Source organism: Anabrus simplex, chromosome 1 (assembly GCF_040414725.1).
Source record: "Anabrus simplex isolate iqAnaSimp1 chromosome 1, ASM4041472v1, whole genome shotgun sequence".
Taxonomy (NCBI): Eukaryota; Metazoa; Arthropoda; class Insecta; order Orthoptera; family Tettigoniidae; genus Anabrus; species Anabrus simplex.
Genome location: NC_090265.1, coordinates 1,216,943,191 through 1,217,015,279, shown reverse-complemented (window position 1 = coordinate 1,217,015,279; position 72,089 = coordinate 1,216,943,191). Strand labels below are relative to the sequence as shown.

The 72,089-nt window shown below is 38.7% G+C and overlaps 3 protein-coding genes across 3 annotated transcripts; 2 read left to right on the top strand and 1 right to left on the bottom strand.

Annotated features, from left to right (window-relative positions):
• The first annotated feature begins 26,076 nt into the window (after positions 1 to 26,076).
• LOC136877610 (NPC intracellular cholesterol transporter 2-like) lies at positions 26,077 to 34,120 on the top strand. The gene is made up of 4 exons (XM_067151779.2): positions 26,077 to 26,233; positions 27,143 to 27,250; positions 30,683 to 30,861; positions 33,972 to 34,120. Exons 1-4 carry the CDS (start codon positions 26,170 to 26,172, stop codon positions 34,056 to 34,058), a joined length of 438 nt encoding a protein of 145 aa, XP_067007880.1. The 5' UTR covers positions 26,077 to 26,169; the 3' UTR covers positions 34,059 to 34,120.
• A 6,326-nt stretch (positions 34,121 to 40,446) lies between these two features.
• On the bottom strand, positions 40,447 to 45,063 carry LOC136877600 (NPC intracellular cholesterol transporter 2). Its single transcript, XM_067151767.2, has 4 exons — positions 44,957 to 45,063; positions 42,831 to 42,938; positions 41,865 to 42,043; positions 40,447 to 40,637 (listed from the first exon to the last, which is right to left on the bottom strand). Exons 1-4 carry the CDS (start codon positions 45,018 to 45,020, stop codon positions 40,551 to 40,553), a joined length of 438 nt encoding a protein of 145 aa, XP_067007868.1. The 5' UTR covers positions 45,021 to 45,063; the 3' UTR covers positions 40,447 to 40,550.
• Positions 45,064 to 65,577: 20,514 nt separating this feature from the next.
• LOC136877590 (NPC intracellular cholesterol transporter 2) lies at positions 65,578 to 71,130 on the top strand. The gene is made up of 4 exons (XM_067151755.2): positions 65,578 to 65,694; positions 67,844 to 67,951; positions 70,456 to 70,634; positions 70,958 to 71,130. The coding sequence occupies exons 1-4, from the start codon at positions 65,631 to 65,633 to the stop codon at positions 71,042 to 71,044; spliced, it is 438 nt and encodes a 145-aa protein (XP_067007856.1). The 5' UTR covers positions 65,578 to 65,630; the 3' UTR covers positions 71,045 to 71,130.
• Positions 71,131 to 72,089: the final 959 nt, after the last annotated feature.

Genomic DNA, 72,089 nt, shown 5'->3' with positions numbered 1-72,089 from the left:
TGAAGGGTCATGGCGAGCAACACAATGTTTCTCAACGCTTGTTTTCACAAGCGCTATTTCAATCGCGTTTAGACATGAATGCTGTTGGTCTCGGAGATTTCCAACGTGCTTTATTGCGCATATATGAATGGTCTGATTAAGGTAATGTACTATAACTTCCACATTTGTGTGTTTGATTTTATCACCGCGTGGCATTGTGGTTGGCCACTATGTCTTTGTGCTTCTTATTTATTTATTTATTTATTTATTTTATTTATTTATTTATTTTGTGGCCCGTCTTTGTTCTTTCTGTTTTTGCCCAATGTAACGTTATTTATATGAGCTATGTTTTTCTTTGTGTCTCAACTTGGTACATTGATTTGTGTCATTGAGTGCATGTGTGTTACGTCGACTTTATTCTAAAGTTCATGTTGTGGAGGTCTCTATGTTATTACTCATGTACCAATTTGCTATCCGATGTCACCGCTATGCGCTTGTGTGTCGGAAGGGCCAGTGCATGGGAGGTTTGTACTGCTTTGGCATTTTAATTGGATATGGGCACTTGCTTTTTGTTTTGGTGTGTGTATGTTCCCTTAGCAACGCCTTGTTTATCCCTGATCCCGGGCGCCATGCTTGCGCGTGCCTCACTTGCTTTGATTATTGGTTCGGCCATATTTTATCTTTATATATGTGATTTTGGCCTCCGATCTTGTGTGGGTTTGGCTTCGCATATCCGAGTGGGACGTTATTTATGAACCGTGCTTGTACATTTTTGCGTCCTTTTGACCATTGTTATCTTTTATACGTTCCCCGTTCCTTGGACCCCTATTGCATGAGTGTTCGAATGTGAGATATGTAGGACGCATATCATATTGCCTAGCTGTGTCGTTTGTTCTTGTTTTTGCATTTTTTGGGGGCACTTGCTTTTTGTTTTGGTGTGTATGTTCCCTTAGCAACGCCTAGTTTATCCCTGATCCCGGACGCCATGCTTGCGCGTGCCTCACTTTCTTTGATCATTGGTTCGGCCATATTTTATCTTTCCGTCTTTTTTGAGTTCTTTGGAAACCATTGTTGTTTGTGGTTTTTCATTTAAAGGCTGTGTCTCGCAGTCTCTAACACTCGTCCTGTTGATATGGATATCAAATGAATACTTGCTTTGGGCCGAGGTCTGCGTTATGGAATTAACCTATCTTGTACAGTAGATAAGGTAATAGTTTCTTTTCTTATGTTCTGAATACTTGTATTTTATGAATGGTTGAATCTGTCGGCCGGATCGTATTATTGGGTAGGCACGATGCTATGAATAGGTTATAAGGTCTATGTATTGTTTCCATCAGGGCCGGTTTTCCTTCTTATTTTATTTCTTCCTGATTTTAGTGTGGGCATTGATTATTTTGATCTAATGTTTATTTAATAAACTGTTTTGTTTTCTACTCGGCGTTGTTATTGTAGGAGTAGGAGGGGTAACCTTTTAAATTTTACCCTTTTGATTTAATAGGCTCGAGTTCAGTTTATGACTTTGTCCCCGGTCATTTTCGACCCGGTCCGCGCGAACATGATAGGTACTGTAAGTATTTATTTATCGCCCCGTTATCTCTGGTTGATTTGATCTTCCACTGATTTTTATTTTTAAAATTTCATTTTTGTTATCTTTCGGCTTGTGTATGTGTTCTGTTTTCCGGGCTATTTATTCCTTGGTGATCATCGTGCCCAACCCTGCCATGGGCATGCGAGAAGAATAACATGGGGCTTGTCTAACACAACCACAAACCGTATTCATTATCGTCTGATCACGGCGGGGGGAGGGGGCGGGGGTGTAGGAACACATATTTAGCACAAATTTTGTCTTACTTTGAAGCGCTACTTCATGAAATCTACGCCTCATTATTTTTGGCAACAGGTAGCCTCCGCTTTTACCTGTCAGTTAAGACATTAAACATAATCGGCGATATACAGAGTATGCGTTCTATCCAAACACTAAAAGAGTCTTAAATTTTTTCTTTCCATGTACCCCATTTTCGAGGAACGTTAAAATATACTGCACGCGATTTAATTCAAAATATTATAGGATGCAGGGTTTGGTCAGCCGATGTGGTAACGTACGTATATTGGATGGACCACGTGACCAGCATCGTAGTCCTGCAGTGGATCGGCGACTATGAAGAGCTGATGTAAATCTAATATCGGACACGTTATGTGCAATAACGAGAAATATCGAACTCTCCATCTCATCATTCAAGATAAGATATTCGAAAAAGTAGGCCCTGGAACTCATCGGATTTTCTCGCTGAAAACCTCTCGTCAATGGTGCGAACTGTTCTCTACCGACCTGTTCCAAAGATCTATGAATAAAACTGCAATAGGCCTGATGATCGCCAACATCAAGACCGTATAAATATCAAGAAGAAGAAGACCACGAAGAAGAAATGACGAATAAACAAGTCCGATAATAAAATTTGGCCAAAAAACGAGAAAATCAGAGAAAAAAAATTTCCTGGCTCTAGAGCAAGGTATTTCTTTTTTTTTTATTTTTTTTTTATTTTTACAATTTGCTTTACGTCGCACCGACACAGATAGTTCCTATGGCGGCGATAGGATAGGAAATGGTCGGAGTACAAAGGAAGCGACCGTGGCTTTAATTAAGGTACATCTGCTTGGTGTGAAAATGGGAAACAATGGAAAACCATATTGTTACTGTCGACAGTGGGGTTCGAAACCACTATCTCAAGAATGCAAGCTGATAGCTACGCGACGCAAACCACGCAGCCCCTTGCTAAGTGATTACACTATTCTGGAAGAAATCTGGTGAAGATTTTTCTGGAGTTTCGCTTAGACTCTTTGTTTCTGCTAGAACTACATGAGTAAAACCTTCCAAAATAACACGATTTCAGAGAGGAACTAAAATTAATTACAGAATATGGAGGCATTGAATTGTATGCCTCCGAACTCAACGGTTGGCTATTTTAGGGACCCAAAAAGAAGTAGAGTGTTAAAGTATTGAGAAGCAATCAACACTTCTGGACAGTTTCCAGCCAGTAGAAATCTCTACCTAGCACAAATTATTTAAGCTACTTGCATTTTGATCTTCTTCCTCAAATTAACCAATTATGTACAATTGCTTTCTACTCTAAAAATAATTCCATTTACAATATGTCTGATGAGATTTAAACGCATTTAGGTGGGTGTTATAGAGATTTCCACCTGAATGTATACCTTAGGAGAAATATCGTGTTTAATTGTTACCAGTCGAGTCCTCGAAACTCTCCATAACATAGTAGCAGTTATTATATTCTCTACAAGGCATCGTTCAGCGATTAGTCTGGTTCTCGCTGAGAATCGTAGGTATGTAGTAGAATTCTATTCGTGACGTGATGAGATCTTTTTCGAAAATTCTAGATACGAAATATTTATCTATATTCTGAAGATATTAAGTTCTTCTATGTTTGCTTGTTTTGTTACATCTTAATAATTTTGGTTTATATCTGTATTATTTGTACACAACCTCACTGCATGTCATTTCAACTGGCTCCGTTCCCTTTGTAAAACGATATCAGAGAAATGTTTTTATCCTACTACAGTTCAAAGCTTTGAAGTTATGGCTGTTCACAAATGGCACTAATGGGTTAACGTCCGTCCGTTCTGAACAGACGCCGGGGTGTCGGAATTTCGTTCACCTGATCTCACCCCCACTTGATTTCTTCGTCTGGGGCCATGTGAAAGGCCTTGTTTATGAGACACTTGTCGAGGACGAAGAGGATTTCCTGGCAAGAATTTTCGCTGCGCGGGACTCTGTTCAAACGACGCCGGGGATATTTTAACGGATACGACCGAACTTTGTACGACAATACCATGCCTGCATTGATGCAGGAGGACGCCATTCCGAACATTTGTTGTAAATGGAGAAGCTCTTGAAGCATGTGCAGGTAAACGGGCGTAAATGAGTAGAATTGTGCTTAACGTTTGACTCGATCGTTTCCAGAATGTGATTCCTTATCTGAAATTGATGCATTTGCCGACCTCCATCATCCCTAAAAGTTTGTAACATCATCACGAATACTGCATGTTTGACAAAAAATAATATAATTCTATACAAATAAAGACAACAAATTTCATGGACACAGGCAGTGTTGTAAAAATTTGTTCATGGAGGTAAACGCACTAACACTTAAACCTTCGATTATTTAATTAGAGTAAATGAATGGACTAATTACATTATTCAAGCTTAACATCTCCCAAAGTATTTTTCTTTTTCTAAACATTTAGCCTACGTGATTTCCTTGAACAATCCAAATACCAGATTTATTACAAACAATCCAAATACCAGATTGATTACATTCGTAGAACAAGTAACTCTTTCTTCTCTTTATTAATGGCAAAACATGATGAATATTTCTGTTACGCCTTTCTGGTCTTTTCTCAAGTGAATCCTCCAGAGGCAAATCTATTTTCATGAACATTACTATGCATTATCGTATCAGTAGCTTGTTCAGCCAGGTCCCTATGAACACTCGTCTGTAGTTAAGGATTGATGAACATGCATGATAATCGTGAAACTGGTATTTTGGACAAGTAACATAGGCATTCGTACTAGTTGTAATAGTTTATTTTAGGAGTATATTACTCATAAATATAGCCCGCCTGGTGGCTATGGTCGTTAAGGCGCTGAAGTCTGAACGGTCTCACACTGAGGTTAGCCGGTTCGAGTCCCGTTGGTCTCATCAGAATGTTGGCTGGCACGGTAGGGGAGGTGGTGCTATACAATTTCTAATCACTAGATTGCGTGCCAGAAGCCTGGATTAAATTCCAAACTTCTCCGCAGTGCTCATATGTAGTGAGGGCATATGACGCTGTTGATGGTGACCCGTCCGTCGGATGGACGTTAAGCCTTGAGCAGACCCCTTGGTGCTATTCGACAGGAGTAGGCAATGTGCCGGCACCGGGTTTCACCCTCTTCCTACTATCACATATCACGTCATTAATTTAATCTCATTAACTCCTCTCATGAAGTTGACATCAGGAAGGGCATCCGGTCATAAAAACCCGCCACGACAGATTCATCTCACCTCATACCCGACCCCGTAGGGAAACGGGACAAGGGTTGGACAAACAACATTACTCATAAAAATCTGAACAGGAAAGTGTAGTCAGTCTGTTGAATCGGCTTACAAGACAACTTCGCCTGAAAGTTTGAAAGTCTTGGTCGACTAGGGAAAGCTCCATGCCCAACTTGACCTAGAACATAAACAGAAGAGAACTGAAATTGTTAACATATTGTAGGACTCTCGTAGGACACAACATTCAGACACAAACAGGACACATGACAGATGAAAGACATGTTAACAAATACTGAGTAAGTGATGTGATAACACCAACGAAGACAAAAGTGATGGGTTTCTTCAGAGAATAAAATAAAGCTACTCTGAAACTCCAAGACCAACAAATCCAACAAATGAACAAATTTAAATAGCTTCGTTGTTGGATAAAGTATGATATGAATCCAGACTTGGAAATTACAGATCGAATAAAAATTGCAATATCAACATTCAAAGTAATGTAGACTTTACTGTGTGGTAAAACATTGAATTTAAAACTAAGGCAGCGTATAGTTAAATGTTACCGTTGTTCAACTCTGCTGTGTGCGTTAGAAGTTCGGACATTAAATAGACCCACCATAACTTGATTGATATTTTATTTTCATAGAAGAATGCTCAGAATCTCACGAGTTGAACATGCAACTAACGACCGGGAATTACAAAAAGCAAACTGCAAAAGAGAACTGCTGAATATCATCAAATACTGAAAAAATATATACTTAAGGCAAGAACTTGCCGTTTTTATAACTAATTCTGGACTTATATATTTTTTACTTTGTGTTGCTCTTCTGTAAAAGTGTATTTAAAAATATTATTCTTACTATCGCTGTAACCATAACTAGTAATCACAGACAAATGAAATTCAGCACATTGTTTTAGTGTGTAAAATACTGAGTAAACGATGTGATAACACCAATAAAGGCACAGAATGAAATAAATCTACTCTGAAACTCGACGACCAACAAATCCAACAAATGAATAAATTTAAATAGCTTCGTTTTTGGATAAAATATGATATGAATCCAGACATAGAATTTACCTGGATATCTTAAAAATGGACAATAATCGTGACTGTATCTGTTTATTTATGAAAATAAGGATAATAGCATTCTTGGCAAAATTTATGAACATTATAATAACAATATTTGAGATTTTATTTAAAAAACCTAGTTTAGCAAATGTCATGATTGTAGTATACTTTGTACCTATATCGTGTGTGTAGTAGCTGTAAAAATATCATTCCTATCATAGGGGTAGTTTCAGACTTTAATTCCCGATAGCTTGGAGTGAATTTGCAGCCTTATAAATCATTGTAAGGAATAAACTGTCATAAAACTGAACCATAAAGTATAACCAGTAACAAATACGCTAATAAAACTTAACAATGCTCAATCATTGCAAATTATAATTTATGCTCACCTGGAATATGCATTATTGTCCAAATTATGACGACAAAAAGTGATTTTCTACTATTTTAAGGTATTCTTCACAGACATGTGCCCTTTAAACATTCAATTTCCTTTTCTTCCTTCTTCTCTCGATACTTTTATTCCTCAATTTTGGATTCTAACTAAGTGACGATTCTGATCTGGTTACTCGCTTCCACATATACTTGAGACGCTCCATATTGTATCTTTTGACGCTTGACATTAGTGATTTTTGGACTTTCTGAAATTCGGACAAGACACTCTATCCTTTCGAAAGTGTACCTATATGTTGCTGTATACTTGTAGAACTCCCTGAGACAAATCAAGTGATTACAATTGTTGCAACGCAGATTCCAGAGCTACACTACATTTACTACCTCAGAATGGTGACACTATGGTTTAAATCCACCATTGGAGATCTCAACCTTCAGCTCTGAGTTTGCATGTTGTGATGCTATATTTTACCTAGCCTCTCTCTGGTTTCGAATCCTGGAATCTCAGCCTTTTGCTGGAGAGGCAGATTGATGATTTTTAAATGTTCTTGTACAGAAGAATACTTCGAATATCCTGGATTAGAAAGGAAAACCAATGTGGAAGTCTTCAACTTGTTGAATAAAAAATTGGTTTTACCTACCGTGAAGGAGCGAAAGCTCGGATATATCGGGCACATTATGAGAGGTGAACGATATGTTCTCCAACTCATCATCGAGGGGAAATTTGAAGAATAACTATCTTTGGGGAGACGGAGAAATTACTTCCTTGAAGTCTTGAGCCGCTGGTGTGGACGAACTTCTATTGAAATCTTTCGAGCTGCTGTTTCGCGAGTAATCGTAATCAATTGCATTGCCAGCCTTTTCAGGGAGATGGTGTCCTAAGAAGAAGACTCTTAGTTACTAGATACATTGGTTCTTCCTCATTATAATGAGGGTCACTGTAGTTGTACAGACTCTATTTTGGTTTTAAATAGATGCTCACAGGCCGCAGTACGGTTCCAAAACTATAGACATGTTCTATGTCAGTAGCACTGAATGCGAACACACTGTGCCGGTGTATTATTAGCTGGTCAGTTGGGAAGACATGTGGACCACCTTGTTCTAGTTTATCACCAAACTGATGGGCTTCCTCCCACTTCTCATCAACTAGATGAGCAGGCGTAGTGAAACATGATCCAGGTTTAACTAGGACTACCCACTGGAAATGTATGGAAACTGCCTAATTTAATTGTACATACAAAGGGAGGAGATCAGTTTATCGGTCTGTTTTCCAGGTTACAAACTGTTCCAGACAGTGTCACCAAACAATAGTTCCCTTGGAAGTATCTCGCTATTTCTGCCTCATTACTACTGCAGTAGTAATGTTTTAACTGTTGGGGTATATTCTGCGCTGCAATATATACAGACCTTTCTCCGTGGAATGTTTTTCAGTTTTTTAACTTGCATTTTTCGTGATTTGCGAGGAGTCGAATTATTCGCAACTTTCAGATTGTTGTATCTTGAAAGTCACCATTACTACATTTCGGAGAGTAAGTGTTTAATATAAAATATTATATTCCTTTGGAAATTTATCAAACATTTCCATTGATAAATTATTCCATTCCATAATTCCTCTTCTATAAATGAATATTTGCCCCAGTTTGTCTTCTTGAATTCCAACTTGATATTCATATTATGAATTTTCCTATCTTTAAAAGTTCCACTGAAGGTTGTTCGTGTATTAATGTCATGCCACGCCATCTCTCCACCGTCAGTTCAGGAAATCCCCCTTGGTTAAATAGTAATATCTCGTTAGTAGAGTAGTGGCATCTGTGAATAATGTATTTAACAACAAGCTGGTGTAGGATCACATCTTAAGTCTGGCGAATAATTTACTCACTTCATTGAAAGACCCTTATAGCTATTTGCATTGAGGTATTGTTTGTTCAGCTAATGTTCCGTGATTTCCGTAAGTTGCTATCATTGAAGGGTCATACGTCTGCATCACCTAGTACAACAACAGTTTAAAGAATTTTGGCTACTGGAGTTGTGAAAATACCGATCTTATTAATTAAATATCATCCCACATGTAGCTGCCTCTGTGGATCCGTGGTAGAGTGTCGGCCTCCGGATCCCAAGATAGCGGGTTCAAACCCGGCAGAGGTAGTCGGATTTTTGAAGGGCGGAAGAAAGTCAATTCGACACTCCATGTCGTACGATGCCGGCATGTAAAAGATCTCTGGTGATACATTTGGTGTTTACCTGACAAAATTAATTAAATCTCAGCCACAGACGCCCAAGGGAGATCCGGTTTAATCTGTCTGCCATCTAACGGACCTAGAGTAAGAGGGAACGTCGAAATTGACGAGCAGACAGCCAGATGGTGTCAAATCGAAATGACTGCACACGGTAGCTGAGGCCATACGATTATTATTATTATTATTATTATTATTATTATTATTATTATTATTATTATTATTATTATTATTCCATATGTAATGAAACGTGCTTCCGAAGGCCTATTATGTGCACAAAACGTTTCTCCTTCAATTCTTGTAAAGTTATGAAAATGTATAGAACATTGTTCCGGGAGACTTTTCAAATATTCCTTCTTCATGATGAATTTAACAAGGATAATACACTGTTATAGCTATGTACTTTATAATAGGTGCCAAGTCTAGTGTACACGTCTTATTTCAAAAGGGCGTATTTCTCTCTAAGTCTAGAGGGAACAATTTATAAGTGAAGGACGCAGCTTGCGCTTTTCGACAGCACTTTAGCCGAACTTGCTGTTATTTTGCCTCTGACTCTCAATCAATCATCACTCAATCAACTTTGATCTGCATATCTGTCGCCCAGGTGACTAATTGCGCATCAGTTGTTTACCTAGTCGTTTCTTAAATAATTTGAAGGAACTTGGAAATGTATGGAGCATTTCCTTTGATAATTTATTCCATTCCCTAATTCTCCTTTCTGTAAGATAATATTTGCCCCAATTTGTTCTTGATTTCCAGCTTTATATTCGTACTACAAAATGTACCCCTGGGGAGGTCCCAATACATTGTTTCCAATGTAAAGTGCGATTTGCGGAGTTCTGATGTTAACGGCAGGCTGACTTCACAATCGAGTTGGAAAACGAAAGCTAAAATATAAGCAGATGGTCATTATTACACATATAAACGAATAACTGTGCAATAATTTCGCCAAAATAATAAACATAATGACACACGGTTGTTACGATGTTCTTTATATTGGTAAGTATCATAATAAAAATACTTCAACTCCTGTTTCACTTCTTTTCAAGCCCCCTTAAGTGGATTTTCCGAAAACAAAAATACGTGTTTCTTTCTTTTTAATGAAGATTCCAAATACCAATTTTCTCGTATGTAACATCTTCAGTTTTGGAGATATAAGTATCGTCATATTACGTGTTCGGTCCATTTCACCCCTTTTTTCACCCTCCTTAAGGGAATTTTCTATAAACTGCGAAGTTTCTGAGATATACATGCACTCATTGAAACAGTTCACTCCCGTTTTCACCTCCTTAGCTACGGAATATCCAAAAATCCTCCCTTAGTGAGTACCTACACTGTAATATAAATGAATGCCCAAAATTTCATTTTCCTTTGTCGCGCAATTTTGGCTGAGCGTTGATTACAACCAGTCGGAGTTAGCCTTTTATAGAGGGATATTTTGACCTTTCCTATTTTTGAATGCTCTACTCAAGCTTCTTCATGTACTAATGTCATTTAACGCCATCTCTCCACTGATAGCTCGGAACATTCCGCTTGGTCGAGCAGCTCGTCTAATTACTTCTTAGTCTTCGCAGCCCAAAGTTTGCGAAATTCTTGTAATGCTACTCTTTTGTCGGAAATTGCCCACAACAAATCGTACTGCTTTCGTTTAATCTTTTCCAGTTCTTGTATCATGTAATTCTGGTGTGGGGTCGCATACACTGGAACAATACTCTAAATGGGGTCTTATTAGAGACTTATACGCCCTCTCCTTTACATTCTACTACAGCCCCTAAATACTCTCATAACCATATGAAGACATAAAACAAAATTATTAACAGCAGCTTGAGACGCCTTAGATATACAATGAGGTTCTTTCTGCTAGCTGAAGCTGGCCTGCTATCACCATTGCTCTCCAAATATCTTCCTAAATAATCCGCACTCAAAACGGCCCCACGTTCAGAAGAATGCAGGTGCCCTAGACATGGTCTGGTACTTTTAAGCTTTGCGCAATGATTTTCCAAGAGCAGCTCGTTTTCGAGTAGTAAAAGGTACGAAGTCTCAAAATTGTCAAAACCTACCCATTGAGTTTAAATTGGCTCCAGTTAGCGGAACGTTGTGCGACTGAATTGGCAAAATCATCGACTGCGAAACAGAAAAATGCCTGACAGAAAGAGTGCATAATATCACTCAAGAAATGAGAGCTCAGGTTTCGGGGTTATCACTACCATACATCCGGAAAAATTAAGACAGAATTAAGACAGTTAAGAAAGTTGACAATAATTTAAAATACGATAATATCTGATGACTTCATTACTTATACGCTGATAATGTTGACTGGGATAGTTATAAACAGGTGTATTCATGATAAGAGCTTTATCTTCTTAGATTTTCAAGGTTGGCTGATATAAAATTAGCGCATTTTTCGTTCGAGTTACTCGAATAATCTGATCTACTCTAACTGGTATCTGAGAAAATTATAGTAATATCAGTTTTATAAAAACCAAGAGCTTTATCTTGTGTCATAAAAGAGGGATTACATTTTTTAATATTTTAAGGGGCGTGTCATCTAATTATCGGTCCTCTGATAAGTACTCATGCCTCGGTGAGAAACATACTTCCATAGTGTGTGTAAATATATTTACACACAATATGGATTTATATATATATATCCTGCATTTATCTGATCAGAGCCTCCATGGCTCAGGCGGCAGCACGTCGGCCTCTCACCGATGGGCACCGCACTTCAAATCCCGGTCACTCCATGTGAGACTTGTGCTGGACAATATGGAGGCTGGACAGGTTTTTCGCCGAGTATTCCGGTTTTCCCTGTCTCCTTTAATTCCAGCAACACTCTCCAATATCATTTCATTTCATCTGTCACTCATTAATCATTGCCCCAGAGGAGTGGAACAGGCTTCGGCAATCTACACAATTCCTATCCTCGCCAGTAGATTGGGGCATCATTAATTCCATTCTTGACCCGTTGGAATGGCTAGAAACAGGCTGGGATTTTTCATTTTTCTGATCGTAAATGTATTTAGTACAGACAATATCTCTTTCATTTAGAATTACTACAAGGGGTGATTCGGCTATATCCGCAGTGAGTAAAATATAACTTCGCTCTGGCTTTACCACAGCGTGAGAAGAGAGTCTGATCGGTTTATTACGACCTCTAAACATCTTGTTCTCCGATGGTTGAAGTTGTAATTATTCATCCCTACACCAGATCTTTAATCCTTAATCACTTACAAGCCGCGGCAAACCAAACCTTCAACTTTCACTTCTCAACCACTTATTCTGGATTAAATTCTCATTTCAACTTCACACTTCTGGAAACCCGTGTCTAAACCCACCCACAGCTTTCTCAGCTTCACAAATAAGCTCCATCTTCCACGCACTGTTTGGTCACCGACGTTGCCACTTATATTAAGTTCATCGTAGTTTGTAAGTGTACGAAGAGAACAAATTTATCACGTCCTAGTAGATTCATAAATTTAGCAGTCTGCTGCTGTAGGATATTAGTACTTTTAGGCGTAGGACTCTGCGGAAAACCACCAGTCAGTACCTTGTTAAAATGGTAGAGTTTATTTATGGATTTATGTATTTGTAGATGTATCAAAAACCTACAATCTAGGTATAAAAATAAGCCACGACGAAACAATCATTAAATCTCTCCTGTTACTGTAATTTCAAAATAAATAAACATAAAATGCTTAGCCAAGATTCTAGAAATCCCCTCCCATCTCCTGCTTCTTCACATACTTTTACCCACGTCCCTCTTCCATTACATTTCCCCAAACCGCCCACATATCTTGGCCAAAGAGAGGGCGTAATCCTATAGGTGGCCCACCCCACCCCTTCAGGGCGGGGAATTAAAACTTGTGTGATGAAAATTGTTTTCATTATCATGGAGGTTGTTGGGCACAGCACCTTCCAGTCGTAGAAATGTCAGTAGCACAGGGACGACAAGCTGTGCGATGTAACGGGCACTGGTTTCGTTACCCTGCAGAAACACCAACTGTGGCCGTGAGGTGTAACTGATGGGCTCCCCCCACCATGAAGCCTGGGGTGGGACCTGGGTGTCATGGGTGAATGCACTCTGCTCACCAGGTCTACACCGTTCACGTGTATGTCCATCACTTGGATACAGACAGAACCTACTCTCTTCACTGAAGACAACAGAGCGCTATTTTCTTCTCCAGTCGATACTTTCACGGCACGAAAGTAGTCGTGCTTGGTGGTGTCGTGGTGTCAGTGGTAGCCTGGCCAGAGGCACACGTGATCGTAATCCTGCTGCAAGCAGACGGTTCCCATTGGTCCTTAGTGACACATTAGCTGCAACATGTGACCGGATTTCATTCCTGGATGATGTTCGGACGGCCACCGCTGCTCGTACAATGCGTCGATCTTGATGTGCTTCTGTACTACGTGGATATCCGGAGCCTGGTCTATGGGTGCGGGAATGTTCCACAGACCACAGCTGAAAGCAGCGACACACCACCGATACATTGTGCCCAACACATGCAGCAATCTGTCGATGCGCCCATCCAGCTTCCCACAGGCCCAAATTGCGACCCCGTTCAAATGCTTGCAGTTGTTCAACAGTAGCACATACTCGTCGGCGGGGCATGGTTGAACTCTATAGTAGAATGTTGCTAACACTGTTCACATAACTCAGCATACTGCCTGCAGAGTCAAAACAGGCCTCCTGAGCGCGATCTGATCGCCGATCTCCGTGACAAATGAATCACTAAAACAACATCCCCACCACCCACTTTCCCCTCATTATGCACATATTTTACCCTGGTACCACTGAACACACTCTTTGAGGATGTTGCCTGCTTTTCTCCTGCAGTGTATAGGCCTATATACATTTGATAATCATTCTCGAAGTCCACCGTACTTCCAAATTTGCCTCAATATTGCGAATTTAGTCGCGTCTCTCCTACATTTCTCATGTTTAAGATTGCTGCTTGAAAATTAAAATTAATAATAACCTTACTCGATGAAGAATCGAATCTGAGCCTATCTGACAACTAGACTCACATCCCTAATGGTTGGATAGAAAGAAATAATTTTTTTCAGCGAGTCAGTATTTTAACCTCTGCTCTGGTAGCACCGATAAGCGATCAAAGAGCAAACATCAGACAGTAACATCTCATCAGCTACTTGTCGTATCCTTGAATTGTATCATTAGAAGTGTAACTTCTTTCTGTATCCAAGAATAGCGTTCATCCTCATGCAACAATATCAGAATTTGCTGCAGCACAATATCGGCTTGTACAGTGGAAGTAACAGTGTTTTCCAAAACTATAGAGTACGAAGACGTGATGTATTGTATGCCAATCTACGACAGAGCATAGTCACGAATTCAGAGAGTTAACGTAAATATTTAAATGATACCAGGCCTTGTACGTGAAAAATTTCGTCTAGCGCAGTGATATTCCCGCGTGTGAACTTATGGAATAATCAACAAACTTTTACACACTCGTCTGCGTCGAGTGGAAGCTTATCGAATAATAATAATAATAATAATAATAATAATAATAATAATAATAATAATAATAATAATAATAATAATAATAATAAGCAAACTCGTCTCCTCATTCCGAGGTGGTGCAGCTCTTTCAGGCACACTCCCGATGGAGGTGAGCTGCATGTACCATTTTGAACACACATCAGCCCTCCTGCCATTCTTAAACTTCTGAAAGTACCGGGAATCGAACCTGGACCTCCGAGGACGGCACCTAATAGTGCTAACCGTTATACTACGGAGGCGGACATAATAATAATAATAATAATAATAATAATAATAATAATAATAATAATAATAATAATAATAATAATAATAATAATCGTATATCCTCAGCTACTACTACTACTACTACTACTACTACTACTACTACTACTACTACTACTACTACTACTACTACTAAAATGTTTTCATTCCTCCCCTGAAGTGGGAGGCGGACCCCTAGACGGTGACGCCGTCTCTCAGGCCAGGAGATTTGTTTCGGTGAAGAAGATATGCAGAGGTGAAAGGGTTGGCGGCCGTGGTCTATACTTAGGAACTGTGCCGGCATTCACCTCAGTCCAGGAGAAAGGAAAACCACGGAAAACCATTCTCAGGACAGCCGACGGTGGGGACCAGCCCTTCTCCTTCTCCCGAATACAAATGCGTAAAGCCACGGCAGAGCAGCGGCCACACCTCCTCTGCTCGGTTAATCGGTCGGAGTGCAGAGCAGTCGGACCAGCCGACGCCCTCTCTGCAACCGCCGACCTCCTCACCTATAGTGTTCCGGTGATAGAGAATGTTTTATTTCGGTGCTAATGAGGTTGCCTATGTGTACATTTCTATTTTCATTTTAATCTACCCAAAAGTCCGTTGAACGATCTCTCACGGAGCAATTATTAACTAATTTTTTTGTGGGTAAAAAACAAACATTCCTCCTGAGGTCTTTTATATAACAACATGGAGCGTAGAATGGAATTCCTTTCGCCCTTCAACAATCCAGCTACATCTGCCGGTTTTGAACTTGCGAGGTCAACACTCTATCGCTGACTTTATAGGAACGTGGTTTCACGCGTTACGTTACGATAAACTTCTATTTGGTGTGAAATATGCCGCAGTAAGTTATTTAAGAGGAGACCATATCAAATGATAGTGAATTTAACCCACGACTTTCGCTGCCAGTATGATAGCTGCTGTATTCTTGGTCTGCCTTGAACATTTCCAGAGTGCCGAGAAATAGTAGACCTAGTCTGTCTGTCGGGGAATCTCCTTCTGAATCATATTAGCAAACCCGTATTACACGCAGTTTCATAAACAAGATATTGTTGAACCAAATCCATCACCATTTTTTTTTTTTTTTTTGCAAGCTGCTTTACGTCGCACCGACACAGATAGGTCTTAATGGCGACAATGGGATAGGAAAGGGCTAGGAATGAGAAGGAAGCGTTCGTGGCCATAATTAAGGTACAGCCCCAGCATTTGCCTGGTGTAAAAATGGGAAACCACGGAAAATCATCTTGAAGGCTGCCAACAGTGGGCTTCGAGACCCACTATCTTCCAAATAATGGATGCTGGCCGCACATAAAGCGACTGCAGCTATCGAGCTCGGTAATCCATCACCATTACAGGCCATGGAGGCCTATGCAGGAATAGAATAAAAAGGCTTTTGGTTTTTACCATCCGTCACATCGGCACGAAGTGGTATATAGTCGGTTTGCCCCATGTACCGCCACTTACGACCTCAGGGATAAATTCGATACTCAATTCTATCGTAGGCTAAGTCATCAATAAAATCAAGATTCCCTCCAGAAGTGACAGTCCTGTTTATTTCTTTTTCTTTTTATTCCTTTCGAATTACTGAAAGGGTACGATCTACTGACACTGTTGTAGGTTGTCCGACTAAGTGGCTGCGCAGTTTGGGTTACATAGCTATTCGCCTGCATTAGGGAGATAATGGATTTGAACCTGACTGTCGGCCAACCTGAAAAGATGTTTTTCCGTCGTTTCCCTATTTTCACACCAGGCCTTTCCTACATTTAGGCCACGGTCGCTTCCTTCCCATTCTTCTTTCCTATCCCATCGTCGCCATTAGACCTGTCTGTATCGATGCGACGTCAAGCAAATTGTATTTTTTAAATACCACGAAATGTTTATATTACTAATATAGTTTAATATATCTGGGTTGCCAGCCCGAAGGCTAGATGGATGCTCAAGTACCAAGACCAAAGATTATGCTGTTGTAGGGGAGAAAACGAAAAATACCGTTTCAAAATGAGGTATATTTAGCAGAATGAGGAGTGAGGTAGTTTGCCATTGCTTTCCTGACCGGGCCATAAAGTGATATAACAGTACTGACGACACAATGAATAGAACCTTTCATAACACTCAGACGTATTCGGCTTGCCCCGAATATCATTACACAGTACCACCCATACGTTGGCAGCTTGCATTACTGTCAGCCATTAATGAGACTGAGTCCGGTGAAGGTTGCATTTTTTCCTGGTCTGTGATAGTACAATAAATAATTTTATGACACAATCTCCTGTTTATATAATTTCAAGCACCGTGTTAGAATTACGAAGCCGAAGTTTGCCAGTGTATATTTGATGTATAGCTATATACAGTGGATATTAACCTGGAGCTCAATATTTTATGTAGGCTGAGTAAACATCAGGACCACGTGCCACTCCAGAAAACGAAATCTAGTTTCTTAAAATGTTCGACTACCTGACGGGAAATCAAGCACATGTCTTTCCGGGTGAACCAAACACGCCTTTACCATCTCGGCTAGGCATGCCCTATACAGTAGCTAGGCCTACTCTAAATGGCCGGACTGAGTAGCTCGGACGGTAGAACGCTGACCTTCTGACCCCAAGTTGGCAGGTACGATCCCAACTCAATCTGGTGGTATTTGAAGGTGCTCAGATATGTCAGCCTCATGCCGGTAGATTTTCTGGAACTCCTGCAGGACAAAATTTCGGCAGCTGGGCGTTCCCGAAAACCGTAATAATGTACCTAGTGAGACGTAAAAGATATACTATTATTACTACTCTAAAAATATTTTTTCCCAGGCATTTTTCTACTATGTGTATGTTGGGTAATCAGCCCGAAGGCTGGTTTGATCCTGCACAGCTCCGCCAAGAGCTGTCATGGATAGCCTTCGAATCACTAAAGAGGCATGCTAGGGAAATGAGGAGTGAGGTAGTTTCCCCTTGCTTTCCTCGCCGGGCCAAAAGTTGTTATTAGACTACATATCATTCTGCCAAGTCCACTGAAATTGATACGCCAAATGACCCCATGAGCGATATTTTCACACCATTCATAACAGGAACTGGGTGCATAAGGAATGGTATTGTATTTCTAGCATCGCTCATACCTCGGTCACTTTCATGTTGTCAAAGCCAAGAATAAGACTGAGACAGGTCAATGAAAGTAACAAATTTATTTTACCCCATACCAGAAGACATTCAACACTACATCCCGCTAGCAAAAGGCATTTTTCTGCTAATGATTTGATAAATACTGTAGGAAACAATGGATGCAATCATCCTACCTTTGTTTTTAGCATACGGCTTTTAGTGCCAAGAGTGCCCGAGCCCGAAGGCTAGTTTGATCCTCCACAGCTGTCATGGATAGCCTAGGTGTCATTGAAGAGACTCGCCAGTTCTGAAGCTGCCTTTTACTGTACAAAAACAAAACAAAATTATTTAAAATAACATAAAAAATAGAGCCCGCCTCTGTGGTGTAGAGGTTAGTGTGATTAGCTGCCACCCCCGGAGGCCCGGGTTCGATTCCCGACTCTGCCACGAAATTTGAAAAGTGGTACGAGGGCTGGAACCGTGTCCATTCAGCCTCGGGAGGTCAACTGAGTAGAGGTGGGTTCGATTCCCACCTCAGTCATCCTGGAAGTGGTTTTCCGTGGTTTCCCACTTCTCCTCCAGGCAAATGCCGGGATGGTACCTAACTTAAGGCCACGGTCGCTTCCTTCCATCTTCCTTGTCTGTCCTTTCCAATCATCCCATCCCCCACCAAGGCCCTTGTTCATCATAGCAGATGAGGCCACCTGGGCGAGGTACTGGGCATACTCCACAGTTGTATCCCCCGACCCAATGTCTCACGCTCCAGGACACTACCCTTGAAGCGGCAGAGGTGGGATCCCTCGCTGAGTCCGAGGGAAAAGCCAAGCAGATTAAGAAAGAAAGAATAAAAAACAGAGTAAATATGCAAAAGATTAATACAATTGTGTATTTATTTTAAATTGATATAGGCTTCAGTCTCACGCAAAATTATCATATGTATATTGATCCAAAACCAAAATAAGGAAAAGAACAAAATTAAACTGTCATGTACATAAATCAGTCATACTGTTGAAAGAAATCATAGACCATGCATGAACATTTTATTCTGTCATGGGTCATTTCTGTTACTTGCTGTCACGCTAAATTGCATTTACTGAAATATCTTTCAGCATGACGATATATATGTACCGTTGTGTGATGGTGTTGTATGTGTAATTGTGTGGGCTACGGATAGGAAGGAAGTGGTCCTACGAGTATCGAACAAACCATTCCGATGTTTGCCTGTAGTGGAAATGAGAAACCACGGAAAATCGTATCGAGTATGGCTGACGGGAGATTCAAAGCCAGCCAGTTTTCACCCGAGTACTGAGCTAGGAACCATAACTGGCCGTGTTGTAAAGTACTGGGGTAACTTGCTCGGAATTCTACCCCCTCATAAGTGCTGAAACAACGGCAGATGCTCTCTACTGGCTACAAAATAATATTCTTCTGGTCTGGACCCTACGTCAGACTTCATCTGGTTACAATACAACTGCTATCTAGCGAGCAGCTTGCACACTACCGGTCGGGGCACTGGCCAGTTCAAACTTTTGTCGATAGACTGCAGCAGTTCAACAAAGAGGATAGTGATACCAAACAGGTTACACATTTGGTGACACTTGTTTGAAAGAATACTGTACCGGGATTCAAGTGTCATGATTATTAGTGAATATAAGGGACTTCCAATACCGTTGGATATCAGCCAAGTGTACCTGCGTGTTTAGGAACTGTCCTACAACACGTGGCACTTTGGAAACTGTAGAAGTATGACATATGAACTTTTTTCTTACGATTTGCTTTATGTCGCACCGACACATATAGGTACTATGGCGACGATGAGATAGGAAAGGGCTAGGAGTGGGAAGGAAGTGGCTGTGGCCTTAATTAAGGTACAGCACCAGCATTTGCCTGGTGTAAGAATGGGCAATCACGGAAAAAGTCTTCAGGGCTGCCACCAGTGGGGTTCGATCCCACTACCCCCCGGATGCAAGCTCACAGCTGCGCTACCCTTACCACACGGCCAACTCACCCGCACCTCCACCTTTTATCACGTGAGTCTAGGACTGGGTACCGTAAGTTTTCTGGAGAATGTTATAAGATAATGAAAATAATTCCCCTAAATTGAACATGAGCTTCGTAGATAGACTTATAGGTTCAGTTGGATGGGCTGGGCACTGGAGAACCTATTCTACAGAAGATGCATAAACGTACACATCTAAACCACAATTAGAAGTACAGTAAAACAAAGAAAGAGAAACCTCGTGCATAAAATCGTTCTTCGAAATCACAAGGATCTAGCAATCACATTTAGTATACTGTCCGACTCGTTGGCTGAATGGTCAGCGTACTGGCCTTCGGTTCAGGGGGTCACGGGTTCGATTCCAGGCGGGGTCGGGGATTTTAACCTTCATTGGTAAATTCCAATGGCCCGGAGTCTGGGTGTTTGTGCTGTCCCCAACATCCCTGCAACTCACACATTACACATAACACTGTCCTCCACCACAATAACACGCAGTTACCTACGCATGACAAATGCCACCCACCCTCGTCGGAGGGTCTGCCTAACAAGGGATGCACTCGGCTAGAAATAGCCACATTCATTTAAAAAATTAGAATACTGTTATGTTTTTTGTTTTGTTTTTATGTAAAATGTAAGCCAGTTGTAAATAGAGGTGTCTCAATTTATCCTGCGTGCATGTTATTGGAACCAGCAAATGGTAGTTAAATAATATGCCAAAATAATGCCTTTATACAATAAAAGAAACTGGGATTAAATGTAGGCGTTCAGACAAACTTGCAAGCACTATTATTTCTTGCCGTGGATAAGTGGTAGAGTGCCACCCCACGGATTCCAAGATTGTGGGTTTAAATGCTGCAAGAGATTGTCGCAAAATATTAGAGCGGAAAGCCCATTCGGGACTCCATGTTCTACGATGTCGGTAATATAAAGATTTCTGATGACATATCTGAGACTTCTCCAACAAAATTAACTGAGAATTCAGCCACAGATCAGTCAGGAGAAATGGGCTTCTTTGCCATATGGAAGAAAAATGGAACGTCAAAACTGACATGCAAACAACCTTAAAGGATTCACATAAAAATTATTGCGTTCGGTAGTTGTGATCCTATTATTATTATTATTATTATTATTAGGAGGGGTGATTTGAAATCAGGAATTTAACAATTTGATTTGTACATTTAACATCTTTAAGCGTTTATACCTTTTTGTAATTCAGCATTCTATAACACGTCTTCTTTTGTTCATGGATTTACGTCTCACCGACAGATAGGTCTTATGGCGACGATGGGATAGTAAAGGCCTAGGAGAAGGAAGGAAGGAAGGAAGGAAGTGGTCGTGGCCGTAATTAAGGTACAGCCCCAGCATTTACCTGTTGTGAAAATGGGAAACCACGGAAAACCATATTCAGGGTTGCCGACAGTGGGGTTTGAACCCACTATCTCCCAAATGCAAGCTCACAGCCGCACGCCCCTAACCGCACGGCCAACTCGCCCTGTGAATTGACTTCTCACGTACTCAGTTGGCATATCAAATACTTGCGCAAGTAGACAGAAGTAGACTTCAATGAATATATATAGGTCGGCATACGAAGTATATGCATGTTTACAATATTGCAAACCTTCATTTACAGATTAATTGCTGCTAAACGATACATCATATCGGCAAACGGATTGTACTATAAGACGTCTCATTTAGCGGTCTAACTGGCTGGTCTTATGATATTTTCTCCTGTCTCATCTATTTATGGGTGAAATCGGGTTAGAAAAGTTTAATGGGGTGAAATTTTGGTAAGGTTTTCTCACAGTGCATTACTTTTGGGTACTAATATGAGAGCTACAAACATAGAATTTCGCTCACATATGGATACTGGGTGGGCCATGCTCGTGTATAATTAGATGATTCTATCTTTCGTATAAGAGATTCGAACTACGAATTATACGTGTACAAAGAGAAAAATGAAGGTATAATCGAGAAATAGAGACAAATCTAACATATAAGGAATAGAGATAAGACGAAACGTCATAGGACCAAAGTTGTAGATCACTCCAAAATGAACTGAGATTGTGCCAACCGTTCTGTGATACGATTCACCGTTTAGCTGCGAAATACATCGAAACGAAGGTCTGCACCGTCATTAAAATTGCCTCAGTATTCCGATATTTTTCTGGGGTAAAAAATGAATTATTTAAAGATCATGGAAGCTTTCCGTCGATTACAGCCTAAGACATATAACTTTGCCAAATTTCAATTTTCTAGCTCGTCTGGCAGATTGTGCCACAATCGTACTTTGGGGGAGGGGGGGGGGGGCGGTTACAAATGAGGACTAGCAGGAAACTAAAGCTAAAAAAGCTAAAAAGTATGCAGATGGTCATTATTACACTTGAAACAGATACATGTATGAACATTTATCCAAAAATGTCAATGTAAAGACACAGTCGTTACCAATTTATTTATATAGATAAGGAATCTGCTATACATAAAACACGTTTTGGGCCATTATTAATACTTCTACTGAAAAAATGTACATGAAAAGAAAGTTTTAGATATAGATTTCCATCAAGGATGGTCGATTTAAAGTCAGATTGGTCTTGTATATATTGTGGGAGAGTAAAATCACTCTTTCGTTTCCCTATAAGCCCCCAGTCCATTCCGGGAATTTGGTATGGTATGGACCTAAAACCTTACATTTCGACAGGTGGATGCTAAATATGATGTTTGGTTGAAATATTTCCAGTAGTTTTCAAGTTAAAAGGAATACGCTTTACACGCACCCACTCATGAGTTAAGTCCCGTGGGACTTGTACCGAAAACCGGTCCTTTAATGGTATCTCCCTTATTAATCCTCGTACTGAAATGATGCACATGAGAAAAGAGGTTTAGAAATTCATTTCCATTAAGGCAGGTAGATTTTCATTAAGTTAGATTGTGTATATTCTGTTGCAGTGCAAAATCACGGTTTCTGTTTCGTATAACAATATTGGCCTCAAAACCTACCCAAGGAAAGGTGGATTCTAAATTTGAAGTTTGGTAGAAATGTATCCAGTAGTTTTCGAGTTACAGACAAACAGACAAACAGAAAAACAAATAGACACCAATGCTAAAACATATGTAGATGGTCATTATTACACCTGAAACGGATAACTGTGCGGAAATTTCGCCAAAATAGTTAATGTATAGACACACGTTCCTTACGATTTAATTTATATAGATGACAGATAAGCATGAGCACGTTTAAGAGTGCAGACCTCGTCTTCGAGATTCTCTACTCCTAAACGGTACATGATATCAACAAACGGTTTGCGCCATCAGACGAACCCATTCTTTTTCTACACGTTTGATTGTAAAATATTTCCCCATATCTCCCATATTTATGGGTTAATTGAGTTCGATACTTTGAATAGGGTAAAATTTGGGTACATTTTTAACACTTCATATTATTTGTACATACTTATATATAAGCTAGATACATGAAATTTCGTCCACGTACGCCTTCGATTGTGTCAATGTGTGAACCAAACTTGGCAGCAATGAAATATACGTGTAAAAATCACCAAATTTACGAACACTCAACAAATACAGCCAAATCTAACGTATAACGGAGAGAGATACAATAAAATGTTATTAGGACCAAAGTTGTAGACCACTCCAAATTGAACCGAGACTGAGCCATCCATTTTGTGATATTACTTACCGTTTAGCCGCGAAATACCTCGAAAGAAAGGTCTGCACGGACATTAAAATTGCCGCAATATTACGAAATGTTTCGGGGGTAAAACATGAAATATATATAAAACGATCTTAGAAGCTTTCCGTCGATTACTGGCTAAAACATATGATTTTGCCAATTTTCAATTTTCTAGCTCGTCTGTCAGACTGTGCCTCAGTCCTGCTTTACGAGAGGGGTTAAAAATGAGGACTTTCAGGAAACTAAAGCTAACAAATATACAGATGGTCATTTTTACACTTGAAACGAAACTTTCGCCAAAATAGTCAATGTACACACACACGGTCGTTACGATTTTATTTATATACCGTACTTATTATGATAAATAATCATATACAGTCGTATCAGCACACTCAGTTTTATTTCAGAACCGGTTTTCGGACGCTAAGTTCCATCATCAGTGTTGAAATATTTTAAAACATTTGATTTTAGATGAATGTGTTGTCACATTGAGTTTTAAAATAGTTAAAATAGAGCCCTCTTGAGATCAACTGTAAAATAAGAGAAAGAAAACTTGTAAGATTATGCATAAAACACATATAAAGCTTGATGATGATGATGATGATGATGATGACGTACCATAGGAAGGACTGGATTATCCTCGTGATCTAGTATTAGACAAACGTTCAGCTTTAAGTACGGGGCTTGATGGAAAAACATGATACTACGTCACCTCAAGGTAGTGAACAATACATTGCTTGCGACAATTTCATTTAACATTTTATCAGGTTCCGTTACCTGCGCCAGGAATATTTCAATGTTTTCGCGGGTATTCAGTTGAAATCCATAATTATCCTTAACAATTAATTTCATGTCCTTTCTGATCCCTAAAAAGTTATGATTATTGCTATAAATGTGCTCCACAAAAGCTGAAAATTTGTTGTATTTTATTGCCTTGAAATGTTCTTGATATCTTTGATTTAAGGCTTGGCCAGCCTTTCTTATGTAAAACATTTTGCGTCGTTACAAGTGGGCCTATATACTTCCGAATAAGTGTTGATATATATTTTGTTGATACTATGTGCATTATACATATGTTCGTATATTATGTTTCTGGTTCTAAATGCTGTTTTGAGAGGAAATTTCTTGAATATATTAGAGATTTTAAAAACTTGATTTTCAAAATGCGTAAATGTTATAAAATGGCTAGTTCAAAGATTTCCTTTCTTCTCTCATGGTTTTTCTTTTTTCCTCCATTTTCTTTTTTACGTATACTTTTGTGTATCATTTCTGGGTTGTAACCATTTGCTTTGGCAATTTGTTTTATTATTCTAATTTATTTTTGTTTGTTTCCATTACTCATGGGAATCTTTTAATAATTAATAAAGATGTTGTAAGCTGCTTGTTTGTGAGTTCCTGGGTGGTTGAGTTTTTGTTGATGGTGTTGATGGATTATGTGGGATTCCTAAAAATATCGAAATCTATCCTATTGATGATATTTGTTAATGTCGGGTCCAAGAAATTTAACATTTTATCGTTTTGTTTTTCCATAGTGAATTTGATGTTGCTGTCAAGCAAATTTAAAGAACCCAGAAGTGTTTCGCACACCTGGTCTCTCTCAAGTGTCTGATAGCCCACGCTATCTCAAGTGCTTTGAGGCAATGACACAATAACACTACCCGCAAATTCATTACTGATAGTTACTCTATAGCTGAACAAAGTTGTATGCAGAATTTTAGAATCCTATAAAATGAACTAATTTTCATTAATTGTGAAAACTATGCCCAGTATTTCACCCCGTAATACATGCGAAATGTACCGGGGACTGGGTATTTGTATCTGTCCCAACACTCTCCTCTTTACATTCAGACAACATGACGCACTAGCAACCATCACAGAAACACGTAATAGCAATTACATCCCTCCGTGTAGGGTTGGCATGAGGAAGGGCGTCCGGGCGTAAAACAGGGCAAATCCACACGTGCGACACAGTTAGTACCCGTGACCCCACAGGTATTGAAAAGCGGTAGAAGAAGAAGAGCTAAAAATATTCCGTTATAGGTAGCATAACGTAATTACAACGCAGTCACTCAGGAATTCGCTCAAAATTTACAAAATTCCTAACAACTTAATAAAACGCACTCACAAACAAATTAACAGATAAATATTTACACACTACGATTTACGACATAAGGAATGCGGAGTATCATATCTTTTTAAAATGTGGTTGTGGTGGTAATTACACTTTTAATAGAAAGCACAACTGGCCAACCATCCTATTTTAACACTGTTCAGAAGAGAAATAAGAAGAGGTCCGATTGTTTGAAGAATGAAAGCATCATAAAAGACATAGAAGGATCACGAAGGGCATAAACATGAAGTAGAACCTGGGCCTCACACACATAATTTCATGGAGGTCGGAAAAAAACAAGAGTTGACCAAGAGAGTTCGGATATGAAGGCTGTAAATTTGGTAACTTGTCACAAGTAAGTGGAAGAAACGCCGAACTTAGCTATGGGAAACCGGTCGCCAACCCAAGTTCCCCTTTTCAGTTACCTCATACGGCAGGCAGGGGATACAGCGATTAGTTTCCTCCCGTCCCACACGACATTATGACTGTATTATTTTGTTATTTTTGCTTTGTAACTTCATCTAAGGGCATTCACTAAAGCTTGACAATCAACAAAACAAGGCAACTCATAATTTGAACCACATATAGGATTCCTAAAATTTTAACACTGATAATTAGAGTGGTGTTACAGCATTGTCTCTAGGCACTTGAGATAACGGGTATCATGCAGACACTTCAGAAAGACCAGGTGTGCAGCAGACGCCCAGTCGTGAATGGTATAGTATATATACCTTCACTATCAGAGTCATTTTCGTGCAGTCAATAACAGTCGACTACAGCTCCATAACATCTCACCATGTTCCGTCTTCTAGCAGTCACTCTTCTGGTAGCAGCCGCCAGCGCTACCTCATTCGACAAGTGTGAGTAGAACATGTGCTATCTTCATCTTACAAACGAAAGAAATACGGAAAAAAGTATATCAATTACTGATTAAAATTCGTTGCATAAGTGCGGCTTAAATAAACTTGCCACTGTACTTTTTTCTGTGGCAGCTACGAGTGACAAAAAACACTCTCTTATATGTCATTACAAAGATAAAATATTCTGTTCATCTGAATAAGTGATTCAGCTCTTTTACGTATTGAATTTCGTAGCCATTACTTTAGTCTTTGGATCAGTACAATACCTTCCCTCCCGATTGTTTCGTTTCGTTAGGAATCCTATAACAAGGTGCATTGCCACTGGGGACACACCTAAGAATACAGGTTGTTTAATATACCAGTCTAGACCAAATTATAAATTTGTTCTCTATTTCAACACCCAGACGAATAAGGGATGGGTATTCAAACACATTCTTCTCAATTATAGCCCCCGTTAATTACAAAATCACGTGACAGATTAGGCACTATAGTCACACATGATACCGGATAGGTCTCACTCATAATACGTTTTCAGTCGTATTGACCACGACGATTAATATTCCTTACATGAATAAGGGTAAAAAAGTAGCTATAATGCAATATAACTCAGATTATTTCAAGAAATGTAAGGTGGCTGGCATTATTTTAAAATCTCTTCAGCTCTAGAACGTACGTAATTACTCATCTATGCATGTTTGGAGATTAAATTTGTTACGGTGCGCATGTTGCCTGGTTTTTCTTTGTCTGGAGAAAACTCGAAAATTTAGAAGATGATATTTGTCAGTACGACCTGTTAAACAGAAATTATCTGGGAGGACAAGATGAGTCAAATTGATCGAAAGGCATATTTATCGATAATTGCATGGCTAATATTCTAATTAAATTACAACTTAATGCCATTCATTACAGGCACATCAGGACCGTCTCCTTTGGAAGTGCGAGTCAGCGGCTGTGACACTCAGCCCTGTGAATTCAAGCGCGGAAAGAACATTGTCGCTGAGGTAGACTTCGCCATTGGTAAGTATAATTCATAATATTATTATGATTAGTGTTAGATGATTAGTGTTATTGGTACTCATTACGCAACTTCGATGATAAGTTCAATTTGCTGCTTCTCATGACACTCTTAATGCAAACTATTAGATATGGACATCGTGGCTATTTTTCTCGTATGGTGCTGACACATCATAGCCTATACCAAGGTTAAGTGCATTTGCCTGTGCGAATGTTGAAACATTACTGGGATTAATACAGTATTGTTGAAGATATCTTGTAACTAAATATTTCAAGATTTTTCTGGAGGAAATGGGGAGAATGTCGATTGAATCGTCGTAGCCATTATAAAATGCTTTGTCTAACGGTTTGATTTTGGTGCTCTAACACTCGCATAGATCCTATAGCGATTCCGACTGCAAGAACAGTGGTAAAAGTATAAAAATCAAAGAGTTTGTTGGTTGTTTAGTGAAATGTAATAGATAAATTTATTATCATCGGTCATCCTTTTGCGCAATAAGTAACATTACACATGACAATCCAAATTATATACAACACAATCAATGTATTCTATGTTCAACTGTGTAATATTGAGCAACAGAATTCATTGAGATAAGAATAGTTATGGTAATGAAATCACGCTGTTTAAGAAAGTTGAAAGAATATACCACTGAGCAGAAAAAGTATTAAAATTAATCCAGAATAGGCAAGTAAATCGTCAATGCATGGGTAAATTTACTTCATTGGTACATTCCGATTGGACGAAAGCAGTAATAGCAGTTTTCAGTAAGAACTGTAATAGAAAATATTGCAACATCATTCGAGATAAATACATTTTTTCAGGTAAGATGTTTACATGTATATTAAAGAAGATGGTGAGAATAATGGTGGAGAATAATGTGGTGGTGGAGGTGATTGTGATTATTGGTTTAAGAACAAGTGCGACTGGGAACTTAAAACTAATCAGAAATGGAAATATATGGAATATATGAAGTTATCGGCCAAAGAAGGAGAATGGCCTCGAAAAGCGTGAGAAATGTTTGCTCCCTAGGCTTCACAAACCTGATACTGTCGGGGTCGGAAGAGAAGAAGAGATGACCAAGTGAATCGGATAGGCAAGATGAAATTGAGGAGCCTGGTAGAGAATAAGAGAATTACTGGTCATGTAGCTACTATCAGGACCAGAGACTCAGAAAATGACCATTTTTATAGATCTAGAGCAGGGTTTTCCAATTAGTAAGAACTCAAGGGCCACATTGGAAACCTGAAGCATGACTGCGGGCCTCACTTTAATAATAGGCCAATTTTCATAAAATTCCGCAAATACGACACAGGTACCAGTATACAAAGTAATATGGAATCGAAAGGAAGGTTTAATAACTTTAATTGCTTAAAACACTATTTTACATTTCCATAAAAGAGTGAAATTAAGAATAATCACTAGTATACCCAGGACGATTGTATTAGGAAGAAGAGCACCCAGCAATATCAGTTCATTTGAATTAATATTTGACAAATTAAAAAAGTAAAATGAAAGACAAACTAAAATTAATAATGTAGTTCGAACAAAAAGGACAATTTAGTGGTAGTAGTGTGGAGGGCACAATGCTATACATTTGTAAGCGCCTAAAATCCCAACAATGTACTTCCAGGAGTACTTCCCTGAAAATGTTCACTGTGTACCAGCCAATACTGCCAATGAGAGAAGAAATGAAACCGCTTCTTACACCAATGGCTCTTAAAGTATTTCTTGGTATTCATTGCACTGTACGTTGAATAAAAAGGCCACAGTGAGGTTGGCATGTAGTTCGAGAATTGGTATGGATCCCAAGGCCATTTTTATAATTGAGGGCTCATTTTCCGGCGAAGCTTGGATTTTCATTTTACTAAATCAAAGAATCTATTCAGCACAAGTGAATACTAAAAACAGGAGATAATATTGGTCTATACAGGATATTAATTAATTTCGTGTAGCTATTTCTAGCCGAGTGCAGCCCTTGTAAGGCAGACCCTCCGATGAGGGTGGGCGGCATCTGCCTTTTGTAGGTAACTGCGTGTTATTGTGGTGGAGGATAGTGTTGTGTGTGGTGTGTGAGTTGCAGGGATGTTGGGGACAGCACAAACACCCAGCCCCCGGACCATTGGAATTAACCAATTAAGGTTAAAATCCCCGACCCGACCGGGAATCGAACCCGGGACCCTCTGAACCGAAGGCCAGTACGCTGACCATTCGGCCAACGAGTCGGACATACAGGATATTAAAATGAATACACTTTTGAACGAGCTATCAAATATTTTTTCGTAAATTTTTCTTCACATTTCTTAAAATACATTTATAAAGTCCTCGCGGGCCGCAATTTGGAAATCCCTGATCTAGAGAATACATGTTATAGAACTCCATGGGAAAATATCTTCGACACTTTGAGAATTCATGGGATCAGAAGTAGTTTATCACAGCTAGTCAAAGAAACTGACACTCAGTGAGAGTTGATAGCAGAATTTACTTTTTTGCTAGTGGTTTCAACGTCACACCAACACATGAAAGACTTTCGGTGGCGCAAGATTGGGGCATGGCTAGGATTGGAAAGGTAGCGGCCGTGTCTTTGACGTACAGCTCCAGCCAGCATTTGCCTAGTGTAAAAATGGGAAAACACGGAAAACCATCTTCAGAGGTGCTGACGGTGAATTTAAATGAATAACAAACTAAATTTATATAAAAAGTGACATTAATTTAATGAGTTGTGCAATGTGCATTTCCTTGGTGAAATAAAAGGAACAATGCATAACTGAAATGGTGTAATATAAGGAGGAATATGGAGACTAAAAAAAGGTATAAAAATCTAGCTTGCTGACGTGACTGAGAAGATTAATTGAAATAATGACACTCGCCAAAATATATGCAGATTTTGTGCGAATAAGAATACTAACTTGAACGGCAACATTTTAACTCTATCACATATTCTGGTAGCTTAGTTTTCTAAACTCGATTTCGTCTGTCTTATTGCTATTTTTTGGGAATAAACTGGTTGGGAATTCCGTCACAGTGATTCAGATTTAGGAGATCACATTATTAAATTATTACTATGTTCTTTTTTTGAACATTTTACAGTTTGGGAAACCACGGGATACCATCTTTAGAGCTACTGATAATGGGGTTCGAACCTACTATAACTGAATGCAAGCCTGCAGCTCCGTGACCATAACCGTACGGCCAACTCGCTTGGCCATATTATTATTATTATTAATCAGTACACAAAAATAAAAAGTACTATTCACTGGGGACGCCAGCGTCGTAGCATTCGAAATTCTTTAATTCCCTCCACGGCATTTAATTTATCCAGGAATTTTGATCAATACGAGAGAATACCAATAAGTGTGAGGACCTACGAAAAAACCTCATAGCTTGCAGAACGAATAATATTTGACGTCCAATATATTTCTTTATCTGTTTTTCAGATCATGCTGTGAGCAAGTTGACTCCTCAAGTAAAGGCCACCGCTGCAGGTATCACCATCGACTACCCACTGCCCCAGCAGGACGGCTGCAAGAGCATCACCAACTCTGAGTGCCCTCTAGGTGCTGGTGAAGAAGTAACCTACCGCCTGGAGATGCCCATTCTACAAGTTTATCCCTTGGTAAGACTAGAGCACTTAACAATCCACGGATCCGTTAAGAACTCGTAATATTTCAGCTTAAGTCCACCAATGTGTTTTCGTAATATGTAGAAAATAGTTGCTACTTAGTGAAGGACGTTCATGGAATGATGGCGGTATTTGTTGTTTTAAAAAGTGCAACTCGGCAACCAACCTGTCTTAAGACTAATCAGAAGTTAAATGGAAGAATGAAGGTATCGGGAATAGAAAGGCAAAGGACAGGGAATGAAATGAAAAGGCACCTTAGGCTACGTCATTTTAATACCGCCATGTTGGAAACAGTTGACCAAGAGAGGTCAAATAGGAAATATGAAAGTGAGGAGGCTGGTAAAAAAGTGAAAAAATTGCCGACTCAGCTAGGGAATCAGTGGTGAATAACCCACGCTCCTTTTTTTGAGAAATACTGGGGATTTCCCTTTCTGTCGCCTCTTACGATAGGTTGGGGATACCGTGGGTGTATTTTACCTCCCTCGCCCACGGAGGGTTATCCGACCGCTGAATATCCTCTAAATGATATTACGTCAATTATCATTGCAACTGGAGAAGAATTTTAAGATGTTGCCTTACACGAACTCCATGTTCACTTCTATTCCTATTTTCTCTCTCAGTAACTCCTTTTTTTTTTTGAGCGATATGTCGATTTGTAGCAAATGACTAGCGATAGGACAACATTTTCCCTTTAGGTAGTAGTTAACGCAAATGCTTATCTAATGACTAAGGGGCTGCCTGGCCGAGGCGGTAAAGGCGTGCTCCGTTCACCCGGAAGGACGTAGGTTCGAATCCCCGTCAGGAAATCGTAAAATTTAAGAAACGACATTTCCACTTCCATAGGTGCATGTGGCCCTGAGGTTCACTCAGCATACGCCAAAAATGAGTACCAGGTTAATTCCTGGGGGCAAAAGCGACCGGGAGTAAAGCTAACCACTCTACCACATCACGTGCCGAGGTTAACAATCGTGGAAGCCTTTACCTTCCACTCCTCCAAGGGGCTTCATGGCCTGTACGGAGGTGACTTTGCTTTTTTTATCTAATGACTAAACCGGCTGTGAAATGAAAGTACCTTAGAGAGAGTAAAATAAAAACTGACGTATTAAAGTATGAATAACGTAAAAACTTCTCGATCAAACAAAATTTATTAAAATTATTAAGATGTATGTATGTGTATGTTGGGTATTCACCCCGAAGGCTGGTTTGATCCTCTGCAGCTCCGCCAACAGTTGTAATAAATAGCCTAGGCGTCACTGAAGAGGCGTACTAGGGAAATGAGGAGTGAGGTAGTTTCCCGTTGCTTTCCTCACCGAGCCAGCAGTTGCTATTACACATCAGTCTGCCAAGCCCACTGAAATGTATGCACCAACCGACCCTATGAGCGATATTTTCACATCATTCATAACAGGGACTGGCTGCATAAGGAATGGTATTACTAGCATCACTCATACCTCAGTCACTTTCATATTGTCAAAGCCAAGGATGAGACTGAGACAGATCAATGAAAGTAACAAATTTGATATAGCCCATACCAGAAGACATAGTGCACTGTAAACAATACATTTCGCCAGCAAAGGCATACCATTAAGATATAAAATCTAAATAAAACACTAATTGAAGAATAACATGTTTCGTCCTATCAAGTAGGTATTTTCTGATTCCTCAGAACACATATATTTAATTTTTTAATATTGCAAGTGGTGTTCGGAAAACTGAAAAGTTTTCATATTCTTACATTAGCAAGTCAACAATGATAAGTATAGCTTTTATCGAAACATATTACTGAACAATATAATTCAAAGTGATCTCCGTGCAGGCCATGAAAGCCTTTGGAGACCGCTATCCGTTAAGCTCGGCGCTAAGTAGAATAGAGTGGTTGATTATCTTCATGCTCGAATATTTTCACCTCAAGAATTCAATTTTTGTACACATTTGTTATAGAGGCTAATTAACCCCAAGGCAATGCACCCAGCCAGGAGTGGAAATTTTCAAGACTTGTAAACTGTGCACGTCTTTACTGCCGCGGCTATACGGCGAAAATGATTACCAAGTATTTATTTGCACTTATATCTTATTTATCTTAGCCTCTTTCCAACTTGATGTGGCTTTGGCCCTGTCTTACGGCTTTTCCACAACCCTATATACTTCTCCGCCAGTATTTTGCAAAATGAAATTTTATTAATGTTTATCATCAATGATAGAAATGTTATTTCACTGATAAACTATTCTTGATGATTGTTACGTTGAGCTATATCTTAGAATAATTTCCTCCGCCAGTAAATCTCACATAATTGAGGGACTCAGTACGGGAGAAGAAGCGAGTTTTATTTGATTTGTTATTTTTTTGATAATCTTATATTGAGGTACAATATTTTCTAGTTCAGTACATGCACCACATTATGTACTAATCTACAAAATACAAGATAGTGAAATATTTATCGCATCTTTTATTATTTTATCACTGCAAACTATATTATTTACTATGAATATACATAAACGAAACAATAAACAAAATATTATAAGCTAAGGAACACAAACTACTGAGCTATACAATTTCTTCAGCTCATTGACATGATTCTGCATTGTCTGATAATCTTAAACCGTTATAAAAAGAATGATACTCTGCCGGTATATACTGAATGTTCTGATGGATAGTAGATACTGCAGTTTTCTGCGCAGGAATATTCCTTCCCTCTGGACAAAGTAACGGTAGTTCAACCATCCATCAGACAATAAATAATAATTCCGCTACAGTTTGTGTATCTATGAACTATCTAGTGACTGATAGCTCCCTCTGGCACAATCATTCTCATTGAGGAAAATGTAATAGTCTCCGTATATTAATGTAAATGGTACAGTTTACAGATAATATTCCAAAGATTTGTACCGAAAGAGAGAGATGGTGGCAGAGGTCTAAAAAGCTACATTTTTCAATATGTGTGAGATAGCTTCATCTGGCACTGAACCCCTCAATTTAAACAAAATGTTTCTAGAGCATTGACTTGTTGTTGGCAACACACGTTATTCACCGATTCCATATATCACACAAATGTTGCATGATCACCAGTGTTGTATAGTAATAATACAATTTTTATCTTTTCTAGATCAAAGTAGATATCCAGCTGACACTGGTCGACCAAGACAAGAAACCTGTGGAATGCTTCAGAATTACAGGCCAGGTTGTAAACTGAACTGCTGTAAGAGACTTGAGTGTACCTAACACTTAATAATAAACTGATGTATTTAAACTATATTTACGAGTTTCATTACCTCAATTTGGCATATTTTAACGACCACCACATCACTCTTTGTCTATATCTATGTCAGGAAAAGGTAGTAAACGATTTCATATCCTCAGAAGATTCGCATGCCCCACGTGGGCCCGCATACCTATATCCTTCTTCTCCCCAACAAAAATCAGTGCTTTCATCATATAATGGACATCGCGCCTGAAAAGATGCACTAGAAAAATATAATATTATATCATTAATTATGAAAAATCAAAGTATATATTCCAATAAATGATTCTAGGACAACACGTTAACAAATAATACCCCCTAGCCCCCCCCCCCCCTAAAGCACATGAAGATTTAGCTGTAACAAAGCATCTGTGTTTCATTTTTCTCAACATTTTTCCCTTTTCTTGTACTGAAAATAATTACGTTATAACATTTTAACCTCAACTTGTCCCTGAAAATTACCGAACAGTTAATATGATTGAAATAATAGTGATACAGTACTCAATAGGAATCATCATGATCCTTATAATGCAGCCTCTACTCAGTGTCACTCTGCATTACAGTACATTCAAACAACCGTTACAGATGTAAAGTCACACAACTAACGATCATGCATTAAAAATATCGATTCAAGGGTTGTAAAACGGGCACTAGATTAATAATACGTGACTTAGGTAACGTATGCCAACACAGAATGAGATGATAATGGGCAAAAATCTCCAAAATAAAAGTTCACATAATGCTCGCGTATGAACAACACGATATCCCACCGAAGAATGGCGACTCCACAATGGCCAAGATCAGCCTTGAACTCGCTTGTAAAAGACAACGGACCAGTGACGGTTTACTCCCAGCACAGACATCTCATTAACTCCGATTACATCTCAAGGTGTACATGCTTTACTGAATACATTAATGCAAATTTAAAATTGAGTAATAAATATTATTCCTCCCGAAGGTATCACCACCTTGACGAAGGCAAAATATATTTTGCCGGGTGTCTATTGGAGGCTTGCGTGGTCAAATGATCCTTAGAGCTATGCCGGCGGGAGCATCTGCTCCTGGTAGGGCCACCCAAGCCGGACAGGTCTAAGGTGATGATCCAGACTAAGAGTGATACCCTGGTCCTCCAGGTTGGGGGTTGAGCGTAGGGTTAACTCCCCTACCTCGTAAAAAAAACCAACTGTTACGGATACCTTAAGAATGAATAATGCAGGGCTGGAAAACTTGGTGACGAACCGGCGACAAAAACGGCTAAAGAGAAGGAAAAATGATATTATATTAGCAACGTGGAATGTTAAGACATTGAAGAGACCTGGCAAGTTAAAAGTATTAAGGAATGAAATGGATAAGTATGGAGTGAAAATAGCAGCTCTACAGGAACTAAGATGGAAAGGGCAAGGGATGATGATGTCTGGACAACATATTTTGATGTACAGTGGAGAAAAAGCAGGCAGTAATGGCACAGGATTCCTCATACATAAGTCAGTAAAGCAAAGCGTGATCAACTTTACTCCATTCAATGATAGGATGTGCTCTGTGAGAATTAGGGCAAAATTCTTCAACGTAACTGTGTTTTGTGTGTACGCCCCTACTGAGGAGGCAGAAGATGAGAAGAAAGATGCATTTTATACCAAATTGGAGGAAGAAATTAATAAAGTTCAAAGGCATGATGTAAAAATTATCCTTGGAGATTTAAATGCAAAAATTGGAAGAGAAGAAGTGTACAAACACTTAGTAGGGAAAGAAAGCCTGCATGAAGTAAGTAATGATAACGGATTGAGATTGATTGATTTTGTGAGTGGAAAGCAGATGATAATTAAAAGTACTTGGCATCCTAGGAAAAACATTCACAAGGAGACCTGGATTTCACCAGATGGTGTGACAAGAAATCAAATAGACCATGTTATTATAGACAGGCGACATGCATCAGATATTATGGATGTTAGAAGCTGCAGAGGTGCTGATGCAGATACAGACCACTATCTTGTTAGAGTCAAGTACAGACAAAAAATAGATTTGGCAAGAACGGAAAAAGTAACAAGAAAGGCAAAGCACAATATTGAAGGACTAAAAAATGAGGAATTGCAAGAGAAATACAAAAAGAAAATAGCTGAATCTTTGGCAATAAAAAGGGAATTATGGGAGAAAGGAGAAGTGGAAGATAAATGGGAGATACTGAAAACAACTATCAGTGAAGTTGCAGATAGTACCTTGGGAAAGAAGAAATTGGTAAAGAGAGCAGAATGGTTTGATGAGGAATGTTCAACATTAATCCAAGAGAGGAATGATGCTAGGAACAGAATGCTTCAAAGGAGAACAAGACAAACAGTAGAAGAGTATAGAGAGAAACGAAGAAGAGCAGATAAGATATGTAGATATAAGAAAAGAGCTTTTGAAAGAAAGAGAATCGAAGAACTGGATGAAATGAAGGATAGAAACGAGGTACGAAAGTTCTATGAAAGAACAAAAGACATTAAGAGAGGGTTTCAACCAAGAGCTGTTTTCTTCAAGGATAAAGATGGAAACCTTCTGGGTGATAAAAGCAAAGTGCTTGGAAGATGGCAGGAGTATTTTTACGAGTTACTCAATGGAAATAATGAAGATGATAGAGAGGAGGAAAATATAAATGTTGATGGGGAAGAAAGAGAATTGGAAGAGGAATCAGTAAAAGAGCCAGACTTAGAAGAGGTCAAAGCTGCAATTAATGCATTAAAGAATAATAGAGCCCCAGGTGAAGATGGAATGGAGTCAGAGCTGTTGAGATATGGGGGAGAGGGAATAGAAATGGCTGTTTATGAATTGATTAAGGAGGTTTGGACAAAGGAGGAAATACCCAAGGATTGGACATTGGGTATAATTTACCCATTACATAAAAAGGGAGATAAGGCAGTATGTGGAAATTATCGAGGGATCACCTTGCTGGATGGAACGTACAAGGTTTTTGGTAAGGTACTAGCCTTAAGATTGGAATTATGGATGGAAAGAATATTAGGGGATTACCAAGCAGGTTTTAGAAAACATCGCTCTACTCTGGATCAGATATTTATATTACGACAAGTGCTAGAGAAATTTTATGAATATGACAAACAGCTACATCAGCTGTATGTTGATTTTAAACAGGCATATGACAGTCTAGATAGGGGTAAAATTTACAAGATTATGAAAGAATTTGGAATCCCAAGGAAATTGATTAGATTAACAGAAATGACTTTGAAAACAACGGTATGCAAGGTGAGAGTGGAGCAAGATCTGTCAGAGGAGTTTTTAGTGGAGAGAGGACTAAGACAGGGAGATGTACTTTCCACACTTCTTTTTAACCTAGCATTGGAAAAAGTAATCCGTGAATTGCCCATCAACCCAGGGGGAACCATTTTGAACAGATTAGTACAAGTGATAGCATATGCTGATGATGTAGCAATAATTGCAAGAAATGAAAGAGCTCTTGAAGAGAGCTACTCAGTATTAGAAGGGAAAGCACGGGACCTAGGACTAGAAGTGAATATAAACAAAACAAAATATATGAAGATGGGAGATACAGAGGGAGTAAGAGGAAGGACCCCAGTAAGATTAAATGGGAAGGAATATCAAAGAGTCACATCTTTCAAATATCTAGGCTCTATAATAACAGAGGACAATAAAACCTCCGTGGAAATACAGGAGAGGATAACAAGTGGAAACCGATGCTTTTACGCCTTGCAAAATATGTTTAAATCCAGGAATGTCAGCAGGAATACAAAAATTAAAATATACACAACAGTACTAAGACCAATAGTTATGTATGGCTCAGAATGCTGGGTGATGACCTCCAGAGAAGAACAGTGGCTGTTACGGTGGGAAAGGAAGATATTGAGAAAGATATTCGGTGCAGTAAGAGAGCAGGATGGGTGGAGAATGAGGACAAATGTAGAGCTGCAAGGACTGTTTGGCCAGCCAGATATTGTTGCTAAAATTAAGCAGGGAAGAATTAGGTGGGCCGGTCATGTTCAGAGAATGGCAGAAACCTGCACCGTAAAAAAGGTGTTTATAGGGAAACTTGATGGAAGGAGGAGAAGAGGAAGACCCAGGAAAAGGTGGATTGATGATGTTGAGGATGACTTTAGAAAGTTAGGAGTTAAACGTTGGAGAAGAAAAGCTGAGGACCGAGATGAATGGAGGCAGGTGATAAAGGAGGCCAAGGACCTACAAGGACTGTAGCGCCGACCAGTAAGTAAGTAAGTAATAAATATTATTAGAATAAAATATTATTACAAATACCAGAAAAAGAAATCATATCATTAATAACTGAAAGGCATGTGTGGTTCTTGAAGGAATATCATCATATTCCATCAAATCACTTTAATTATGCGTATATCATTCCATTTTTGGTATTGTTTTTCGTAGAGACAGGATAAGAATGGTAGGAGGAGGAGGATTCATATGGAAGGTAGAAGAATTTCTTAGGTACGAAATATTTAAGTATGACAAATATGGAATTAAGATGTAAGGCTCACCTCTAAAGATAAGAGGCAACTTGATTTTTTGGGTGTACATATCAGGAATAATGACGCTGACACTGATGCGTAATTATTTCATAAGATAGTCCGGCTCCATGGCTAAATGGTTAGCGTTCTGGCCTTTGGTCACAGGGGTCCCGGGCTCGATTACCAGCAGGATCGAGACATTTAACCGTAAATGGTTAATTCTTCTGACACGGGGGCTGGGTGTCTGTGTCGTCTTCATCATCATTTCATTCTCATCACGACGCGCAGGTCGCCTACTGGTGTCAAATCAAAAGACCAGCATCTTTTGAGCCGAACTCGTCCTCGGACACTCCCGGCAATATACCATACACCATTTTATTTCATATGATAACCAGCTATGTGTGGAACTACACAGAATGGAACGTTATTGTCGCGTGTGATTTCAATTTTAACCAGATGTTATCTAGAAATGTAATGCGAATGGCAGAAATCACGGCAAACAAATGATGATTAAGTTAATCTGTGAATAACAGCTGAGTCAGAGAGAGAAGGAACCAACTAGTGGGAAAAAAAATATTGTGATGGTTCCCGCCATTTTGTTGTACCTTGGGGAGGAGTAACGTCGGCTCCGCCTTAGGAACCACCGACGTTTCTACTCAGATGTAACTGCCGGCCAGATAACCAATCAGGAACGAGCAAGCAGCGCAAGATACTCCGTCCTTGCCACCACTCTGTCATTTTACTGAGGCCCTGGGTGGTGCGAAAAAATACGGAAAGTGAACCCAGATCATTCAGAATCGAGAGGACTCATCAGTCCTCTCACTTTGGGAAGAAGCTCCATGGGACAGCTTCCTTATTTAAGGCTGGCCAGACGAGGTCAAACGAGTGTTCTCAGTCAGAGTTGAGGGTTAGTCGAGCAGTGCAGTGGAGTGAATGTTCTGTCTCTCGTTCTGTAAATAAATGGTAGAGATCTCTGCGCATGGTTATGATGGTATTTAGGGTTTGTAGTAAGGATAGGCGTATACGGAGAATGCACATAAGCGTCGGGTAAGACTACAATTAGAGTACGGTTCCAGTGTACGGGACCCTCACCAGGATTATTGATTCGAGAACTGGAAAAAATCCAAAGAAAAGCAGCTCGAATAGTTCTGGATGATTTCCGACAAAAGAGTAGCGTTACGAAAATGTTGAAAAATTAGGGATGGGAAGAGTTGGGACAAAAAAAAAAGACGAGCTGCTCGACAAAGTGGTGTGTTCCGAGCTGTCAGTGTAGAGATGGCGTGGAATGACGTTAGTGGATCAACAACTTTGAGTTGTGTTTTTAAAAGTAGGCAAGATCAGAATATGAAGATAAAGCTGGAATTCAAGAGGATAAATTGGGGCAAATATTCATTTCTACTAAGAAGAGATAGAGATTAAAATAATTTACCAAGAGAAATTTTCTATTAATTTCCAAATTCTTTGAAATTATTTGGGAAAAGACAGATAGAGATTCCGCCACCTGGGCAACTGCCCTAAATGCAGGTCAGAGGTGATTGATTGATTGATTGATTGATTGATTGATTGATTGATTGATTGATTGATTGATTGATTGATTGATTGATTGATTGATTGATTGATTGATTGATTGATTGATTGATTGATTGATTGATTGATTGATTGATTGATTGATTGATCTAAGTTTATGTGACCATAACAAAAGTTTAAGTTAAAATAAAGGATGCATGTATCTGTTTTTGTGGATGGAGGGTTATTCGGTCGATGTGATAGATGTATGAATGTGGAAAGCCTTGATGATGTGAAAAATAGTCATTAGAGGAGTCATTAGAGGACGATGAAAATGGCCACCAAGTGATGAGTGGTTTAACGTCAGTATGTTCGACAAAAATCATAGAAGCATTTATTAATCAAATTAGATTTATATCAATTTTATTACAGCAGATGTTTGAGGAAATAGCTTCAGTCGATGTGTGAGGACGGTTCAGTTGACAACCTGGCCGGTAATTTGGAAGCATTCAACGGCTTTCTTGTCCTGGTCGACCAGAGTAAATTGAATGTCCACCGTAACCTGAGGAGGAGAAAGAATACATTGTCAGTGTTATTGTAATGGCATTGATGTTGTTATGGGCATTAACTTCGAGGTTATTATCGCCATCATTGATGTTATGCTATAATCCTTCTCATCCATACTACTTTTAATTCAGAACTGAGTATGATATAGAGTACTCGTAGGTTCGTTGTGGGAGAATTTATCATCTACAATTTTGGATTAACCCCCTTGGGTGGGGGACGCAGACGAAGAATACACCCATGGTATCCCCTGCCTGTCGTAAGAGGCGACTAAAAGGGGCGACCAAGGGATGATTGGATTAGAACCATGAAACTACTTGTGTTTAGTACCACCACGCGGGGAAAACCATGGGTCTCTGTTACTTGCGCGTAGTACCACTATGTTCGTTACCAAATAGGTTTGTGTTTGGTAGCAATCAGGAGCACCGTGCGGTCAGGCTTTTACGGTACCTGTGATTAGTAGCACTATGTGAGCGACACCAGGGTTCTGGCTTGCCTATGATTAGTACCCACTATATAAGGAACACCACGGGATAGTGCGAGTCCTTGTGGTTAGTACACTTAGGTGATGAAAACCATAGGTTTGCGTTGCCTGTAAATGGCGCCGCTATGTGTGAAACACCATAGGTCTGTATTACATGTGCGAATTTCACTACCTGTGAGTAGTACCAAAATGTGTGGAATACCGCGAGTCTACGATACTTTTGATTAGTACCGCGCCATGTCAAATACCATGCTTCTACTGTCCAGGCGATAAACACCATTATGAGAGCCCGATGACCTATATTTTGGACTCCTTTATCTTGCAAGCATCCTCGATTCAATATTGAGCTATAGAAGGAGTTCCTTGGTCAGTATTACTATTGTTTTCCGTCAGTTTCTGAGACTGAGGCATTACGGGTCGGCTCCACTGATTGTTTTAACTTCATATCCATTCGTTCATTTTGCGTCCTCACGCTTTGAATTCTGGTCAGTGGAGGATTTTGGATTTTTACTTGTCATTGCATTTCGTCTCATTTCGTACCATCAGGGGCCGATGACCTCGATGTTAGGCCCATTAAAACAACAAGCATCAACAAGCAATTTTGGATTAGAACTCCCCACAGATACCATATGATATAATGTACTATTGGAAATAATGCACATATATTCTCTGTTGGGGGACGGATTCTTGTCAAATAATTGTACTGTCGGGTACGAGTTCAGGTTTAAAATAATTTCTTACCAGAGGATAAGCTTCAAGAATAGGCATCTCCAGGCGGTAGGTTACTTCTTCACCTGCAGCTAGTGGACACTCTGAGTTGGTGAGACTCTTGCAGCCGTCCTGTTGAGGCAGCGGGTAGTCGATGGTGATACCAGCACTTGTAGCCTTCACCTGGGGAGTCAACTTGGTCACGGCATGGTCTGAAACGAAGGAAAGCAGAACATTATTATATCAGCTATCCTCCCTCCTTTTCATCCTCAGGGCTATCCTTGCACTTTGATAGATGCTCTGAATTTTGAACAAATGGCAGACAGAATAAGGAGCTACACCATGTGAAGTAATGCCATGAAAATCCATGATGAACTTTCCGCAACTTCGGCAGCAGGAAAAATACGTGTCTGTAGCCAGCCATCTTCGGCTGCAGGCTGAGTGAACTTCTCGGTCAAGCACCATTTCCGTAATGGTGTCTACGCTTCTATACTTCTGGACAGATAATCATACCAGCATCCTTTGTTTTTGAAGAGTGAAAATGAAAAAGGATGAAAATTCCACAATGGTGAATTGTCCTTTTGGGCTCGGAAATGGCTGAAAGGACATTCCGACGCAACACGGTGAAGGCTGAAGTTCATATTGTGTCTCCAGACTTCGCTGTTATGGCGTACCTGGTCCCAAAATTAAGTAGTACTGTAAGAGAATGGTATTGTTTTTATGTGTACCTATCTTACCTTAACGGTATTCAGGGTCGCCGCCGTGGTGTCAGAATTTTGTCACACGGGAGCTTCTTTACGTACTGACACGAGACTGGCGCATTTGTGCTTTTTCGAACAACACAGGTCGAAGCCAGGACAGTATAAGACAACATACTCTTGGAAGGCCAGCGCCTTACAGTCCAAGCCACTCTACCACGTTTACGACAACAAAGTTAACTCCATTTCATTGATATAGCTCCATGAAAAGTTAACTTCATGTAGTTACCATGGTACTTACCTATGGCGATGTCTACTTCTGCGACGATGTTCTTTCCTCGCTTGAATTCACATGGCTGAGTGTCACAGCCGCTGACCCTTACTTCAAGAGGAGATGGTCCCGACACACCTGAAATAATCCGGTTGTTATGATACAGTTTACTAAGAGTATACACAGGTAATCCAGAGAAACAATTTAGAAATAAACCGTCGACAATTTGTGTCCTCATGAAATTTTCTACATAATATTATCCAAGGAACTGTAACATAATGTACTTTAATGAATGCCTTAATTTCAAAACCTTTATGCAGTATTTGAAAAAGAAAAAATCATTAAATTGTGTGCAAGGAAATAAGTTGAGGGAAACAGATGACTATTTACGAATATTTCCCTTATTGTCCATGCGAATGGTCCCTAATATACCAATAGAACTATGAGAGCAATTGAAGCTATTGTTGCACTAAAGGCTCCGGGGAGACTGATTCTTCAGCAGAAATCACCGAATAATTTAAGGATGGCCCCACTGGTTACCATCTTTCAACCACATAGAATCACAAATTAGATTTAATTTTCTATTGTTCACTGGCCGCAGTGCATTATAATCTGCTGTTACAAACAAGAAATGAGTTCAGCCGATGAAGAAATTATTAACCCTCCAGTAGACAGACGGAGTGCCAATGATTATCCGACCGGGCGAGTTGGCCGTGCGCGTAGAGGCGCGCGGCTGTGAGCTTGCATCCGGGAGATAGTAGGTTCGAATCCCACTATCGGCAGCCCTGAAGATGGTTTTCCGTGGTTTCCCATTTTCACACTAGGCAAATGCTGGGGCTGTACCTTAATTAAGGCCACGGCCGCTTCCTTCCAACTCCTAGGCCTTTCCTATCCCATCGTCGCCATAAGACCTATCTGTGTCGGTGCGACGTAAAGCCCCTAGCAAAAAAAAAAAAAAAATGATTATCCGGTATTTTCAGTGCATTGCTAAGAACTGTCGCCACGTGATACCTTGATAGCACGTTTCCTTGCTCACTTTCTGTCAGTCTCGCGTTTAGTTTTTCAATAATGTGCTTTGCTAATAACTCTGAAAAATATACTTGTTTAACACAGTGCTCTGAGGACGTACTGACGTCTCAACATTTTCGAAAAGTGCTAATTAGCTTTCCCACAGTGAAACAGTCGTTTCTTTTTTTATTACTATAGTGTGTTGTTAGGAGTCATTGCAGTGATAGAATCTGACTATAACAATCAATTCAGACATCGTAACGTGAGAACATGGATCTTTATCAGAAAACAATGAAGACGTCCTTGGTACAGAAGATCAAATTAAATTCAGTGTTGTATTCTCATTAATTCTGTGTGGACAGTAAGGAGTTTCAGAAAGCATAATGAGATACATATGTTTCATTTAGACCAAGAAATGATGAAATACATTATCTTGCATAGTGCGTGCACGTAACTATAATTATCCGTGTGTACTGATGTTAGGACTCGGCTTAAGTGTTAAGTCCACAGATGTAAGAATTGGAACTTCCCATGTTCTGTTTACGGAGAGTTCATTGTCGAAGGGTACGTCGTTAGTCACCAGAATACCCTCTCTATCTTTGCCCCATAATAATTCTTACTAACTTATGAACAGCAGGTATTTAGTCCATACATAAGCAGAAGTGATCAGAATACTTCTTATGACAAATCATTAATTTGTCTAAATTAAGATCTACCCTAAGGCTTGTAATTACTTTTCATTGTCTAATGGCTTAAGTGTCACTAAGGAACCCCACATTAAAATTATTTGTTTAAACTTTATTATAATTATTCCAGCTTCCTTCATAAGCACCATAAGAAATGAATAAATACAACTGTTACATTTTGCTTAATAAAAGAGAAGAATGGAGGAGAAAATATTAATAAATGAAATATATTGTTAAATAGTTCCAGAGAATAGGTGATATTATTCGGGTAAAAGTACTGGTTTTACTATTTAACCTTTTGAATGATCTATTAACTTTTTCTCACAAACAAAAACTCTCTTACGTGTAAAATACACAATAAATGTTGTGAGCGTAAAGAAATTCCCTGCATACTCAAAATGAAATTATATCAAACGAATTTCAGGAGAGGAATTGTGTTTGATAAGATGATATTATACTTACATTTATCGAATGAGGTAGCGCTGGCTGCTGCTACCAGAAGAGTGACTGCTAGAAGACGGAACATGGTGAGATGTTATGGAGCTGTAGTCGACTGCGATGTAATTCCCGAAGATGGCTCGATCAGTCCAGGTTTATATACCATATCTCGGCTAGGTTTTTGGTGCACACCTGGTCTTTCTGAAGTGTCTGATGACCTACGTTATCTCAAGTGCTTGGTGTCAAAGTAGTAATATCACTTTATCGTGTTTGATCTTAATTAATGCGAAATATTCTTGTACCTCCTCAGTTACAAGAATATGTATTCCCATTTCAAGCTTTTGTACAATTATACAAAAGTATGGGAGACTGTGTTGCTGAGCTACTGGTTAAATGGTAATGTCAAATATGTTTATAACGTAAAAGCTCACACGGCATTATATTTATACATATTAAGGCTCAGGTGTATGATACATGAGGAATAATAAGTGGGAAATGACGCAACCTGGATCCCCTGAATAAATTGGAATTGAATAAATTTACTATACACTAGCTTCATAGGAAGTTTGAACTTTTCATATTCTCATTGGGGTTTAAATTCTTGGTAGGGCCGAAATTCGGTGTTAGGGCCACATGGATTTATGACAAACCTGTAAACTGCCGAACCTAAACTTTTAGAAATATAACAATTGCATTTTACAGCCTTTCTAATTAAATTTGCTCTAAAACTTCAGTACCTGTGTGAGAGTTGGGGAAATTTATAACATAATTTGTGAAGCGAACCGCAAATACATTCCTGGTGAGACATCATGTTTAAAGTGTACTACCCGTATTTTAGATATGGGCTAGAACAAACCTGTTCCTATCATAGATCTGCTTTGGTTTTATCCTTGGCTTTGACAAGATAAAGTTAATGAGGTATGAGCACTGCATTTTGCAACCAGTCCCGGTTATAAATGGTATGGTAGAGTCACTCAAAAGTTTGGTTCGTGTTAACATTCACGTTGGGCATGGTAGATTAACTCTTAATAGAATGATCATTCCTGATGGATGAATGTAATGGGAAATTATTTCACTTCTTCCTTTACTAGTAAAACTCTTCAATGTATCTATGACAGCTGATTTAATGCACCATAGTGTGAAATAAAATATTGCACGCAGCAGCTACTACGTCACATCTGAATTCAATCTCACTCGTAACGTAGGAGATCACTTCCCATAGCAGCTGCCCAAATAACTATTTCTTACATGTTCTAAGTATATTATGTATTGAGAAACTGTCGGTCTCTTCTGAACATCGTTTTGGATGTTTCTCAGTTCATACAATCATAAGGTCAATATAATTGCCAGAATGATTGGTTAGTGAACTAGTGCATAAGGCATAAAGTAATTGGAAAATCTAAATTGACTACTAACATATTTTATAAATAAAAGTAGCACGTTCCAGGTTTTATGTCGTTTTTAAATGGAATCAAAACAGGTATTCGGTGATGGGTCATGTCAGGCGAATCGAGGAGGAGAGAAAACCCAGGAGAATAACGGACTTGGTCATTGAGGGAAAGAGAAGTAGAACTGTGACTGTGCTGGCCCTAAGAATTTAGAGCCATTTCTCTGTCTTTCATGTAACTTAACGTTGCCCCATTCATCTTTCTCCAAACGCATCATTTTACCTTCCATGGCTAAATGGTTAGCGTGCTGGCCTTTGGCCACAGGGGTCCCGGGTTCGATTCCCGGCAGGGTCGGGAATTTTAACCATAATTGGTTAATTCCGCTGGCCCGGGGGCTGGGTGTATGTGTCGTCTTCATCATCATTTCATCCTCATCACGACGCGCAGGTCACCTACGGGTGTCAAATCAAAAGACCTGCATCTGGCGAGCCGAACTTGTCCTTGGACACTCCCGGCACTAAAAGCCATACGCCATTTCATTTCATTTACCTTCAATGTTTTGTCTCTGTAACTGTATATTACATCCTTGCCACTTTTGTCTTTGGTCTTTTCATCCTCCTAGGGCGGTTTAGAGCGTTTCATTTTTTAAAAAATTGATATAACGCACAAAAATCATGCAGCTTTTGATGCTCGAGAACTGAAGTGAATGACGTGGTGCATGATTGTGCGTAGGGAGAGGGTAAAGCCCTCTGCTGGCACAAAACCTACACCTGTCGAATAGTTCCAAGGGGTCTGCTGAAGGAATTACGCCCCCATCGGATGGACGAATTACCATCAACAGCGTCATATGCCATCACTCCATGAGAGCACTGCGTACAGGTTTGGGATTTAATCCAGGCTTTTGACACGCAATCCAGTGATTACTAATTATATACCACCACATGTCCTACCGTACCAGCAAACATTCTTATGTTAAAAACTAGCAAGATACCCGTGCTTCGCTACGGTATTATACTGAAATTTATAAATGAATGCTTATTGTTTTATATATAATCCGCCGAAATTCGCGATCTGACTGGTTATCTGAGAGAATCCGCCAAGATTCGCGATCTGACTCGTTTTCTAATAGATTACGGCAAGTTTCCACCCATTTTTCAATCTTTCTTTCCAGCAATTGATTTCGTACTTCCCGGGCTAGGTCCAGGTATTTCACCCGGTCAGTTGAGTCCGTAAATCTTTGCCATATTTTCCTATAAGAATTTTTAATATGGATCAAATCCTTGAGGAGATCCGGCGTGGTGTCCTCTTGGTTGCCTTGGCGGTATTGAACCCGCGGCTGGACTGAATTCTTAGTCATTACTCGTCCAGGACCCGTTTCCAGCGCGGTCTGCACATCTGACGACGGTCCAGAACATTATTATTATTATTATTATTATTATTATTATTATTATTATTATTATTATTATTATGATTATTATTATTATTATTATTATTATTATTATTATTATTATTATTATTATTATTATTATTATTATTATTATTATTATTATTATTATTATTATTATAGATGTTCTGGACCCCACAGCAAGATGCAAGACCGCTACTTGGCGGGTGACCAGCACCATTGTCGCGCGTAGGCAAGTGTGCGGGATTTCTGGCGATACGAATGACATACTTCCGTGCATTATTGGCCTTATTATAGAGGTGAACAATTGGACGGTCAATCTCATTCCTATCGTTTATTTCAAATGTGTTTAAATTTTTATTTATATGCCAGGAGAATCTACTGTAATCTAAGAACGTTCTCCGAAGGAAAAGATGGCTGTTGAAAACGAACCCAGGAAGGATTAAAAAAGATCGGTTTATGATCAGAATAACTACATCGAAAATATACAGCCTGTTTCCAGTCATTCGACAGGGTCAGGAATGGAATGAATAAAGCCCCATCTAGCGGCGACAGTAGGAATTGTGCCGGCTGCCGAAGCACTAGTCTGGGGCAATGATCGATGAATGACAAATGAAATGAAGTATTGGACAGTGTTGCTGGAATGAATGATGACAGGGAAAACCGAAGTATCCGGAGAAAAACCTGTCCCGCCTCCGTTTTGTCCAGCACAAATGTCACATGGAGTGACCGGGATTTGAACCACGGAACCCAGCTATGAGAGGCCGGCGCGCTACCGCCTGAGCAACGGAGCCTCCTTATAAGTACATTATGAACAGCAAAATCAATTGATCTCACCTCCTTTTACACCCCACCGCCGTTAAGTTTATTTAACCCCCCCCCAAAAAAAATTAAAAGAAGGCGTGTTTCTTTATGTTTAAAGGAGATTCCAAACCCCAATATTCAGTCTATTACCTTCAGTTTTGAGATATAAGTATACCCATACTAATAATTCACTTTTTTCACTTCCTTTCACACACCCCCCCCCCCTTAAGTGAATAAATACTTGTTTCTTTAATAGTAAAGGATCTTCTAAATAGCAATTATCACGACTCTAACTTCTTCAGTTTTTGATTTATGTGTCCTCATGAAAGGAATTTTCAACTCCTTTCCACTCCCGCCCCCCAAGATGGTTTCCCCCACAAAACGCGTTTTTCTTTGTTTCTAAAGGAGATCAAAATACCAATTTTCACGTCCGTAACAACTTTAGTTTTTATTAACTGTATGTATTCTCATACAATTAAGTCAATTAATTTTTGAATTCTTTCACCCCCCCCCCCTTCATTGGATTTTCCGAGAATACGCGTTTCTTTATTTTTAAAGGAGATTCCATATACAAATTTTCTGTTCTGTAATAAATTCAGTTTCTGAGATATATGTATCCTCATTAAAGGCATTCAACCCACTATTCACCCTTTTACACCCCTCCTATTGGTATTTACAGAAAACGAAAAAATACGTGTTCCTTTATTTTTAAAGGAGATTCTAAATACCAATGTTTACATCTGTAAACTTTTAAAGTTTTAAGATATAGACACACTCATTTTAAAAATTCAACCCCTTTTTCACCCCCCATTATTTGTATTTTCCAAAAACGAAAAATACGTGTTTCCTTATTTTTAAAGTGCATCCCCAATACCAATTTTCAGGTCTGTAATGTCTTCAGGTAACTGAAATATAAGTAGCCTCATTAAAGGCATTCAACCCATTTTTCAACCCTTTTCACCCCTCCTATTGGAATTTTCCGAAAACAAAAAATACGCGATTCTTTATTTTTAATGAAGATTCTAAATACCAATTTTTAGATCTGTAAACTTTTAAAGTTTTGAGATATAGATACACTCATTTTAAAAATTCATCCCCTTTTCACCCTCCCATTAATTGGATTTTCCAAAAACCAAAAAGTACGTGTTTCTTTATTTTTAAAAGAGATCAAAAGTACCAATTTTCAGGTCTGTAATATCTTCAGTTTCTGAGATATGAGTACCGGTATCCTGATTGAAGGCATTCAACCAATTTTCACCCTTTTTCATCCCTGCTATTGGGATTTTCCGAAAACAAAAAAATACGTATTTCCTTATTTTTAAAGAAGATTCTAAATACCAATTTTTACATCTGTAAACTTTTAAAGTTTTGAGATATAGATACACTCATTTTAAAATTTCACCCCCCTTTTTCACCCCCTTAGCGAAGGAATATCCAAAAATCCTCTCTTAGCGAGCACCTACGTCTTAATATAAATGTATCCCCAAAGTTTCATTTCTTTATGTCCAGTAGTTTTGGCTGGGCGATGATGAATCAATCAGTCAGTCAGTCAGTCGGTCAGGACAAGTTATTTTATATATCTAGACTAGCAAGATACCCGTGCTTCGCTACGGTATTATACTGAAATTTATGATTGAATGCTTATTGTTTTAGATATATAATCCTCCGAAATTCGCTATCTGACTCGTTTTCTGCGAGAATCCACCTAAATTCCCTATCTGACTCGTTTTCTATTATTTTAAGGCACGTTTCCTCCCATTTTTCAATCTTCCTTTCCAGCAATCGATTTCGTACTTCCCGGGCTAGGCTCAGGTATTCCTCCCGGTCAGTTGGGTCCGTAAATCTTTGCCATCTTTTCCTATAAACATTTTTAATACGGATAAAATCCTTCAGGAGATCCGGCGTGGTGTCATATTGGGTGCCTTGGCGGCACTGAACCCGCGGCCGGACTGCATTCTTAGTTAATACCCGTCCAGGAGCCTTTTCCAGCGCGATCCGCACATTTGACAACGGTCCGGAACATTATTATTATTATTATTATTATTATTATTATTATTATTATTATTATTATTATTATTATTATTATTATGAGTTGCTGGAATGGCTGATGACAGGGAAAACCGGAGTATCCGGAGAAAAACCTGTCCCGCCTCCGTTTTGTCCAGCACGAATGTCACATGGAGTGAGCGGGATTTGAACCACGGAACCCAGCTGTGAGGGGCCGGCGCGCTGCTGCCTGAGCAACAGAGGATCCTTATAAGTACATTATGAACAGTAAAATAAATTGGTCTCACCTCCTTCTACACCCCACCGCTGTTAAGTTTATTTACCGCCGCCTCCCCCCCCCCCTCCAAGAGAAATTAAACGAAGGCTTGTTTCTTTATGTTTAAGGGAGATTCCAAACACCAATGTTCACGTCTATTACCTTCAGCTTTGAGATATAAGTATCCCCATAAAAATAATTTACTTTTTGCACTTCATTTCACACTAATCCCCCCCTCCCCAAGTGAATTTTCCCGCAAAAAATACTTGTTTCTTTAATAGTAAAGGATCTGCTAAATATCAATTATCACGACTCAAAATTCTTCAGTTTTTGATTTATGTGTCCTCATGAAAGGAATTCAACTCCTTTACACCCCCGCCCTCCAAGATGGCTTCCCCCCCAAAAAACGCGTTTTTCTTTGTTTTTAAAGGAGATCCAAATACGAATTATCACGTCTGTAACAACTTTAGTTTTATTAGATATATGTATTCTCATACAATTAAGTCAATTAATTTTTCAATTCATTCACCCCCCCCCCCCTCCCTCCCTTTAATTGGATTTTCCGACAATACGTGCTTCTTTACTTTTAAAGCAGATTCCAAATATCAAATTTCACGTCTGTAACATCTTCATTTTTGAGATATCTGTAGCCTAATTAAAAGAATTCAACACTATTATCAGTCACTTTTAACCCCCCCCCCCCCCCGGCTCCACCCGAGTGGTATTTCCGAAAACTAAAAATACACTTTTTTGTATGTTTAATAGAGATAAAATATACCATTTTTCACATCTGTAACATGGTAAGTTTTTTGAGATATACTGTAAAAATTCTCATTTTAAAATTTCACCCCTTTTGAGTTCCCCTTAAGTGGCGTTTCCCAAAACATATCACCTTTCTTTACATTTACAGGAGATTCCAAACACCCACTTTTTACGTCTGTAACACTTTACGTTTCAAAGATATTCTGTATATATAGTCTTTCAAAAAATTCACCCCATTTTGTCACTCCTGTTTAACCGCCATTAATTGGATTTTCCAAAAACTAAAAAATACGTATTTCTTTATTTTTAAAGGAGATCCCATATACAAATTTTTAGTTCTGTAATACCTTTCGTTTCTGAGATATATGTATCCTCATTAAAGGCATTCAACCCATTTTTCACCCTTTTAAGGAAACAGAAAAATACGTGTTCCTTTATTTTTAGAGGAGATTCTAAGTACCAATTTTACATCTGTAAATTTTAAAGTTTTAAGATGTAGACACACTCATTTTAAAAAATTCACCCCCCTTTCCACCCCCCAATATTTGGATTTTTCCAAGAAACGGAAAAATACGTGTTTCTTTACTTTTAAAGTAGATCCCAAATACCAATTTTCAGGTCTGTAATATCTTCAGGTTCTGAAATATAAGTAGCCTCATTAAAGGCATTCAACCCATTACTCACCCTTTTACACCCTTCCTATTGGGATTTTCCGAAAACAAAAGAATACGTGTTTCTTTATTTTTAAAGGAGATTCTAAATACCAATTTTTACGACTATAAACTATAAAGTTTTGAGATAGAGATACACTCATTTTTAAAAATCACCCCTTTTCACCCCCCCCCCCATTAATTGGATTTTCCAAAAACAAAAAATACGTGTTTCTTTATTTTTAAAGGACATTCTAAATACCAATGTTTACCTCTATGAACTTTAAAAGTTTTGAGGTATAGATACACTCATATTAAAAAATCATCCCCCTTTTACCCCCCGTAATTAATTGGATTTTCTAAAAACAAATAATACACGTTTCTTTATTTTTAAAGGAGATCCCAAACACCAATTTTCAGGTCTGTAATATCATCAGTTTCTAAGATATAAGTATTCTCTTTAAAGGCATTCTACCCATTTTTCACCCCTTTTCTCCCCTCTTATTGGGATTTTCCGAAAAAAAAATACGTGTTCCTTTATTATTTACTAGCAAGATACCCGTGCTTCGCTACGGTATTATACTGAAATTTATGATTGAATGCTTATTGTTTTAGATATATAATCCTCCGAAATTCGCTATCTGACTCGTTTTCTGCGAGAATCCACCAAAATTCCCGATCTGACTCGTTTTCTATTATTTTACGGCACGTTTCCTCCCATTTTTCAATCTTCCTTTCCAGCAATCGATTTCGTACTTCCCGGGCTAGGCTCAGGTATTCCTCCCGGTCAGTTGGGTCCGTAAATCTTTGCCATCTTTTCCTATAAACATTTTTAATACGGATAAAATCCTTCAGGAGATCCGGCGTGGTGTCATATTGGGTGCCTTGGCGGCACTGAACCCGCGGCCGGACTGCATTCTTAGTTAATACCCGTCCAGGAGCCTTTTCCAGCGCGATCCGCACATTTGACAACGGTCCGGAACATTATTATTATTATTATTATTATTATTATTATTATTATTATTATTATTATTATTATTATTATTATTATTATTATTATTATTATTATTATTATTATGAGTTGCTGGAATGGCTGATGACAGGGAAAACCGGAGTATCCGGAGAAAAACCTGTCCCGCCTCCGTTTTGTCCAGCACGAATGTCACATGGAGTGAGCGGGATTTGAACCACGGAACCCAGCTGTGAGGGGCCGGCGCGCTGCTGCCTGAGCAACAGAGGATCCTTATAAGTACATTATGAACAGTAAAATAAATTGGTCTCACCTCCTTCTACACCCCACCGCTGTTAAGTTTATTTACCGCCGCCTCCCCCCCCCCCCTCCAAGAGAAATTAAACGAAGGCTTGTTTCTTTATGTTTAAGGGAGATTCCAAACACCAATGTTCACGTCTATTACCTTCAGCTTTGAGATATAAGTATCCCCATAAAAATAATTTACTTTTTGCACTTCATTTCACACTAATCCCCCCCTCCCCAAGTGAATTTTCCCGCAAAAAATACTTGTTTCTTTAATAGTAAAGGATCTGATAAATATCAATTATCACGACTCAAAATTCTTCAGTTTTTGATTTATGTGTCCTCATGAAAGGAATTTAACTCCTTTACACCCCCGCCCTCCAAGATGGCTTCCCCCCCAAAAAACGCGTTTTTCTTTGTTTTTAAAGGAGATCCAAATACGAATTATCACGTCTGTAACAACTTTAGTTTTATTAGATATATGTATTCTCATACAATTAAGTCAATTAATTTTTCAATTCTTTCACCCCCCCCCCCTCCCACCCTTTCATTGGATTTTCCGACAATACGTGCTTCTTTACTTTTAAAGCAGATTCCAAATATCAAATTTCACGTCTGTAACATCTTCATTTTTGAGATATCTGTAGCCTAATTAAAAGAATTCAACACTATTATCAGTCACTTTTAAGCCCCCCCCCCCCGGCTCCACCCGAGTGGTATTTCCGAAAACTAAAAATACACTTTTTTTATGTTTAATAGAGATAAAAAATACCATTTTTCACATCTGTAACATGGTAAGTTTTTTGAGATATACTGTAAAAATTCTCATTTTAAAATTTCACCCCTTTTGAGTTCCCCTTAAGTGGCGTTTCCCAAAACATATCACCTTTCTTTACATTTACAGGAGATTCCAAACACCCACTTTTTACGTCTGTAACACTTTACGTTTCAAAGATATTCTGTATATATAGTCTTTCAAAAAATTCACCCCATTTTGTCACTCCTGTTTAACCGCCATTAATTGGATTTTCCAAAAACTAAAAAATACGTATTTCTTTATTTTTAAAGGAGATCCCATATACAAATTTTTAGTTCTGTAATACCTTTCGTTTCTGAGATATATGTATCCTCATTAAAGGCATTCAACCCATTTTTCACCCTTTTAAGGAAACAGAAAAATACGTGTTCCTTTATTTTTAGAGGAGATTCTAAGTACCAATTTTACATCTGTAAATTTTAAAGTTTTAAGATGTAGACACACTCATTTTAAAAAATTCACCCCCCTTTCCACCCCCCAATATTTGGATTTTTCCAAGAAACGGAAAAATACGTGTTTCTTTACTTTTAAAGTAGATCCCAAATACCAATTTTCAGGTCTGTAATATCTTCAGGTTCTGAAATATAAGTAGCCTCATTAAAGGCATTCAACCCATTACTCACCCTTTTACACCCTTCCTATTGGGATTTTCCGAAAACAAAAGAATACGTGTTTCTTTATTTTTAAAGGAGATTCTAAATACCAATTTTTACGACTATAAACTATAAAGTTTTGAGATAGAGATACACTCATTTTAAAAAATCACCCCTTTTCACCCCCCCTATTAATTGGATTTTCCAAAAACAAAAAATACGTGTTTCTTTATTTTTAAAGGACATTCTAAATACCAATGTTTACCTCTATAAACTTTAAAAGTTTTGAGGTATAGATACACTCATATTAAAAAATCATCCCCCTTTTACCCCCCGTAATTAATTGGATTTTCTAAAAACAAATATACACGTTTCTTTATTTTTAAAGGAGATCCCAAACACCAATTTTCAGGTCTGTAATATCATCAGTTTCTAAGATATAAGTATTCTCTTTAAAGGCATTCTACCCATTTTTCACCCCTTTTCTCCCTTCTTATTGGGATTTTCCGAAAAAAAAATACGTGTTCCTTTATTATTTACTAGCAAGATACCCGTGCTTCGCTACGGTATTATACTGAAATTTATGATTGAATGCTTATTGTTTTAGATATATAATCCTCCGAAATTCGCTATCTGACTCGTTTTCTGCGAGAATCCACCAAAATTCCCGATCTGACTCGTTTTCTATTATTTTACGGCACGTTTCCTCCCATTTTTCAATCTTCCTTTCCAGCAATCGATTTCGTACTTCCCGGGCTAGGCTCAGGTATTCCTCCCGGTCAGTTGGGTCCGTAAATCTTTGCCATCTTTTCCTATAAACATTTTTAATACGGATAAAATCCTTCAGGAGATCCGGCGTGGTGTCATATTGGGTGCCTTGGCGGCACTGAACCCGCGGCCGGACTGCATTCTTAGTTAATACCCGTCCAGGAGCCTTTTCCAGCGCGATCCGCACATTTGACAACGGTCCGGAACATTATTATTATTATTATTATTATTATTATTATTATTATTATTATTATTATTATTATTATTATTATGACTTGCTGGAATGGCTGATGACAGGGAAAACCGGAGTATCCGGAGAAAAACCTGTCCCGCCTCCGTTTTGTCCAGCAAGAATGTCACATGGAGTGAGCGGGATTTGAACCACGGAACCCAGCTGTGAGGGGCCGGCGCGCTGCTGCCTGAGCAACAGAGGATCCTTATAAGTACATTATGAACAGTAAAATAAATTGGTCTCACCTCCTTCTACACCCCACCGCTGTTAAGTTTATTTACCGCCGCCTCCCCCCCCCCCCCCCTCCAAGAGAAATTAAACGAAGGCTTGTTTCTTTATGTTTAAGGGAGATTCCAAACACCAATGTTCACGTCTATTACCTTCAGCTTTGAGATATAAGTATCCCCATAAAAATAATTTACTTTTTCCACTTCATTTCACACTAATCCCCCCCTCCCCAAGTGAATTTTCCCGCAAAAAATACTTGTTTCTTTAATAGTAAAGGATCTGATAAATATCAATTATCACGACTCAAAATTCTTCAGTTTTTGATTTATGTGTCTTCATGAAAGGAATTCAACTCCTTTACACCCCCGCCCTCCAAGATGGCTTCCCCCCAAAAAAACGCGTTTTTCTTTGTTTTTAAAGGAGATCCAAATACGAATTATCACGTCTGTAACAACTTTAGTTTTATTAGATATATGTATTCTCATACAATTAAGTCAATTAATTTTTCAATTCTTTCACCCCCCCCCCTACCCACCCTTTCATTGGATTTTCCGACAATACGTGCTTCTTTACTTTTAAAGCAGATTCCAAATATCAAATTTCACGTCTGTAACATCTTCATTTTTGAGATATCTGTAGCCTAATTAAAAGAATTCAACACTATTATCAGTCACTTTTAAACCCCCCCCCCCCGGCTCCACCCGAGTGGTATTTCCGAAAACTAAAAATACACTTTTTTATGTTTAATAGAGATAAAAAATACCATTTTTCACATCTGTAACATGGTAAGTTTTTTGAGATATACTGTAAAAATTCTCATTTTAAAATTTCACCCCTTTTGAGTTCCCCTTAAGTGGAGTTTCCCAAAACACATCACCTTTCTTTACATTTACAGGAGATTCCAAACACCCACTTTTTACGTCTGTAACACTTTACGTTTCAAAGATATTCTGTATATATAGTCTTTCAAAAAATTCACCCCATTTTGTCACTCCTGTTTAACCGCCATTAATTGGATTTTCCAAAAACTAAAAAATACGTATTTCTTTATTTTTAAAGGAGATCCCATATACAAATTTTTAGTTCTGTAATACCTTTCGTTTCTGAGATATATGTATCCTCATTAAAGGCATTCAACCCATTTTTCACCCTTTTAAGGAAACAGAAAAATACGTGTTCCTTTATTTTTAGAGGAGATTCTAAGTACCAATTTTACATCTGTAAATTTTAAAGTTTTAAGATGTAGACACACTCATTTTAAAAAATTCACCCCCCTTTCCACCCCCCAATATTTGGATTTTCCAAGAAACGGAAAAATACGTGTTTCTTTACTTTTAAAGTAGATCCCAAATACCAATTTTCAGGCCTGTAATATCTTCAGGTTCTGAAATATAAGTAGCCTCATTAAAGGCATTCAACCCATTACTCACCCTTTTACACCCTTCCTATTGGGATTTTCCGAAAACAAAAGAATACGTGTTTCTTTATTTTTAAAGGAGATTCTAAATACCAATTTTTACGACTATAAACTTTAAAGTTTTGAGATAGAGATACACTCATTTTAAAAAATCACCCCTTTTCACCCCCCCTATTAATTGGATTTTCCAAAAACAAAAAATATGTGTTTCTTTATTTTTAAAAGAGTTCCCATACACCAATGTTCAGGTCTGTAATATCTTCAGTTTCTGAGATATAAGTAGCCTCATTAAAGGCATTCAACCGCTTTTTCACCCCTTTTCACTCCTCCTATTGCGATTTTCCGAAAACAAAAAAATACGTGTTTCTTTATTTTTAATGAAGATTCTAAATACCAATTTTTACATCTGCAAACTTTAAAAGTTTGGAGATATAGATACACTCATTTTAAAAATTCACCCCTTTACCCTCCGATTAATTGGATTTTCCAAAAACAAAAAATACGTGTTTCTTTATTTTTAAAGGACATTCTAAATACCAATGTTTACCTCTATAAACTTTAAAAGTTTTGAGGTATAGATACACTCATATTAAAAAATCATCCCCCTTTTACCCCCCACCATTAATTGGATTTTCTAAAAACAAAAAATACACGTTTCTTTATTTTTAAAGGAGATCCCAAACACCAATTTTCAGGTCTGTAATATCATCAGTTTCTAAGATATAAGTATTCTCTTTAAAGGCATTCCACCCATTTTTCACCCCTTTTCTCCCCTCTTATTGGGATTTTCCGAAAACAAAAAAATACGTGTTCCTTTATTATTAATGAAGATTCTAAATACCAATTTTTACATCTCTAAAGTTTAAAACTTTTGAGATATATATGCACTCATTTTAAAAATTCACACCCCTTTTCACCCTCGCATTAATTGGATTTTCCAAAAACAAAAAAATATGTGTTTCTTTATTTTTAAAAGAGATCAAAGGTACCAATTTTGAGGTATGTAATATCTTCAGTTTCTGAGATATAAGTAACAGTATCCTGATAAAGGCATTCAACCCATTTTTCACTCTTTTCCACCCCTCCTATTGGGATTTTCTGAAAACAAAAAAATACGTGTTTCCTTATTTTTAAAGAAGATTCTAAATACCAATTTTCACATGTGTAAACTTTTAAAGCTTTGAGATATAGACACACTCATTTTACAATTTCACCCCCCTTTTCACCCCCTTAGCGACGGAATATCCAAAAATCCTCTCTTAGCGAGCACCTACATCATAATATGAATATATCCCCAAAATTTCATTTCTTTATGTCCAGTAGTTTTGGCTCGGCGATGATGAATCAGTCAGTCAGTCAGTCAGTCAGTCAGTCAGTCAGTCAGGACAAGCTACTTTATATATATAGACTAGCAAGATACCCGTGCTTCGCTACGGTATTATACTGAAATTTATAATTGAATGCTTATTGTTTTAGATATATAATCCGCCTAAATTCGCGGTCTGACTCGTTTTCTGCGAGAACCCACCAAAATTTCCGATCTGACTCGTTTTCTATTAGATTACGGCATGTTTCCTCCCATTTTTCAATCTTCTTTTCCAGCAATCGATTTCGTACTTCCCGGGCTAGGCTCAGGTATTCCTCCCGGTCAGTTGGGTACGTAAATCTTTGCCATCTTTTCCTATAATCATTTTTAATATGGATAAAATCCTTCAGGAGATCCGGCGTGGTGTCATATTGGGTGCCGAGAAGGCACTGAACCCGCGACCGGACTGCATTCTTAGTCATTACCCGTCCAGGAGCCGTTTCCAGCGCGGTCCGCACATTTGACGACGGTCCGGAACATTATTATTATTATTATTATTATTATTATTATTATTATTATTATTATTATGTGTTGCTGGAATGGATGATGACAGGAAAACCGGAGTATCCGGAGAAAAACCTGTCCCGCCTCCGTTTTGTCCAGCACGAATGTCACATGGAGTGAACGGGATTTGAACCACGGAACCCAGCTGTGAGAGGCCGGCGCGCTGCCGAGGATCCTTATAAGTACATTAAGAACAGTAAAATAAATTGGTCTCACCTCCTTCTACACCCCACCGCCGTTAAGTTTATTTACCGGCACCCCCCCCCCCGCAAAAAAAATTAAAAGAAGGCTTGTTTCTTATGTTTAAAGAAGATTTCAAACACCAATGTTCACGTCTATTACCGTCAGTTTTGAGATATAAGTATCCCCATAAAAATAATTTACTTTTTTCACTTCATTTCACACTACTCCCCCCCCCCCCCCTAAGTGAATTTTCCCGCAAAAAATACTTGTTTCTTTAATAGTAAAGGATCTTCTAAATACCAATTTTCACGACTCTAACTTCTTCAGTTTTTGATTTATGTGTCCTCATGAAAGGAATTCAACTCCTTTACACTCCCGCCCTCCAAGATGGTTTCCCCCCAAAACGCGTTTTTCTTTGTTTTTAAAGGAGATCCAAATACGAATTTTCACGTCTGTAACAACTTTAGTTTTTATTAGATGTATGTATTCTCATTCAATTAATTCAATTAATTTTTTGAATTCTTTCACCCCCCCCCCCTTCATTGGATTTTCCGAGAATACGTGTTTCTTTATTTTTAAAGCAGATTGCAAATATCAAATTTCACGTCTGTAACATCTTCATTTTTGAGATATCAGTAGCCTAATTAAAAGAATTCAACACCATTTTCAGTCACTTTTACCCCCCCCCTCCACCCAAGTGGTATTTCCGAAAGCTAGAAATACACGTTTCTTTATGTTTAATAGAGATAAAAAACCATTTTTCACTTCTGTAACATGTTAAGTTTTTGAGATAAACTGTAAAAATTCTCATTTTAAAATTTCACCCTTTTGAGTTCCCCTTAAGTGGAGTTTCCAAACACAAATCACCTATGTTTCTTTAGATTTACAGGAGATTACAAACACCCACTTTTTACGTCTGTAACATTTAACGTTTCCAAGATATTCTGTAGATATAGTCTTTCAAAAATTCACCCAATTTGTCACTCCTGTTTAACCGCCATTAATTGGATTTTCCAAAACTAAAAAATACGTGTTTCTTTATTTTTAAAGGAGATCCCATATACAAATTTTCAGTTCTGTAATATCTTTCGTTTCTGAGATATATGTATCCTCATTAAAGGCATTCAACCCATTTTTCACCCTTTTACACCCCTCCTATTGGGATTTACAGGAAACAAAAAATACGTTTTCCTTTATTTTTAGAGGACATTCTAACTACCAATTTTTACATCTGTAAATTTTAAAGTTTTAAGATGTATACACACTCATTTTAAAAATTTACCCACCCCCTTTTTACCCCCCAATATTTGGATTTTCCAAAAACGAAAAAATACGTGTGTTTATTTATTTTTAAAGGAGATTCTAAATACCAATTTTCATATATATAACCTTTAAACATTTTGAGATAGATACACTCATTTTAAAATATTACTCCCTTTCCCCCCCCCCCTAAAACGGATTTTCCAGAAACAAAAAAAATACGTGTTTCTTTATTTTTAACGGAGATCCCAAACACCAATTTTCAGGTCTGTAATATCTTCAGTTTCTGATATATAAGTAGCCTCATTAAAGGCATTCAACCACTTTTTAGCCCCTTTTCACTCCTCCTATTGCGATTTTCCGAAAACAAAAAAATACGTGTTCCTTTATTTTTAATGAAGGTTCTAAATACCAATTTTTACATCTGCAAACTTTAAAGGTTTGGAGATATAGATTCACTCATTTTAAAAATTCACCCCCTTTTCACCCTCCCATTAATTGGATTTTCCAAAAACAAAAAAATACGTGTTTCTTTATTTTTAAAAGAGGTCAAAAGTACCAATTTTCAGGTCTGTAATATCTTCAGTTTCTGAGATATAGGTACCGGTATCCTGATTAAAGGCATTCAACCCATTTTTCCCCATTTTCACCCTTCTTCACCCCTCCTATTGGGATTTTCTGAAAACAAAAAAATACGTGTTTCCTTATTTTTAAAGAAGATTCTAAATACCAATTTTTACATCTGTAAACTTTTAAAGTTTTGAGATATAGAGCAACTCATTTTAAAATTTCACCCCCGTTTTCACCCCCTTATCGAAGGAATATCCAAAAATCCTCTCTTAGCGAGCACCTACGTCATAATATGAATATATCCCCAAAATGTCTTCTCTTTATGTCCAGTAGTTTAAGCTCGGCGATGATGAATCAGTCAGTCAGTCAGGACAAGCTACTTTATATATATATAGATTAGTGATGTGCGAGAGTGATGCCTGGAATCGCGGTACTTGACTCTTTCGAGTCCAGGCTCTGGCTCGTTTCGCTTGCGAAGTCTCGATGACAGCATGACGTCACACGTTCGCTCTCTCGCCCGCTGTTGGATGGAGTGGTCGCCGAGGTTTTATGGGATTGCGATAGATCGGTACGATATAAATATTCTTAATGAGTGAACAAAATAAATAATCTGAATATGATGATGACTTGCGAAAGATAATACTACAACTACATACGCATAATAAAGTTTGAAAATATCCGTTCACGGCGTCCCTCACCCACTCCACTGAATATGCCCTATATTCTAATAATGATAGCATAGTTATCTGGACTTCTGAGCCCAACTTGGCAGGTTCGATGGTATTTTAAGGTGCTCAGATACGTCAGCCTCGTGTCAGTAGAATTGCTGGCCCATGAAAGAACTCCTGGGTGACTAAATTCCGGCACCTCGGTATCTCCGAAAACCATAAAAATGTACGTAGTTGGACGTAAAACTCATGGCATTGTTATTATTTAAAATCACTGTCACGGTGTCCTGCTCCATGGCTAAATGTTAGAGTGTTGGCCTTTGGTCCCGGGTTCGATTCCCGGCAGGGTCGGAAATTTATCCATCATTGGTTAATTTCCCTGGCACGGGGGCTGAGTGTATGTGTTGCTTCATCATCATTTCATCCTCATCACGACGCGCAGGTCGCCTACGGGAGTCATATCAAAAGACTGCACCTGGCGAGCTGAACTCGTCCTGGGATCTCCCGGCACTAAAAGCCATACGCCATTTCATTTTTTTCACTGTCACAGTATGCCTACAATCGTCCGAGGGGACAGGTGAATAGTTTATACTCACATCACACTTTCGGGAGATATAATGTAGGGTATTAAGATTAGGCGTCCGGAATGTGATGTATGTACACGAAGCAAATCATCAGACAGAACGTCATTCTGTTCTAGCTAAACAATGAACGCAATGAACAAAATACACCCTCCGTTTTGGCGTTTATCATTGCAACACATGACTGTACAAAGGAACAAAACCGAGTGTAGTCTTTAGAAGTTAAGCGAAGGTCGAAGGATAGCGGCGGGATGTAAGCGATACTTTTTTTTTGTTTTTTGCTATTTGCTTTACGTCGCACCGACACAGATGGGTCTTACGGCGACGATGGGATAGGAAAGGCCTAGGAAGTGGAAGGAAGCGGCTGTGGCCTTAATTAAGGTACAGCCCCGGCATTTGCCTGGTGTGAAAATGGGAACTCACGGAAAGCCATCTTCAGGGCTGCCAACAGTGGGATGCAAACTCACAGCTGCGCGCCCCTAACCGAACTTTGTGTTTCTGTGGTGATTTGTAGTGTAGTGTGTTGTGTGAATATGAAGAGGAGAGTGTTGGGACGGACAAAACTACCGAGTCCCCGAGCCAGGAGAATTAATCAGAAGCGAATAAAATCCCCGAACCGGCCGGGAATCGAACCCGGGACCCTCTGATCCGAAGGCTAGTACTCTGACCATTCAACCAACGAGTTGGACAATAACAATAAGTGATACTAAAGCACATGTATGTTTCTGAACGCCCTACACATGTATCTTTGCAATAAATTCTCTGGCAGTAATAACGTCATTAAAGTAATAATAACAACAATAATAATCGAACGCTGCCGTTATCGACATTAGAAAAGGTCCCCACCACAGTGTGGAAATTGTCCCCATCCTACGCTCATCTTCGGTCCTACATGTCTATCTTTCAAGTTGACGGTTTGTTAGTAAGTCATAAATATTTTGCCTACGATGATGATAATTATCGTAGCAATCAAATTATTGACGACCGATGACTCAATAAAACCAATCATCAGCAGCAAACATATTGCAATCTACACCACAAAAGTATTCTGTGGGTGACCCTGAATGCCGTGCAATCCAGTACAATAGATTATAGTTCTAAGACATGTCCACAGATAGCGACACTAGTATGCTTGGACTCAACGAGCTAGAATAATAGACTTCATTGAGGGAAAGAGAAGTAGAAGGAGACTGTGGCGGCGAATAGTACGCTCAATTTTAAATGATTTAATTATTCGACGTTTGGACCTCAGGGCACAGTGCTAGTTGCAAATAGAGGATTGTAGAGGGGCTCAGTTTTACTTAGGATTTCAGACTGAACGTGAAAGGCATAAAAGACTAAATTGAAGATGTTCGTATGACGTTTGTTTAATTCCCCACCGTAATCTTGAAAATAATACGGACATTTAACATTCACATCAACACAGGATTATCAACATTTATTTGAGATAAGCAAATAACTATTTTTGATTGTGTAAAATATTTTTTTTGCTATTTGTTTTACGTCGCACCGACACAGATAGGTCTTATGGCGACGATGGGATAGGAAAGGCCCAGGAATAGGAAGGAAGCGGCCGTTGCCTTTATTAAGGCACAGCCCCAGCATTTGCCTGGTGTGAAAATGGGAAACCACGGAAAACCATCTTCAGGGCTGCCGACAGTGGGGTTCGAACCCACTATCTCCCGAATACTGGATACTGGCCGCACTTAAGCGACTGCAGCTATCGAGCTCGGTTATTGTGCCAAACACTACTGACACTTCGATAGCAGAGGTTACTATGTACTTTACATTCCTACAAGTTTACGTATGATAGTTATGACTGTGTTGGTTCGAACTACCTAGACCAAAAGTACACGTATGCATATGATAGGACGAGAGGCTGCTTTGGACATTGAAGCCCTCGGACTTGAAAATTTCTAACCCCAGCAAGGAGTTATTAAGAACAGTTTTAGAATGGTACCTAATTTCTTTGACCCGTATCTACATTTAAACGCAAACACTTAGATGTATTTAGTTACAGTCTGAAGGCTGATTGGTTCCCCCAGCAGTTCCACCATCAACTGTCAGATCTAACCTAGATTACACTGAAGATGTGTACCCGTAAATTAAGGGAAGAGGTAATTTTATTGCGTTTTTTATTGAGATAGAAAATTCAACTACATGTTAATCTGCCAAACCAACTTAAAAATTATACAGGAACCAAATCTGCGAGTGATTCTTTCACACCATTCGTAACCGGGACCGGCAGCATATAGGCCTACTGTAGATTGATCATACCTCATTCATATTTATGTTGTCAAAGCTAATGATGAGACTGTGGCAGATCGATGAGAGTACTATCACACAGGGACACCGAAAATATGAGCAAAGATAATTAGAATGTGTTTAGAATGTAATGAATATATTGCTAAAATGTTAGATCTATAAATAAATCACGTGTGGCAATTTTCAGAGGTGACGTAAATCCACGTGACCCGATCTCTGGTTTTCGTCTCTATCAAGAACTTTTATCCCCAGTTAAAGTACAAAATATAGTTCAAACATCCCACATAACTGTATCTAATAAATTGTTACACATGCCTTCTAAGCAGAGGATGTAGTGTGTGTCGTTCCCCGCGTACACTTTACATGTCTTATACAGCTGACCCTGAATATTTGTGAGCTGTTACGTTATAAATGTAATGGACATTACAATTTAAGTAATTGAAATAATAATTGTATAAATCTAGGAAAGCATGAAATGGAATAACAATATCTTGTAACTAAGGAGGTATTATATTATTTCACATAAATTAAGATCTAATCCGATAAAGTGATGTAATTACTTAGACACGAAGCACTTGAGATAACGTAGGTCATCGGATACTTCAGAAAGCCCAGGTGTTCAACAAAAACCTAGCCGAGATATGGTATATAAACCTGGACTGATCGAGCCATCTTCGAGCATTCCATCGCAGCCGACTACAGCACCGTAAAATCACATCATGTTCCGCCTTCTAGCAGTCACCCTTCTGGTAGCAGCAGCCAGCGCTACTTCCTTCGACAAATGTGAGTAGAACACCCTTCCCCTCCCGAAATTAGTTTGATATCATTTAGTTAGAAAAGTTATGAAAGGCATTTTTAAGACCACAAAAATATTATACATTCATAAAATACCTTTTGTATGTGGGAACAGTTATAATACATCATTCAAAAGGATAAATATTTAAATCACAACTTATACCTGAAATTGAATAACATGCTGCACATTTTATCAGAGATTATTTGCGGGAATATTTAAGAGTACGTTCCATTTATTAATATATTTTACCCTGTCTTCTATTTGTTCTTAACCGAAATGTAACAGTAATGCTTATTCACTTTGTATGATACACATGAAGGGATACACTTTAGAGGCGATTGGACATAGAGAATGTGCTGTATTACAAACGTAAGTATGGGATCTTAATTTAGACCATTTTATTATTTCTCATAGGATATATTCTGTTGAATTTTGCTTATGTACGGGCTAAATACCTGGTGCTTATGAGTTAGTAAGACATTTGAGTTGTATCTGGTAATCTGAATTACTGCGGGGCAGAAATAGAGAGGGCATTCCGTTGGTTAAAAATATATCCTCTCACGATTTATCAAGAATGAGTTCTCGGTAAACTACAAATTGCGAGTTTCCATCTTTAAATCTCTGGACTTAAATCTCCAGTATATGTGCTTCTAAACTTCACTTGTGTTCCACATCAGTTACATGTATGGCTCTATATTAGATAATGCTTTTTATACTTTTTTGACAAGTTTCTTTACGTTTTCGTCGCACCGACACAGATAGGTCTTATGGCGACCTTTAACTGGTGTGAAAATGGGGAAACCACGGAAAACCATCTACAGTGCTGCCGACAGTGGGGTTCGAGCACATACAGGCTGCACTTAAGCCACTGCAGCTATCGAGCTCACTATTTTTTATAATTTCTTGGTCTAAAGGAAATATACTAAAGTATTCCATTATACTTACTGAATCATGCACACAGAAATAAATAGCACAACATGGAAGACATCTTCATTTTCGAGATCAAGCACGTCCTTATTATTCCCTGCTAAAGGTTATATTTTTCGCTTCACGAGGTCTGAAATACTTGGCATAGTCAGATTCTATCGCTTTATTTACTCCTGACATAATATGGATAAGGCAGGAAACAACTGTTTTACTGTCGGAGAGCTAATTAGTACTGGTCAAAAATGTAAAAATGCCAGTACGTACGCAGAGCTCAGCACTACACTAATATAAATTCCAGACTGACTAGCAAAGCACATTGTTGCAAATCTAAAAGCGAAGCTGACTGAAAATGTACAAAGAAATATGTCAGAATGGTACACACTGTATCTAGGACACTAGCTGCTAAATTTCTTATCAATACATAAATTTAAGTATTGGATAACTATTGCACTCCGCGCGGGTACTATAGGATTAATAGTTCTCTGTTGGCAGAGCTCATTCCTAGCTTAGAGTAGCAGATGATATCGAGTCTATGACACTAAATGGGTGAACAACACTAATCAGAGGGGCCACCCTTAAATTATTGGCTGATTTCTGCATTACCGGGTGAGTTCTCCATGTGGATAGGAACACGCAGCTGTGAGCTTTCATGCGGGAGATAGTGGGTTCGGGCCCAACTGTCGACAGCCCTGAAAATGATTTTCCGTGGTTTCCCATTTTCACACCAGGCAAACGCCGGGACTGTACGTAATTAAGGCCACGGTCGCTTCCTTCCCACTCATAGACCCTTCCTATCCCATCGTCGCTATAAGACCTGTCGGTGCGACTTAAAACAAATAGTAAAAACAAAGATTTCTGCATTAGAATCAGTCTCACCGACGTGCTTATTGCAACAGTAGCTTTAATTTAATTCAGATTTTCTATTTGTATATTCAGGGATCATGCTTATGGGCCATAAGGAAAATATTTCGGAATAGACGTCTGTTCCTTTTGAACTACTTACTAGCACGCAACTCAGTTATTACTTGTTGTGTTTGGTAAATACTGCAGGAACATTTTGAAATAACAAGTGTATGAAAGTACGTTATGTTACATTTCCATGGATAATGCGCAGACTAAGTCATTAGGACACGAATTATCGACGGATTATTTCTAAATTATTTTCCTGGGTTACCCATGTCCAAAGTTAGATAATGTGGGTTATTTCAGGTGTGTCGGGACCAGCTCCTCTTGAAGTGAGGGTCAGTGGCTGTGACACTCAGCCATGCGAATTCAAGCGAGGAAGAAACATCGTCGCAGAAGTGGACATCGCCATAGGTAAGTTCAAAATTCCTTACAAAGATAACTACATATATGACGGTAAAGCTTCATGGAGCTCTGTCAGTGAAAGGCGATTAAACGTGATTGTGCTAAACGTGCCAGAGTGGTTCAGAAAGAAAAGCGCTGGCCTTCCAACTCTAAGCAGCGGATACGATCTAGACTCCGAAATATGTTGGTCGAAGTAGTTCAAATGCACCAATCTCGTGTCCGTACACTTACCGACACATATAGAAACGCCTGTGGTACGAACTTCCAACACCTCGGCAAAAACCGTAAAGGTCGTCAGTGAGACCATTTTCTTACTACTCAAATTGGAGACCAGGTTCGTCGTAACAGTAGTCACTCTACCAGAGCCTGAACATCTTTAAATGGGAATAGGAATTTGGAAGGTACACATCATTCCTGGACTGACACATTTTATGGGTGTCTGTGGCGTTAATGAGTCATCGCCGGATAAAACTATATTTGGAGTTTTCTTCACTCTTGCAGTGCTTTCTTCAGATCTCAATTATTTTGACAGCGTAAACTCCGATAACATTAAGCTGCTCAATAGTATGAGCTCACAAGATAAATACAATGTGATCATTCTTCTCTCATCAAATCATTATTTCGGAATATGACCAAAAACTGGTACCATCCTAACGGCACCACCTCATTGCATCACAAGAAAGACAAACTTATTTGTTATGTCTTCAGCACGACAGTGGAATAGACCACCTGTCTCCGTCAGAGACTTGCTAGTTTCAGGCAACATTATAAACAATATCTACTAGATAATAGTTGAAGGTCTAGATTGTTGTTCATGTGTTTTGTAACAATGGACATAAAACTTCCTTCAAGATATGCACTGCAATAAAATCTGTTATTATTAAGGGCAAAATAAATTAGCAACCTTAACAAAAAATTTAATTCTATACTCATGTTATAACACTGCACGTTATTCTCCTCCTAATTATAGTTAATTTCTTATTGACGGTTGAATGGATTGACTTTAATCTTGCTAGACAAAATACACCTCTCACCATATTTTAAAACGATCAACTCTTGTATAATCAGTTTAGTTTTTGAAAAATTTTCACGGTATTTATTTTATTCTGTATACGCACGATATGAATATAGATTTCTGTCTTGCGAAGTACAGAGTAATATATTCGGATAGGGAAGGAAGAACTTTTACATGAATATCCTGTACATATTCTTGTACCCCACCTACGAAAGGATGCGGCGTTCCTAAAATTCCCAAGTCTCTGTAAAAGAGTTGTACCCATGCTTATTTTTTAATGAACTAAGCATATATTTACCTACTTTACAGTGGTGCTCTCAGGTCTGTTGCATTTCCCCTGTGGGTGGGGCTGGTAGAATACATCCGCGGAATAAACGGCCTGCAATAGAAGCGAGGCGACTAAAACTGGGACAGGTTGGTTTGGGGACCACAGTACTCGTAGCAGTGTCTTTCATTGTTTCCACTGCCTTGCGTTAAGCTCCTCACGTCATCTGTACTATCCGACCTGCCTTAGTCAGCTCGTGTTCTCTTCCAACCCCGAAGGCATTAAGTTTACGTGGTCTAGGGAGCGTTTTATTTTCACGAAAATCGTGCCTTTTCCCTTTCCCTTTCGTTCGCAGATACATTCATTGTTCGGTGTGCCGCTTCTCCTCAATTTTCCCTCTCACTGGTGTTGATATAGGATGGTTGTCCAATTGTACTTCCACTTAAAATAGTGATCGCCACCACCACTAGTCTGTGGTTTGATGAGGAGAAGCTTATTTTACACTATAATAACTGGTTTATCTGCAGTTATATTAAATCAATTGTGCAGGATTTACACAATCGTTAAGAAGATAATACAATAAATCATGCAATCTTTATTTTATTAAAAACTGAGGCACCTACTGACCATATTGTAATTTACATAGAAAAGGAATAGAACTTAGGGAAAATACTTCTGCGGTTTTTGTTACAAAATAAAAAACGAACGACTGATACATTAAACAATTAGCCGTGAAAAATTCTTATCCAGACTTAATAAAATGAACAGTACACGTATTTAATGTAGTGAGTGATTATCTAAGACACTGAACTGTAGAAGCGTGTTTTATATAACTGCATTTGTAAACATTTTGAAATACATATACTCTTGCATATTTTATACATATATTTTAATTTTTAGTTAAGATATATTCCAATTTGTAGATCAGATTATCCATACGATAATACATAACAATATAGAATGTAGAAATCGGACTTCTTCTCCTGTACATGGCTAGGCCATGAATTTCACTTAGCCTATAGGCAAAGATGGCTGGCCATAGGAAATTATTTCACTGTTGCCGTTGTAGCAGGAAGTTCTCTATAGGTCTTTATGATATTAATTCTCTTGGCGTAACTCCTTATTCTGTATGTTACTTGTTCGAAACTCAGTACATCCACCTATGTTCAAGAATAGACCTACAGATGAAGGGGAATAACAATTATAATAATTTTCTACTTTCCTCCGTTTTAGACCATGCCGTGAACAAGTTGACTCCCCAAGTGAAGGCTACAAGTGCTGGTATCACCATCGACTACCCACTGCCTCAACAGGACGGCTGCAAGAGTCTCACCAACTCAGAGTGTCCACTAGCCGCAGGTGAAGAAGTAACCTACCGCCTGGAGATGCCTATTCTTGAAGCTTATCCTCTGGTAAGAACTGATTATTTTAAACCTGAACTCGTATCTGAGAGTCCAGTTATTTGACAAGAATCCGTCCCCTAACAGAGAATAATAATGTATTATTTCCAATTGCACAGTGTATCTCCTATTGTATTTGTGGTGAACGTTAAGTTTAATCCAAAATTATATATGATAAATTGTCCTATAACAAACCCACGAGTCAACTAAATCATACACAATTTTGACTTAAAAGTTGGATGGGTGAGAAGGATCATCGCATATTAATTTTAATGCCCATAGCAACATCAGTATGTTTACAGAGGCATTGGCAATGCATTCTTTCTCTTTCTCAGGTTACGGTGGACATTCAATTTACTCTGGTCGACCAGGACAAGAAAGCTGTTGAATGCTTCCAAATTACGGGCCAGGTTGTCAACTGAACCGTCCTCACACATCGACTGAAGCTATTTCCTCAAACATCTGCTGTAACAAAATTTATATAAATTTAATTTAATAAAATCTTCTCTGATTTTTTACAATATTCTGACTTTACATCACTCACCACTTGGCGTCCTGCAATTACTATCTATTCATTCATCAAGGCTCTCTACCTTCATACTTCTATCATATCGATCATCTCACCGTCTTACCTCCTTAACTGATCCATGTATCCTTTGTTTTATCATCAGATTTCTCCATGGTCATATTACATTAGGTCAAAAAGACCATTGTTCTGGATTACTGTTCTAGATTTAGGAATAATAATGTTATTGATTTTACATCACACTGAAGTCTTTTCCGATTTTCAGAGACGCCGAAGTGCCGTGATTTTGTCCTGTGGGAGTACTCTTATGTGCTTAAAATTTACCGACACGAAACCGACATATTTTAACACCTTCAAATACCACCGATCTGACCCGGGTTCGAACCGGCTAGTTTAGACGGAAAGTGCTCTACACACACAGCCCGCCTGCATTTAGGACTGTCACCCAGATGACAGATTCCCTATCGGTCTTTACCTAGTCTTTTCTTAAATGATTTTAAAGAAGTAGAAAATGTTTCGGACATTTTCCTTCATAAATTATTCCAATTTCTAATTCCTCTTCCTATAAATGAATATTTTGCCGATTTACCCCCATGAATCCCAGAGTTATCTTCAGATTAAAGTCGTTCCTACGTTTAAAAGTTAGTTTCACGCTTATTCATCTACAAATGTAATTCCACGTCATTTCTTCAATGACAGCCAGGAACAGCCCGCTTAATCGAGAACTTCGTCTCCTTGTTCCCTAGTCATCCCAGCCCAAGGATTTCAACATTTTCCTATCACTAACCTTCTGTCGGAAACCACTCAGAATAAATAGTGCTGCTTTCCTTTGGATCTGTTCCTGTTCTTTTATGAAGTAGTCCCGGAGTGAATGCCATACACAAGAACTGTTATCTAAATTAGGGCAATGCTATAGGCGTAATGGCCCACTCCCTTTTTAC

Coding starts and splice junctions, on each gene's coding strand:
- LOC136877610 (XM_067151779.2), top strand. CDS start 26,170: ATGTTCCGTCTTCTAGCAGTCACTCTTCTGGTAGCAGCCGCCAGCGCT. Junction 27,251..30,682: donor TGAGGTAGACTTCGCCATTG/GTAAGTATAATT, acceptor TCTGTTTTTCAG/ATCATGCTGTGAGCAAGTTG. Junction 30,862..33,971: donor TTCTACAAGTTTATCCCTTG/GTAAGACTAGAG, acceptor TATCTTTTCTAG/ATCAAAGTAGATATCCAGCT.
- LOC136877600 (XM_067151767.2), bottom strand. CDS start 45,020: ATGTTCCGTCTTCTAGCAGTCACTCTTCTGGTAGCAGCAGCCAGCGCT. Junction 42,939..44,956: donor CGCTACCTCATTCGATAAAT/GTAAGTATAATA, acceptor GGATTATTTCAG/GTGTGTCGGGACCATCTCCT. Junction 42,044..42,830: donor AGAAGTAGACATCGCCATAG/GTAAGTACCATG, acceptor CCTTCGTTTCAG/ACCATGCCGTGACCAAGTTG.
- LOC136877590 (XM_067151755.2), top strand. CDS start 65,631: ATGTTCCGCCTTCTAGCAGTCACCCTTCTGGTAGCAGCAGCCAGCGCT. Junction 67,952..70,455: donor AGAAGTGGACATCGCCATAG/GTAAGTTCAAAA, acceptor CCTCCGTTTTAG/ACCATGCCGTGAACAAGTTG. Junction 70,635..70,957: donor TTCTTGAAGCTTATCCTCTG/GTAAGAACTGAT, acceptor TCTCTTTCTCAG/GTTACGGTGGACATTCAATT.